Source organism: Hydractinia symbiolongicarpus, chromosome 2 (genome assembly GCF_029227915.1).
Source record: "Hydractinia symbiolongicarpus strain clone_291-10 chromosome 2, HSymV2.1, whole genome shotgun sequence".
Taxonomy (NCBI): domain Eukaryota; kingdom Metazoa; phylum Cnidaria; class Hydrozoa; order Anthoathecata; family Hydractiniidae; genus Hydractinia; species Hydractinia symbiolongicarpus.
Genome location: NC_079876.1, coordinates 36,011,789 through 36,083,877, shown reverse-complemented (window position 1 = coordinate 36,083,877; position 72,089 = coordinate 36,011,789). Strand labels below are relative to the sequence as shown.

The 72,089-nt window shown below is 36.4% G+C and overlaps 2 protein-coding genes across 2 annotated transcripts; one reads left to right on the top strand and one right to left on the bottom strand.

Annotated features, from left to right (window-relative positions):
• Window positions 1-7,336: 7,336 nt before the first annotated feature.
• On the top strand, window positions 7,337-11,830 carry LOC130630161 (uncharacterized). Its single transcript, XM_057443554.1, has one exon. The coding sequence runs from the start codon at window positions 7,337-7,339 to the stop codon at window positions 11,828-11,830; it is 4,494 nt and encodes a 1,497-aa protein (XP_057299537.1).
• A 14,111-nt stretch (window positions 11,831-25,941) lies between these two features.
• On the bottom strand, window positions 25,942-62,256 carry LOC130630160 (uncharacterized). Its single transcript, XM_057443552.1, has 2 exons — window positions 42,441-62,256; window positions 25,942-35,010 (listed from the first exon to the last, which is right to left on the bottom strand). The coding sequence occupies exon 1, from the start codon at window positions 62,254-62,256 to the stop codon at window positions 60,628-60,630; it is 1,629 nt and encodes a 542-aa protein (XP_057299535.1). The 3' UTR covers window positions 25,942-35,010; window positions 42,441-60,627.
• Between the last annotated feature and the right edge of the window lie 9,833 nt (window positions 62,257-72,089).

The window sequence follows — 72,089 nt, the reverse complement described above, 5'->3', positions numbered from 1 at the left end:
TCTATAGATCTGTAACTGATCTGCTAACAATCACTTCCCAGAGTGGGAGGTTTATATCTATGACTTAGTTTTCTTTTTTCTTAACCATTAATAAACCCATAATAACACTTCTTATCAGCACCTTTTTTGTCTGTTTGCAGATTCCTTGTTGATGTCACAGAAGGTTCCACGGGTAGTGTTATGTCCACTGACAATGAGAGGTATGTGCTTGCGGTGTAGTATAGATAGTCAGTAATTCTTTAGTTAAGAGAATAGCAGTTACTAAATCGCAATGCAGATATAACTAGCTTTTTAAGACAGAGATGTTAATGAATAAAGGGTTTTCTCCAAATAATAAGAAGCCACTGGAGAACTTCTGTATTGTCCCCTTTACAGGGATGATTGAAAAGATAATGGATTTCGGCTGTACCGAAACAAACTAAAATAATGTAATTTTCAGATTATCAGGTTGAAAGCCCAATTAATTGATTGTCACGTTTGTTAGCCACGTAGAGATCTTAAACGCGAAATTATAAAAATTCAGTCTGGCTACAACAATAATCTTAGGCAATAATTCTTATGCTAAATGTTATCTTTTTGATTTTCCTGAAAACATTTTCGGCTAATAAAATGGCTGAGCGATTGTTTTAGCTGTACGGGTAACGACAGGCTGTTTCCTGTGTTTTTATTTAAACCGAAGTTGCAATGAAGGTTTTTGGAAAAGGGTATTACGCCTATACGCCTGTTCAACTCTGTTTAACTGTACCAAGCAGTTAGCCCGTTGTTAACAACAGATTATTTTATTGTTAAGGGTTGTTATGCCCATGTGCATGTGCAACGCAGTTTATTGGTACTAAAGGGTTAACCCCGCTTAACGCTGTTGGACTGTTTCTTGTGTTTTTATAAACAGAATCAGCAAGAAAGTATTTTTAAAGGGTATTATCTTTATACGCCTGCACAACACTGTTTAACTGTACTAAGCAATCAGCCTGGTGTCACGATTCATTTTTTAACTTTCACAAAATCTGATTCCGAAAAATAAAATAATAATGAACGATTATTTTGCTGTGATGGAGTAACAAGGCTTTGTTAACTCTGTTTTTATTTCAGCTATCGCTGCGGGAAAGTTATTTTTTGAGAAATATGTTACAGTCGCAACGCTATAAGGGTGTATGCGCTTCACTTGATTCACAAATACTGTATATCTGTACTAAGGTGCTTCACTTGATTGCATGGCACAGTTTACGGCTCTTATTAAGCGCTCCACAGAGTGGTAACGCCGGGGCACAACTTGACTTGTGGCTTACCCGCGCGTTTTGACGCCAGGTTTCCCGGCTAGTCTCCTTAATAATAGTCGTCGTCTGTCTGTGTGTCCGCGACGGAAATACGAAATATGTGACATATAAAGGACGGGTGACGCTGTGGATTTTTTATGGGTTAACGACTAGTCTCTTTAATAATAGCCGTATTTTGTCTGTCTGTCCGCGAAAGATGCGTCCCGTAACGGAAACACGAAATTTTGTAAATTACGCACGAAAGAAGAAGATACGCACTGTTTCCGCACTGTGGGGAAGATTTTATTTTATTTTCCCGCTCTTGGCGTGTTTCACAGTTTCCACGACCAACCAATCAACGAGCCTTATTACACAGACTCTATTGTTCCTATAAACTTTGCCCCGGGTTGCTGTCCGTTTCCAGCGTTGCAAACATCTCGCGCTCCAGCGGACAGAAATGAACGGACTGAAGATTAGCAAGAAGACTGAGCAAGGTGTCAAGGAAAGTTTCTTTACTATAGACCTTAATTTAAGAATTAATATTTACGTGCCTGGATAACATAGAACCAATTTTTAGTGTGCAATATGCTACACGTCAACATTTTCATACTGTAGCCCTAATTTAGAAATAGTAAATTTATATATCTTTTCAATTTTTCACTGCCAAATCGGTGATCAGCGGCATTTTTCCCATGTGCCTTTATGTAAATTTCTTGCACCCCCATGTAAATACGCAATTCACATGAGAATTTTTGCCCTTCACATGACGACGAATGCGCCCTCATGTGAAAAAAACTTCCGTCTTGTCAGTTACGGAAATATATGTTATCTCCGTGCATGGCGAAACGGTAGGTTAGCCGCGTCGTGGACCTAATGAATTAGATGTTTTTTGTACTTGCCCTAGACACTAAAATATCTTTAAATTTACAAAATACGAAAATGTTTTAATAAATACTGCGGCGCGAGTTTTATATGTTTTGCTAAGCTTTGTAGCAGATTTGATTATGCTAATTGGCTTTGATTTGTGGAATTAACTTAACTGTAATAAATTCTTCACAATTATTTTATGCTGATTATTTCCTATGATAAACATGTTTATTTAATTACGGCGGGTGCTTTTTGGCTTCTAAATAATTACGCTAAACTATAACTGGCCTGAATCCCAATTATTTTGAATTATGAATTACAATTATTTTTATTTGGCATTTCTTCATTATTATTTACCTACACTGTTTTAAAATAAAGGAGGTTATACATTTATCGTGCCTATTATGATTTCGTAAGAAAAAGTTCGGAAACCATGGATGAAAGAAAATCGGTTTAGACTAAAAATTATGGTGTATTAAATTTTAATGAGCAGTAAATTTACACACGATTTTTTTTTGTTTTTAAATTAACATTTATTCAAAATTCATCCAACTTGACCGAAATGACAATCGTTCACTTCGTACAAACAGCGTCCAATGCTTCATTCATTCCTTAGCCTGAAATTGAAATAAAATTCAGCATTCTATATTTTTAAATGTAAAATTCCGCGAGGGAAAGTGTGCAACAGAGAACAGATTCGGAACTTTAAAACAATTCATCCGGTGTCGGCATCGGCAAATTGTGCAACTCACTAACTCACCAATTCACGACTACCCAACTCACCAACTCAGCTCTGCCAGTTATTACATATATAGTAGTGTGTTCAACAATGTCTAAAGTAATGAGCACAGAATTATTAACAGAACTTTTACTTAAAATGCAAGAATATCTTGACAGGACAGTAACTATTTGAATAAAAATGTACATGTTTATATGCCCCTGAATTTTCCTAATCCGAAATTGATCGGTTTGCAAATATCAAATATGCAACATTAAGTAATCCCAATTCACGACTACCCAACTCACCAACTCAGCTCTGCCAGTTATTACATATATAGTAGTGTGTTCAACAATGTCTAAAGTAATGAGCACAGAATTATTAACAGAACTTTTACTTAAAATGCAAGAATATTACAGTTTTAGTTAACAGTGATCCACTTTTTACATTTTCTAAAAAATCACTTTCAGAAATCAACAGTACAAGGAAAGTCAAAGAATAAGACCATTTTAATGGTTGTCTAGATTTAACGTTTTTAGAACTTTTAGATATTCTAAAATTAATCATTACATCAAAGAGGCTTTAGCCAGAGTATTCCTTTGTAAGAAAAAGAGCGTATCTTCAAAAAATTCACGCTATTTGTGCGATAAGCAAGTGCAAGTTTGCAATACAAGCATTTGATTGAGCCTAGAGTTTCTTAAAACGTTGATAATTTGAGTCTTAAATGTTTCTTGAATTTTCTTTATTTGACCCTGAAAAATCTTTGGTTTACAAGGCTTTTTCCAGATTTGGACTATGGTTTGATATATATGAACGACATTTGCTATGTTTTTACTTACCTTTTCTGTTATATGTGCAAGTTTCATAATGCTAGAGATCTTTCTCAGCCTGCTAAAGTTTCTTAAAATTTGGCCTTTCTGAGCCTAATGTTATTTAAAGACTGGTTCTTATAAAAGAATGTGTAGTCGTTGATATTGACTTCTTGTAGTTTTTGTAAAGGAAGCGGTATCAAATAGTGCATTTGCTTGGCTTTTTTTCTCTGTAGTCTCTCCTCTGTTTATATACTGCCTTGCCATGAAAGTTGGCTACATTGATTCCTCAGATGAAAAACATTGATGCTATTATTGGATTCATAAAATTAAGATATGATCATGATTGATCATTTATTAAATCTTATTTTTTCTGATGTTATTCGAATTATTAAATATGCTGAGCTCACATTAATAAGTTACTGTATTTTAGTATGCTGATAGCAACTTACGTGGATGTGAAAAGCTACTGTTAGCAAAAATATATGGGACAACAGAGGATGATGAAGTATGTATTCCAGTTATATTTTGTGCTGCAGTGAATATCTGGGGCAGTCCTCAAAATAAAGTAAACGTTGAAACATTTCTTTAGTTGGAGCATTTGTTAATTTGCGGTGAGGACAGTGAAGATGAGGACGAGGAACCACTTCTTTTAGTAGAAAATGTTTAATTAGGTTTTCAAAAATGCATAAACGACTTTAATGTTTGTTGTTCCATGTTAAAAAATTTATGTCTTCTTTATCACTATACTAAGTCCTTTTTGTTGCAGGTACAATGTTCAAGAGAATCAGCGATTGATTTTCAAGTAGAAAATAAAGAAAAAACATGGTAAGCTTCTTTCAATACTTGTAATACTGCTTATATGTTACGCAACTTTAAATCTAAAAACTGTTCCTCACAATTATAGTTTATTTGTGGTTTGTTGTGTAAAGCTGACTTAATAACTACTTAGAGGTGGTATAACGTTTTTTAAATATATATATATTTTTTTCCTACAAGATGCTAATTTTACTTTGTTTACAGTTTAGATTTCGATGTGGCGTTTCCAATTGTAGTAGAAAGTCATGGGTATGTGATTAATTTATGGCACCTATTTTAGATTTTTTATTATCTAATTGCTTTAGCAGATTTTTTTATACGTTACATGTTCAATGAGTGGTCCCTCTTTAACCTACGCATTTTTGCTTGATTTAGATGGATGCCTAAATCTTTCTTAGATGTAACTCTCCTAATCACAGTGATGACAACATGCATGATTAAACCTTGCGTTCGAATGCAACGTGTTTTTACTTATTTTTAATAATCAGGAATTGATTGCGTGGAAATGTTTCTAATGCAATGGTAGTTTAAGTATAATAAAATTTGAATTTTTTTTCTTGTTACCATGGAGTAGAAATTTCGGTAACTTTTAAATAAATGGGCTTAAGTTAAAATTTAGTTAATATTTATTTAAGCTTTTGCAGTAATTAATACTCCTTGATTAATTTTGATACTTTTTTGCAGATCCCTACTTGATGTTATAGAAAGCGCTACAGAAGACATTAAGCAGATTTGCAATGAGACGTATGCATTTTTAAGTGCGTGTTAAGGTCACAGTTAGCAAAAAACATTCGCTCTATGATTTCTACTTTTTCTTTCTATAGATCTGTAACTGATCTGCTAACAATCACTTCCCAGAGTGGGAGGTTTATATCTATGACTTAGTTTTCTTTTTTCTTAACCATTAATAAACCCATAATAACACTTCTTATCAGCACCTTTTTTGTCTGTTTGCAGATTCCTTGTTGATGTCACAGAAGGTTCCACGGGTAGTGTTATGTCCACTGACAATGAGAGGTATGTGCTTGCGGTGTAGTATAGATAGTCAGTAATTCTTTAGTTAAGAGAATAGCAGTTACTAAATCGCAATGCAGATATAACTAGCTTTTTAAGACAGAGATGTTAATGAATAAAGGGTTTTCTCCAAATAATAAGAAGCCACTGGAGAACTTCTGTATTGTCCCCTTTACAGGGATGATTGAAAAGATAATGGATTTCGGCTGTACCGAAACAAACTAAAATAATGTAATTTTCAGATTATCAGGTTGAAAGCCCAATTAATTGATTGTCACGTTTGTTAGCCACGTAGAGATCTTAAACGCGAAATTATAAAAATTCAGTCTGGCTACAACAATAATCTTAGGCAATAATTCTTATGCTAAATGTTATCTTTTTGATTTTCCTGAAAACATTTTCGGCTAATAAAATGGCTGAGCGATTGTTTTAGCTGTACGGGTAACGACAGGCTGTTTCCTGTGTTTTTATTTAAACCGAAGTTGCAATGAAGGTTTTTGGAAAAGGGTATTACGCCTATACGCCTGTTCAACTCTGTTTAACTGTACCAAGCAGTTAGCCCGTTGTTAACAACAGATTATTTTATTGTTAAGGGTTGTTATGCCCATGTGCATGTGCAACGCAGTTTATTGGTACTAAAGGGTTAACCCCGCTTAACGCTGTTGGACTGTTTCTTGTGTTTTTATAAACAGAATCAGCAAGAAAGTATTTTTAAAGGGTATTATCTTTATACGCCTGCACAACACTGTTTAACTGTACTAAGCAATCAGCCTGGTGTCACGATTCATTTTTTAACTTTCACAAAATCTGATTCCGAAAAATAAAATAATAATGAACGATTATTTTGCTGTGATGGAGTAACAAGGCTTTGTTAACTCTGTTTTTATTTCAGCTATCGCTGCGGGAAAGTTATTTTTTGAGAAATATGTTACAGTCGCAACGCTATAAGGGTGTATGCGCTTCACTTGATTCACAAATACTGTATATCTGTACTAAGGTGCTTCACTTGATTGCATGGCACAGTTTACGGCTCTTATTAAGCGCTCCACAGAGTGGTAACGCCGGGGCACAACTTGACTTGTGGCTTACCCGCGCGTTTTGACGCCAGGTTTCCCGGCTAGTCTCCTTAATAATAGTCGGCGTCTGTCTGTGTGTCCGCGACGGAAATACGAAATATGTGACATATAAAGGACGGGTGACGCTGTGGATTTTTTATGGGTTAACGACTAGTCTCTTTAATAATAGCCGTATTTTGTCTGTCTGTCCGCGAAAGATGCGTCCCGTAACGGAAACACGAAATTTTGTAAATTACGCACGAAAGAAGAAGATACGCACTGTTTCCGCACTGTGGGGAAGATTTTATTTTATTTTCCCGCTCTTGGCGTGTTTCACAGTTTCCACGACCAACCAATCAACGAGCCTTATTACACAGACTCTATTGTTCCTATAAACTTTGCCCCGGGTTGCTGTCCGTTTCCAGCGTTGCAAACATCTCGCGCTCCAGCGGACAGAAATGAACGGACTGAAGATTAGCAAGAAGACTGAGCAAGGTGTCAAGGAAAGTTTCTTTACTATAATTTGCATCGTTTCTTGCTTTTTTATACTTCTGAAGAAGACTTTTTGTATTCTTAGAATATTCTTTTCAGTCCTTTCTTTGTTTCTTTGCATTTTTAGCTAGCTAGGAGGCAAGTTTTTTATACTTCTGGAAAAACTTTTTGCATTCTTAGGATATACTTTTTCTTCATTTATTTGTTTCTTTGCATTTTTGTTACATAAACTATAGCTACCTAGCTAGCTAGGGGGACAATTTCTTTGCTGTCAATTTTTAATTTCGTTTTAAGTTGGCCAGGGTTAACATGAATGTTCCTCCAGAAAATCAAGATATTTTATTGGAACATAACTATGCAAATAATGTTCCCCATGAAAACGCTGTTGTGAATGGTGATCATAATTATGCAATTCCCCGCTTACATAATGATTTGGATGTTGTTGCTGCGCGGCGAAGAGTTGATGCTCAACGTCACAGGGAACAGAGACCCAATGAAACTTTAGAACAGGCCCAACAGCGTAGAGCAGCAGATGCTCTACGCCAAAACGCAAGACGAGCAGCTGAAAACGTAGAAGACGCAAATGCTCGCCAACAGGTAGATGCACAACGTCAACGTGCGAATAGAGAAAATGAATTACCCCAGCAAGCAGCAGTAAGACGTAGGGCAGAATTATTGCGTCATCGAGCTAGGGTTCAACGTTTCTTAAATTTAGCTAGAATTAACAATGTTTTGCCTCCTACACATTCTGCAGGTGAGTTTACTATTGTGTGTGAGCATTGTCGAGCTATTAAATTTAATAATGAAAATCATTTTAAGTGTTGTCACAATGGCAAAGTGGCCCTGCCTGCTATATTACAATTTCCTGCTGAAATACGTGAATTGTTAAGCAACGACTCTGCCCAAGCTAAACAGTTTCGTAAGCATATCAGAGTATACAATAATGCATTTAGTTTTGCTTCTTTGTCAGCAAACATTCGACCACCACCAGGTCGTGGACCCCCCTGTTTTAGAATATGTGGTCAATTATTTCACAGGTATGGTGCTTTATTACCTGCTCAGAATGAAGTACCTAATTTTAGCCAATTGTATATTGTAGAAGCTGCAGCTGCCTTAAACATGCGTATTGAGAATCCAACACATGCTCATTGTAATCGCGAAACAATGCAGATAATTCAAGATGTTCTTAACAGGGATTCTTCATATGCTGCAGCTTATAGAAATATGGCTGAAGTGGAACGTGAAGAAACAGCCAGAGCAGCTGCGGAAAACAGACAGCCTTCTGTTGTAAGTATGGTAATGCGCGAGGGTAATGATCGCAGAAGGTATAATGCACCCTTGCATCAGGAAGTTGCTGCCATCTTTGTTGGTAATGATGGAGCACCTCCTGCTGCAAGAGATATTGTTGTTTATCCACGTAATCAACCTTTGCGGCAAATCCCTCATATATCATGCAATATTGATCCTATGATGTATCCCATTTTATTTCCACGTGGTGAGCCGGGTTGGGACCCAAATATGGCCCATGTCAGGGAGCATGCAACTGGAGTTAGAAATAGGCTAACCCAGTTGGAATATTATATTTACCGCATTGCTATTAGGCGAGAATTTTCTGCCCTTCATCTAGCAGGCAAATTGTTTCAGCAATTTTTAGTAGATGCATATGTTAAAGTTGAAGGCCAACGGCTTGCATTTATTCGCCGAAATCAAAACCAGCTTCGAGCAGAGTCCTACCAAGGACTTCTGGATTACCTCCAAAATGCTGCAGATCAACGTAACTTACAAGCAGGTAATGTTGTTGTCTTGCCTTCCACCTTTTCTGGCTCACCCCGTAACATGCATCAGTTGTACCTTGATGCAATGGCATTGGTTTCAAAGAAGGGTAAGCCAGATTTGTTCTTGACTTTTACTTGCAATCCAAAATGGCCAGAAATTGTTACTAATTTGTTACCTGGTCAATCTGCTTCTGATAGACCGGATTTGGTTGCAAGGGTTTTTAAATTAAAATTACTAGCTTTGAAAAAAGATTTAAAAGACGGTGTATTGGGTGTTCTGTGTGCACATGTAGATGTTATTGAATTTCAAAAAAGAGGTTTACCGCATGTTCATATGCTTTTACATCTACACAATGAGTTTAAATTACGAAATGCTGATGATATTGACTTATTAATTTGTGCACAGATTCCGGATCAAAACCAAGATGCTGAATTGCATGATATAATAAAGTCATGTATGATCCATGGGCCATGTGGCCACCTTAATAATACATCTCCGTGCATGAAAGAGGGTGAGTGTACTAAGCATTTTCCTAAGCAGTTTAATGACGGAACTGTTATAAATGTTGATGGTTATCCCATGTACCATCGCCCTGATAATGGAAGAACGGTAAGAATTCGAAACTTAGATGTTGATAATAGGTGGGTTGTGCCTTATAACCCTTTCCTATGTAAAAAATATATGGCACATATAAACTTGGAAGCGTGTGTGTCAATTAAAAGTGTTAAGTATTTGTATAAATATATTTACAAAGGTTATGATACTGCACACATAGAAATCAATGAGCGGATCGATCATGATGAAGTAACAACATTCTTAGATGCCAGATATGTGTCTGCACCTGAAGCAACTTGGCGTCTCTGTGAATTTCCTATGCATACTCAGAGTCATTCCATCATAAGACTTCCTGTTCACCTTCCAAATCACCAACAAGTGTTTTTTAGGGAAGGCAACGAGGCTGTTGCTGCTGACAGGGCTGAAAATTCTAAGACGATGTTAACAGCCTGGTTTCAATTAAATCAGCAGGACCAGCATGCGCAACGACTTTTTTACACTGAAATACCTTACCACTTTGTTTTTCGGAATACACAACAACAAAAACGGTGGGTAGTTAGGCAACGCGGTGCTGAAAAGATAGTAAGTAGAATGTATAATGCCAGTATCCGCGAAGGTGAAAGGTATTTTTTGCGCGTCCTTCTATTGCATGTCCCTGGTGCTACGTCTTTTGACGACTTAAGACATTTCGAAGAAAATATTTATGCTTCTTTTAGGGATGCATGCTTAGCACGAGGATTGTTAGCTGATGATAATCTTTGGATTCGCACCATGAACGAGTTAGTGGAATATGCTTCTCCATCTAAAATGAGAAAAGCGTTTTCTTTTATATTGATTCACGGTGAACCGAATAACCCACATGAATTGTGGGAAACCTTTCGTGCTGCTATGATGGAGGATTACTTACGTCACCACCCTGAAGTACAGGCAGAACAAATGGTGCTAGGTAAAATTAAAGGGGTTATTCAGCAATTTGGTAAGCGTCTTACTGATTTTGGTCTTCCTGCTTTACAGGAAGCTTTGCTTGATGATTTGCCAAATGCTGAAGAAATGAGGCAGGAGGCTGTAAATATCAGGCCTTTGTTAAATGCTAAGCAGGTTCATGTAGCTGATTCTATTATAAATGCCGTCACCAATAGTAACATTAATGTTGCCAATATTTTCTTCCTAGATGGGCCAGGTGGCACAGGTAAAACTTTTACATATAATTATATTATTAAGGAAGTTATTGCGAGAAATCTGTGTGTTGCTACTTGTGCCTGGACAGGTATTGCTGCCACATTATTGCAGAATGGTAAGACTGTCCACTCTCTTTTCAAGTTACCAGTCCCTGTTTTAGACGGCTGTACATGTAATATCAAACCCAATAGTGATCATGCAGCATTTTTAAGAAGACAGGTCATCATTATATTTGATGAAGCCAGCATGATACCTAAATATGCTTTGGAAGCTATTGACAGAATGTTTAGGGATATATGTAATAGTGAAATTCCCTTTGCAGGTAAAGTTATTCTTCTGGGAGGAGATTTCCGTCAAGTACTCCCTGTTGTCAGAAGAGCCGGACCTGCACAAATTGTAGAAGTTTGTTTGAAAAGCTCAGAACTCTGGCACTTGACTCGAATTTTCCACCTCCACACGAACATGAGAGCTGGAGAAGGAGAGCAAGTCTTTGCTGAATTTCTTTTAAACCTTGGTAGTGGTCGGGTGCCACAAAAACCAGATGATCCAAATCAAGGTTGTATTGAAATTCCCCATGAATGTGTTCTGCAACCTAATGAAAATATCGTTACTTCTATCTTTAGTGAATTAGATGACGTGGAATTTTCACGTTGTGTCATCTTAACCCCAACAAACGAAGAAGCGTTGGAAATAAATGAACAAATTTTGAATCAAATTCCTGGTGATACCCGTACATATTACAGTATCGACTCTGTTGTTTCGGATGATCAAGAAGAAATTGATTTATATCCCATGGAGTTTATTAATTCCTTAACTCCAAGTGGTATGCCACCACACCAATTAAATGTCAAAGTTGGATCTGTTGTAATGTTGTTGGGAAATCTGTCCCTTAAAGACGGTCTTTGTAATGGTACAAGGTTAATGGTTCGTAATCTGCGTGCAAATGTTATCGATTGTGAAATTCTTACCGGTATTCGTAGAGGTGATCGTGTGTTAATTCCGAGAGTGTCCCTCTGTCCAAATGATACAAATCTACCCTTTCAAATTAAACGCACCCAGTTTCCTTTAAGATTGTCTTACGCATTGACTATAAATAAAAGTCAAGGCCAAACTTTTGAGAAAGTTGGTATATTTTTACGTAGACCTTGCTTTAGTCATGGCCAACTTTATGTTGCATTTTCACGTGCTCGGTCATTTCAAGCAGTTAAAGTACAGGTTGTTAATACTTTTAAGCAAGGTTATGTAGGAGATAGGTGTTTTACAAAAAATATTGTTTTTCCACAAGTATTATAATTTTTCATGTTTCGCTTTTATGCAACACTAAGATTTCAAGTATTGGTTAGTGTTATGTTGCCTGTAACATTAACCCTGCAATCACATAATTTTAATAAGCAACTTACAATTTTGATTTGGTGCTTATCAAAGTTGTGTATTGCCTACGTGACCATTATATGATGGGTTTCAGGTGTTCTCATGCCTTAATAGGTGTGTTGACAGTGTTAGCATGTTCTGTCTCTAGCTTTAATCGGAGATAGTTTCTCAACTTCAATGATTAAAGTGTGTGTTTACGCCTGAACAAGTGCCGCGTCTACTTGATCTTTGTGGCACACAGTTGTCGCACGCGGTGTTGCTAAACTAAATTGTATATCCTTTTAAAAGAACCTCTATCTCCTACACTGTAAAATATTGTTGTCCACTGCCTGTGAGAGTTTGCGTCATATTTTATTGTGCAAATGTATGTTTTTCTTCTCTCATAGGTGGGGTGCGAAATCCAATGGCTTACCTTCTCGAGGTGCACCCCGTTACGTCAATTTTAGCTGGATTTATAAATAAACAAATTTTTCGAGCTCACAATTATATAAACATAATTTCATTTAAGGGTGAATAAAATTAAAACTTTGTAGCCCTTTCTAACTTAAAGAACTTTATTCTACTAAATTCACTTTTTTAAAGTCCAGTTAAAGTTTGCAAACTGAAAGCCAGGGTTGCCTTAAGGGGGATTTTCACGAAGCGAATTGAATGGCGAACTCGCTTTTTAATTTTCACAACAAAATAAATTAGGGGCCAAACTCATTGTTTACATTAGTTAACCGCGTTCTGATTGGTCAAAAACTAGCAGCGAAACCTTTAGCCGCGAAAACGTAGGAACTGTTTCTACTTTTCAGCGAAGCGAATATTTCGATGCAAAATCAAAACTGCGCATGCTCAGATACAATTCGTCGTTCAATTCGCTTCGTGAAAATCCCCCTTTATGGGTATTTTTTTTGTATATTGTCTCCCTTTACTTAAGGCAATCAATATTTATGTAACTGTACATGTATATTCAGTTGTGCAAATTACATCTTCCTTACATTTATGCAACTTTATTTAAATAGTAATTTATTTTTAGGCAAACTAAAAATGTCACGATTTGAAAAGTTTTTAAGTGAAAACACTGCTGCTTCAGCAGGAGTATCGTCTGCAGGCGAATCAACAACAACAACAACAACAGCAAGTACAACATCAGTAACAGAATCACTAGCAACAGCAGTTACAACAGCAACATTTGCAACAACAACAACAACAACAACAGCAACAACGACAACAACAGCTGCATCAAGTCAAGAAAACCTTAGTAATGTAAGGTCCACTTTTATTACCATCGTCTATAAGTTCTAATTCTCTACATATTCTCATCACATTGTTGCATTGAAAAAATTGAGTCTTATATTTTTATATTTATGTTGAGTTTTATATAGTATATTCTTTTCCGTATTTTAGGATCTTTCTTACAAAGCATACCTACGGTATCGTAGAAGAAACCCAGGGCCCAGGTCAAGGGCGTCATACCTTGTGTGGCGTCGCCTCGGGGGCAGGGACCGCGAGGGCTTCCGCTGGCGGGAGCGGCCTGGGCAACCTACTCACGAAGAAGGGGCGAAATCGATCCTGATACAACAGGGGGTGTGTTCCATCAAGGTGGAATACCGTTAATCGGTACCCACTTTGATATATACTTTAAATCCTTTAATTGATTTTCAAATATTTCACTCCCCTGTGTGTCAGTGGTCGATATTACTCGCGTTTCAATTTTATTTGTCTTTGATTATTTTATGGTTCCTTTCATAGTTCCATTTATAGTTCCATAATTTTCCCAGTTTTGCCTGCTTTTTCTTAGTTTCGCATTAAAGTCAATTTTCTCAGTATTTAGTTTTAGTCATTAATATGCCACTATCATCAATATTTTGCAGATAAAGTAATAGTGTTTGTATATAGTCCTGATGCATAGTTAGTATCGATATTTTTAATATTTATAATTTATTTAAAAATTGATACTTAAAAAAACTTTTGTCAAAAATTAAGAAACTCTGTTTGCTGCCTATTAGCGTATTTTTTTTTTTATACCGTTAAGTTGTTATTATAGTACAGTTATAGTACGGTTATAGTTATTTTAGTTCGCTTTTTTCATAATATAGAGAGTTTTTTATTTATTTACTATTAGCCAGCCATTGTATTCTTCATTTTGCCCCCTTTACATGAGTACCTTTGTATATGTTTGCACATAGCTTCATTTAACCATTAAATTGCTTCATGATTACCGTTCTCTCTAAAATTGTACAGTTGTAATGTTAAATTCTTAATATTTTGGTTCAAAGCTGGCTACAATGAGGTTAAAGATTATCCAATACTTTATTCTTTGGATAACCTTTTGGCTAAACTGATACCCCTGTGGGAAGCAGCTAATACGAACATCATAAATGTTCGGGGGACCAGCAAGCCTGAACCTATCAATTTTGTATTTGCATAAGTGTTGATCTGTTCCTTTTTTTTTGTAGATAACATCAAAAATGAGTTACTACCTGAGACATTAAAGGCCTGTTTTATGTAAGGTAAGTTTTTTTTATTCTACATACTTCCTGATCGCTTAACCCGGCGTTTCGACGCCGGGTTTCCCGGCTATCTATATTATAATACCCGTATACGTCTGTCCGTCTGTCACGCAAAATGGTAGCTTAGCTGCGCCAGTAGCGAGACGCACGCAATACGGTAAAAAAAGGACGGGCGAACCCGTGGATTTTTCCACGGGCTAACGACTAGTCTTCGTTATAATAGCCGTATTTTGTCTGTCTTTGGGCAACATGGCGTCGAAAGTAGCGAGGCATTCGGAAAATTCCCGCTGCCCAGCAGCTTTATTTCGGATCCATGACAGACCCCCTTTTTAAAGGCTTTGTTTTGATCGCTTACACGTATTAGACCAATCACGAGGCTCCATTTTGACCAAGCCTCAACATGCCGACGGAGGAAACATGATGCCCCTACGACTGTGATTTTAGTTTGGAATTGATGGTTTGAAATTTTTGTCTCCTTTCGATCCTTTTTTCTTCTGAGTACTTTGTATCCTATAGGATTAATTAGTTTCTGTGTGTTTTCACGTGTTTAGCTAGCTAAAACGGAGATTTTGAGGCAGCTAGCTATAGCTATCTTTGTTCCTATTCTTTTAAAGTTTTTTTCAGTTTGGTATATTGTTATTTATTTTTATAATGAATTTGGGTCTACCTAGCTTGCTCCTTTTAGCTACCTCTGGCTGAAATGTGAAAGTAGCTAAATGCAGTTTGGCTGCAACACAATTCTTAATTCTTATGCTAAATGCAGTTACGCAGCTAACAATTTTATTACTGCTATGAAAGCTATGCTGTATATATTCTTTTAACTGAACTTGATAACGACAGGCGGTTTCCTGATTTTTTCTAAACTGAAGTTGAGATAAGGTTTTTTAAAAAATGGTGTTACACCTATACTTATGTGCGACACAGTCTACCTGTACTAAGCGCCTAGTCCGGTGTTAACAACGGGCTGTTTCCTGTATTTCTGTTTAACCGAAATTGTGATAACGTGTTTTACAGAAAAAAGTACACGTTGTTTACCTATACTAAGCGCTCAGCTTAACATTTTTTGAAACTTTTACCGGGAACATTACCTGAAAAATAAAGAGGGTTGGCCAGCTGCTTTTGCTATAACGGGGTAACAATGAATTGTAATCTGTGTTTTTATTTTACCTAAGTTGTCGAAAGTTATTTTTTGAAAAGTATATTACACCAGAAACAACATAAAGTTGTGTACACTTCACTTGATTTTCTACACACTATTATAGCTCTACTAAAGCGCTTTACCTGAATGTGTGGCACAGTTGACGGTTCTTAATTAATCACTCATTCTGGTGTTTAACGCCGGGTAACACAGCTACTTGTGGCTTAACCCGGCGCTTCAACAGAAGTGTATCCTGTGTTTTGTAACCCACAGCTGCAATAGTTTTTTTTGAATAGAATCTTAAGTCTAACCGCATGTGCCGCACGGTTTACCTGTACTAAGCACTCATTCCAATGTCGCAATTAATTTGTTAACCTTTACTGAAATTTATTTCGCAAAATAAAATAACATTGACCAATTGTTTTTCCTATGACGGGGTAACAAAAGGTTGAAATTGTGTTTTTATTTTGGCTAAAGTTGCAGTAGAGTTATAATTTATAAAATACACTACAGCCGAAAAAATTCAAATGATCTATATTTAGACATTGAAAGCTTTGGAAACCTCAGAGTCGAAAAAGAAAATTCAAAGCTCAGTAGCTTCAAAGAAACTATAGTACACCTAAAAGATTGGGCAATCAGTTGCAGCAATATCACAAACTAAAGCCTCAAAAAGTTCAGCAATACATGAAAAAGACAATCATTTTTTCTACATAGCGACTAAGAAGAAAGCGAAGCTACTGATTCTTCTGATTGTTCTTCAGAAGAATACGAGAAAACAGAGTTAGAAAATCTGTATCAGAAATATACCTTGACACGGCATCTTTTTTAGGAAATTGACGTTTATGAAGGCAGCAGTGATGATGCCTGGTTAGGAGCAGTAGTCATGAATAGCAAGGGGAAATGACATAAAAAATCCTGCTCCAGGAGATGGAAATGAAAAAGAATCTATAAACAACAGTGACGTTGAATCACCTTTGGTATATGTAAGGTGAGGACGTTGATTCTGAAGATTTAGACAATCGATTTTTTATGACCACTAGAAGCGAAGATGATGTCCTGGACAGATTTCAGGGCTGGCTAATAAGAGTAGGTGGCAGTAAACCAGAAAGAACAGCTAAGTAACACAGAAACGTTGTATCGTCGATATTGCGTCACGAAACTTTAACAGGATCGTTGGAAAGCCTAATCAACAAGGACCACCAAGAAGCGTGGATAAACAGCCACTATGAGAGACAATTAAGGTTACTGTAAAGAAAACAAAATTTTTTTAGGGTTTTTGCAAAAAAAATTATGACATGGAGAAAAAAAATTCCCTTTCGAATGACATATTTTATATTCCATGAAAACATTTGGAACATTCCTTTTTTCTGGAAAAAGCCTTTTCAGGTGTTATATTCTTCAAACCTTCGACAAAATATGTGCAAAACGAGTTGAGTCAGCTGGTGTAGATATTTATTCTAACAATAAGGTAATCATCTTTTTAAAAATAACAAACAAAATCATCTGACAAGTCGACGTGAAAATCTGTGCATTTATACGGCTATGTGGCATGCTTTCGGAAAACTTAATATTAAATTGGAACCATGTCGAAATATAGTTAGAAAAGTAATCCTTTCCGTTCGTCGAGAAAACGTAAAAAAAATATGCTAAAAGAAGGTTGTCTAGTATAAGTAAAGAGTCGTGGTTTGATGATGTTGGTGTAAATACACCTTCAATGAAATCATCAGAAAGCTGGAAAAACATATATACTTGGCTTAAGGAGCACAGGAAAGCCGACAAGGGATCGCCAAAATTAAACATTCTCTAACTTTTCTTACCTTTTAAAATAAGTAGGTTGCCACTAACAATAAGTGTTTTGTTATAAAAATAGTTGGGGCATGATGCTAATAACAGCACCTACCATGCCGTTTTCGTTTCTTCCCCCCCTTTCTCCATTCTTTTATGCTCTCTTTAGATCAGTTGGGAGAGCATCAGACTTAAGGTCCCTAGTTCAATTCTGGGTCGCTGCATTTTATCAGTGCCCAACAGGGGCAGTGGATGGACCAGCAGAACTTTTTACAAACTATTTCTTTTTTTTCCTTTTTCTCTATTTTATGAAGGGTATTTACTGGCGCAAGAAAAACATGCCAATTCGTGACTACTCTTTTTTAACCCTTCCAGATGGCAGTAAATCACGTAGTAAACCACGTGTCAGTAGCCATAACCATTTTTCCGACGAGTAATATTTTGTTTTACAAAATGTCGGATCAAGCAGGGGGCTGACTTAGCGGTTAAAGCACCTGTCTAGTAAAAAGGAGATCCTGTTTTAAATCAGGGCAGCCACTTTAGCATTTATGTTGTGCTTTCCGGTCGGCCTTGGGGCAATGGCCAGCAGTTTGTTAGGCTGTGATGGCCAAGAGGTTAAGGCGTTTGACTAGAAATCAAATGCGATCTGGATCTTCCCATGTAGGTAGGTTCGACTCCTACACCCAGCGCACGCAAAAGTATGCTTTTGACACAAAGAAAAAGAAAAGACTAGTCTAAATTTTACAAAAACATGACATCAAAAGTACTTGTAATGGGAATGTGTTCTGCACGGATAAGTGGTTAAAATATTTGGTTTTCACCCCGGCGGCTCGGGTTCGAATCCCGGTGCAAGTGTTCATTTTTTTTTTGCGTTGCTGTTATATACCCTGCCCTGGTGATATAGCTTATTTTTAAAGCATTCGACTGCAGATCGAGAGCTCCCTGGTTCAAACCCCGGTGTCCCCTACTAGTTGGCTTTTTGTCCTCCTCGGCACGTGCAGGGTGAGCTGATGAATTATTCTAGTTACCCAGGAATTTCTGCTGCGATGGCCGTATGGTTAACTCGTTGGACACCCAAGAATGGGAAAATAGTTATTGTTAAAATGGGAATTCTGTCCAATCAGGTTGGGTATCTGTCCCATTTTTCCCATTTTAAACAATAAAGAATAACAATAGAGAACGAAAAATGGGACAGCTCAGTGCAGTCATTGGCCCATTTTTCAAATTTGGGACTGTTCTGCGTTCTGATTGGTTTATGCTGCGAATTCTGAATTTCGACCAAAACAAAATGGCGATCGTTGGCGTTTGACACTGGTGTCTTTTTTATATGTCTTTTGGGCTGCATATCAGCACCAAAAGAGTATTTTACTTTAATACAGAGTCTTTTATTGCAGTGTGACATGACTCCCTATGCCTTCGCTTTCAATAAATATCCGTTTTCAACCTGTGTAAAAAACTTCACAAGTCCAGCTAAAGTATAAGCCCCCACCCCTTTTTTCCAAAGACTTGCATATATATCACATAACTATCACGAAATAATCACAAAGCATCCCTCTCGCTCTGCGTGATGAGTAGGAAATTAGGTTAAGCATTGCAACGAGCTATGACTAACTAAGAAGAAGTCTAGCTAGCTAAGGTATAAATAACAAAGTAGCTAAGATTTGGTTAACATTTTGCAAGGGGCTACGTAGCTAAATTTGATTAGGGAAGCATTGCTTGAGCTACAAAATATATTTTCACCCGTCCACGACAATCAACCTCGAAAGGCTATTGTATTTTCCCCCAATTTCAGCATTGATCCTCAAATATAGCAAGCATAGCCAAAAAATGGAATGTTTATCAGCAAAACAACAAAACAAGCCAACACAAAGGTCTATGTTCAAGAATGCTAGTTGGTATATCCTCAAATGTCATATACTTATAACCACGGATAAGGTTAAAAAGGTACTAAGTCCTAAGAAAAACAACCTAGCGAGAATATATAGACTTGTGAATTCTATTGTATATATAAGCAAGGTTTGCCAGCAGCTGTTTGGCACCAGCCCTTAAGAGCCTATGTTCAGCGTCAATATGTTTTTGGAAGAGGAGAACAACCACCATCATCATCTATGTGGTTCAAAATAATGCTTAAGATTGAAAAGTGTATATATATATATATATATATATATATATATATATATATATATATATATATATATATATATATATATATATATATATATATATATATATATATATATATATATATATATATATATATATATATATATATATATATATATATATATATATATATATATATATATATATATATATATATATATATATATATATATATATATATATATATATATATATATATATATATATATATATATATATATATATATATATATATATATATATATATATATATATATATATATATATATTATCGACAATCACCAAATCACCTTCCACTACAACTAAACTACCTTCCTCCACCGCAACCAAATCACCTTCTACTGCAACAAACCACCCTTCTTCACCACCATCAGCAATTAAAAATCGATTCTTGTATGCAAGCCGAACCCCACTTGATTTGGTAATTATGAATAAATTTAAATTTTATTTAATGTTGCATTTTAGAAAATTATTAGTTACTTTTATATATTTGTACAATTTTTAGTCTGCATCACCAAGTCATTCTAAAGAGCCTTCAAAAATTGCTTCACGAAGTCCTTCAAAAGAGCCTCCAAAAATTGGTGTGAGTGATGTATGTTCTTAATTTTATTTATCTATTGATATTAAACCTTAATTCCTGAGAATTTATAATTTTATAGACAACATCAGTGTCGTTGCCATCGGTTGTGCACTCGCCGATTCGTACAAAAGAGCCTGCAAAAATTACTGTGAGTGTATATGTTTTTAAATTAGTTTTTCTATTCTTATGTTCAATTTAAAAAAATCAAATAATTTAATAGACAACAATATCACCGTCTATAACCACACCTAAAAAGAAGATCATCAAAAGTTTGGAAACCCCACCTTCCGGAACATTTGAGAATAAAACTAATAGAGATGCTGTATATTTTATTTTTATTATCTATTTTTTGCATGTATTATTACCCAATGATGTACTTTCAAATATTTATTAACAACTACTGTGGAAATATTCTTATTTGTTACCGACATATCTTGTATATATATAAAAAAAATTGTTGCGTGTTTTTTGTTTGTTTATAAATTGATTAGATTGAGCATCCTCACATTGTTTATAAAGTAAAGATGCTAAATTTAACATTCAGCAGAGGTGCTTACTATTTTTTGTTTGTTTAGCCACTACCTAAAATCCCCTCTAAATTTCCCAGACAGCCCAATGATTATAGACACAGACTTCCAAAGTATTGGGAACAAAAAATAGCCCCTGCTGATATGCAATGGATTGGCAAGCAAGTCTTTGCGAAAAACAGAGAGACTAAACACTGGCACAGCTAAACCAAATCCAGAAATGTACTTCCTGCGTCGTATTTTTCTGTGGATGCCTAGGATGATGTATGGATTTGATTTCAAGTGTCCAAACTGCCAAAGAAGCATTCAGTCTAGAGGCATTCACAACAAAATTCGTCTTGTTCTGGATGTCAAGGACTATTATTTCTTGGCAACAGAAGCAATTGGTTGCACTTGTGGCAAAACATTTGTTTCTTCGGACACAAGGTTTTTGGAGCAGTTGCCCTATAATTTAAAAGTGAAATTTCCTGCTGTTTTGACCTACCACTATGCTTGTGATAACGCTATCATATCACTGATGAGGTCAAGGACACTGGGTAACAGTACTCATGCCCTAAGGAATACCATCTTGGAAATGCATAGTGAAGAATGGATTAAACGACATGTGGAATACCTAGCCCATTGTCAAAACCACAAAAGAATTTCTTAACTCATGACCAGTGTTTTCATGTCATCTCGGTATGAAGAAGCTGACCATTTCCGCCTTGTACCAAGAGCACAATGGTTTATTGCAGCATATGCTGGGGATGTTTGGACAAGGCTTGTGTTTTTGGTGAAATTCTAGAGATCGGATCAACCAAAAAGGTTTTAAGAAAATTGTCAGGTGAGGCAAGAAACAGTGCAACATGGGTAACCAACGTTGCGAATGAATATGGTGCTATTCTACAATGCGTCGTAACATCTTCAGAGTCAAATGAAGGCCTAGAAACAATGGCACAAGGTCTCACAAAGCGATATGCGGATGCCAATGTTGTACCACCATCTGTAATTTATGTTGACTGTAATTGTTGTAGTAAGGATGGCAACAGCAAATTCAAAAGGCTTTTTCCATCATGGAACAATGTCATTGTCAGACTTGACATATGGCATTTTATGAAAAGGATTGCCTTTGGATGTATGTCTGAAGCACATCCGTTGTATGGTCCATTTATGGGAAAACTCTGTGCTGCTATTTTTGAATGGGACAAGCAAGATCACTAAGAGCTTCTGGCAGCAAAGCAAGAAGAACTTCAAGCCAAAGGAGTGAAGTCTCCCACAAATGATGCCGCTGCTAAAGCAATTTCGAAAGATGAGTTGGTAAAGCATTGTCGCAGACGAACACGAGGAAATTATGCTACAATAAAGGCCTTAGAAGAGCTCATTTTATCGTACACTGGCTGCACCGATACGCTTGGAGTGCCTCTTTTTAAAATCAATGGTGACAATATTTGAAGGCCAAAAAAAAAACACATCACTTGTTTACAAGATCCTGATGTGTCTCTTTATTCCCAAGTGCGTACCATTAAAAAGGGAAACAGGATGTTACCAGTGTTTCGCTGTGCAAGAGGTGGCACTTCAGTGGAATCCTTCCATTGTCATTTGCTAAATTTTATACCTGGAAAAAGTGCCAATGCTGTCAACTTCCAAGAAATTTCAGGAAATCCACCAAATTTAAAATCAAACGAAGTGATTGGAATCGAGTATCACGAACTTATTTTGGAATTTTCTAACGTCAAGAAGAGTGTGGAAGATTGTGACTGCGACGATGAAGGGATCGAGGAAGACTTTTCAACTCCTGACTTTGCTATCGATCACGTTGAAGTCGGTGTAGATGTTGAGGAAGAGGAAAACATTGCAGACAGTGATGAAGCTGGACAGAATTCCACTGATTCCAAAGGTATCCCTGGTTGGTAGAAAGTTGATGCACTTGTGCACGCTCTCCTCTTAGCAACTGGAATCAGTTTGGCAGACACAGATGCACAGAAAGTACTTAAATTGTACGAAGAGTTGGATGAGTATGACAAAAGGCCTCTTCAATTCCAGCAAGTTGCAAGAAAGGCATCAAAAGGAAAGTTTTGTGGGGGAAAAAGGGATGGTTATCAAGATGTAGTAAAAATTAAACGATCAGGGTAGAAGGACTCCATCAAGTGTAACCATTGCAACAGACCCTCTTCCTGAGACTAGACCAAAAGCAACTGATCTTCAGGGACATGCTGCGCAAATAACCTTTCCAGAACCAGAAGACAGGTCTGGTTAGGCGGTACTGAGATACCAAAGAAAAAGGTCTTCTGAAAAAATACTTTAACACTCTGCATCAAAAAAGGCTTGCTTCACACCACCTGTTTCGCAGCAAAGGAGCCTTTTTGTTCAACCACAACAATCTTCAAGTCAACCTATACCACCGTATGTTGTTCAACTGCCTTCTACTCAGCCATTATTACAACACTCCAACATTAATCAGCAAAGCCAACCATTAAACCTGTCTAAATCTACCTACTACAACAGGCAACAAAAGGCAGGAGTAGTGCCTGGTGCAAGAAAGGTTTACTGTTGCAAGAAATGCGGTAAACCAACTAGCGATGGCCATCGTAGGTTTCGCAGTTTCATATATTGTCCGTATGAACCTGGAGCTGTTTCATTTGATGCTTGGGCCAAATTAAAGAAATTGGAAATAGAGCAGAAAAAGATTTGCTTTAATAATAATCGCTATGGTAGCACGGAAATCGGACGTTAATAAAAGGGGCGAAGAGCCCCGAATTTATACCTATGGTAGCACGGAAATCGGACGTTATCTGCACAGCATTCTGCCTCAAATCTTTTCTGCAAACTATCGTAGCATGGAAATTGGACGTTTACTATCGAGACAACGAGCCTATTTAAACGTTACTTTGTTACTATCGTAACATGGAAATCAGACGTTATCTTCACTCTTCCTCACATCCTTTCTGCCAACCATCGTAACATGGAAATCGGACGTTAACTATCGAGGCAACAAGCCTCTATTCAGTCACTATCTTGTCACTATCGTAACATGGAAATATTCAATAACGAAATTGTAACTATGGTAGCACGAAAATCGGACGTTAATCATCGGGGCAACAAGCCTCTTTTTTACCTTGTCACTATGGTAGCACGAAATGGGACGTTAATTAGCGGGGCAACGAGCCTCTCTTTTATTACTACGTAGTACCTATGGTAGCATGGAAATCGGACTTTTCAGAGCTGTCTGGGGAGGGAGAAGTTTTGATCGAGCAGTAACAAGATTTGGAGAAGCCGGCAACAATGAGCATCGTGGGCTGATGTGAAACCCCCACCTTGTGAGTGGACAATACGGGATGGTTTCCCGGGGGACTGGTAGCCTTGTTCTTATACACAGTAGACTTTTCCATTTCTACATATATATTTTTTGGTTTTCTTATAGTCAGTAGAAAGGAAAATATACAATATTGTTGATGCAACCTGTTTTAAATTACTCATAAACGTCTTTCCGAAATTCAGCGCTAACAGCTGAACCGAATTGTACTTTAATTTTAACATAAGCTTTTGGGGCTGGCTGGCTCAATTGACAAGCTGGACTGTTCCCGCACACAAGGTTGTGGGTTCGAATCCTCTAAGAGGTTCATTGCCCTGATAATTAACGTCCGATTTCCATGCTACCATAGTTGTAGCAAGACTCCTGCCTCTCTTTTTTCCCGTCTTCCCACTTCTCCCCCCTCCTCTTTTTTTCCCCTTTCGTATAGTCCATTATGTCCCAGCTTTGGCCGAGTGGTTAAGGCGTTAGAATTAAAATCTAATGGGATCTTCTCGCGTAGGTTCGCACCCTACTTGCAGAGATTCTTGACACATTCTTTTTGATCTGGTCAAGTGGCTATCACAACATACTGACTTCTGTCATGTGATTGAAATGATCATGGCCGAGATAGCTTAGTTTGACGTGCGTTAGTCTGGGATTCATACATTTGGAAGTAACAAAAGGCTCATTGTTTTTCTTTTGTTACGTATTCCAATTTTTTCCAATTTCATGAATAGGTCCTTTCATAGCGTATGAATAGAAATTCCAAATGCGCTTTCCTCATTGGTTCGTTCTAAATTCAAAAAAAACAAAATGGCCGTTCAAAAGCGAAGAAATGTAACGGTTGAAGCAGTGCAAAATTATGTCGATTTGCTAGCTTTTTCTTAGTTTTTATCTGGAAATATGTGTCTATATAATGGTCTACACATTTGTAGTTGTTCTTCTTATGCGTTTGATAGCCACAAACGGCTGCTTGAACGTTTGATTTAATACTGTTTTTGGGGAATTTATGTCTCTGTGTTTGTGTTTGTGTGGCTAGCTGGCACTATGTTTTATTTGTGTAAGCATCAAAAGTGATTTGCATTTGTGTACTGTTTTTTTGGGAAGCTTAGGTAGCCTTTGGTTTGTATCTTGTGAATTAAGACTATGTGCTTTGACTGCGAGTTCGTCTATGAGCTCCCTAATAGGAAACGTTTGCTCAGCTTGTCTTTTGATGATGAATATAAAGCTAAACTTTCAGTTTGTGCTAATACTATACTCCCTGTGTTATATATATATGTTGTATATTTTGTACTGTCGCTAGGCAATATTGGCTATTATTGTTGTTTTTTTCAGCAATATATCGCAGAAGTAGCTATATATAAGAGGACTTTTGTTGTCATTTATTACGTTAAACCTAAAACTGGCTTGGACAAAAAAACCTGGGACAGAAGATTGTCCTTGTTTGCAAATGGAGAATATACGTTTGGTCGGGGGCAGTCCACTTTTTTCTTAATCATCTGTTTTGCTTTTGATTTTCCTTTCAATTTTTCCGAAAGTTGCCTTTTCCTTACTTATTCAACCTTAAATTTTTATTTTAACTGATAATTTTTATATATATATATATTTTACTATTTTTTTACTAATTTCGACACATACGCAGGACAAACATTTATAGCAGTTTTTACAACTGAAATTTTTATCCTGTATAAGCATTTTTAAATGATAATGATAATAATAATAATAATAATAATAATAATAATAATAATAATAATAATAATAATAATAATAATAATAATAATAATAATAATATATATTGTAATCCATACATTCCTTAAATCTAATTTCTATTCCATAACCATGTAGGGTTTGTCTAAATCGTTAAAAAGTAGCACAACTATCGCTATAGCACCCAATTCTTCACATGTTTCATCTGATACTATCTTGGTAAGTTTGTATGACATTATCGATGAGGATTTTTTTGTTATTCCTATTCCTTTTATGAGACATTGGCAGCAATTTTAAATATGTTTAAATGCGTTTTCATTGTATGCAGCCTCCATCTGATGTTACTGACAGACTTCCACGATATTGGAATCAAAATATGGCTCCTGCAGATCTCCATTGGGTCGCCAAACATTTTTTCTGCGGAACAGGAACGCTCGCAACTCCCGTTAGGCTTTGGAACTATCCACAAACCGTTAACTTTTTATTTGCATTTAAACCCAAACCAGAGTCGTATTTCCTGCGTAGGATATATACCTATGGATGTCACGACGCATGTTTGCATTCGATTTTAAGTGCTGCCTGTGACTTCAAGGTCATATCACTGCTGAAGTCAAGAACGTTGGGTAATGGACCAACAGCGTTACACAACACTCTTGTAGAACTCCACAGCGAGTCGTGGATACGAAAAAATGCTGCATTCACCACCTGAAACCGCGCTGGCCAACTGTAAGGAAGGAAGGGGCATAAAAGACTGGAGAAAAGGGGGAAAAGAGGGGGAAAGAGAAAGGAAAAAGAAAAGGCGTAATGGTGTGTTAGTAAGGGCATATGTTACCCGTTTTACATAAGAAATTACATGAACTTATTTTGTTCCTTTTGTGTCCGCTTTACGCCGCTGCTCTAACTAAATGTTATAGGAAGGTGCATCAGGTTCATACGAACAGTATCGTTCCCCTTTATATTGTCCGTGGCCTTCCTTTATTGGTTGATTGCATTTGCGGAAGGTGTACTCTTTTTCTGGCTTCTTCTTTTTCACAGATGTTGTAGGCTGATGGTATGACAACATGTTGGGCATTTGTAGGTGCGGAATTTGCATCGGTAGTTGGGAAAACGATTGTAGAAATGTGGTGGAATGTATGGTTGGCAAAAAGAACTTGGCGCAAGGCATGACATCGGCGCAATAAATTGCGGCTGTAATGTCGGCGGTCTTTGCAGCACCTTTGGTTTAGATGCTCTTTTTCTAGGTGTTTTTTTGGGTGCTGGTGTTGTAGCAGCTGACGCTTCATCTGTTTCATTACAAAGTCAGGTGTTGGGATGGCTCCATCTCGATTTAAGAATTTTAGCCTGGCCATATCGGAGCGATTTTCAGGATCTTTGTAATTAACCACGTCAATGTTGCCTCGTGAGTTGGATTGAGCAGCATGAGGTGGAAGAGCATCTGTAGCTGTTTTCTTGCCGTTGGATAGGTGGACAACCTGAAGAAGAGTTAAAATTTCTTCCCTTCTTGTTTGATTTTTAAACCACAATCGCGAGGTGGTTTCGTTATGGTGTAAAATGTCAAACCAGTCTCCTCCAGCAAAGAACTGTTAAAAAGGCGAGCACGGATGTTGTTGTACTCGCCAATGATCCTCTTCCAGCGGGAATCGTATTTCCTTGGATGCACAGAGCTTCGACGAATTTAATGAAAGAGGTTTACAAATTTTTAAATGGATTGTCACCTCTATATATGAACGAGATATTTTCTGTTAGGGAAAACAAGTACAACCTTCGTTGCTTTAATTTAATCAGGCGACCAACTTGTCGGACAACGTACTATGGCTTAAATACTTTATCAAATATTGCAGGGAAGCTATGGATATCTGTGCCTGACGCTACAAAGAATGCTCCTTCTCTCGAAGCCTTCCGTAGCTCAATAAAATTTTGGGAAGGTGATGTTTGCACCTGTAAAATATGCATGGATATACCATACATATTTTAACTTTACTTATTTCGCTGTTTGCCTTGTTTTACGTTTTGTTGTCGATTTAAATTAGTTATTTAAATACTATTGTATCTATCGACGTTAAATAAAGAGAAAATCAAAAATCAAAAAAAAAATCGATCCTGTTTTTTGATGGCAATAAAGCAGAAAAGGTGCCGGACTAAAAGCATCTTTTTATCGCCACGATCCCTACGTGAACTTCCCGTTTGCGTGAAGAAAACCGGCCTCTCGACTGCCTTTTCATCATGTTTTTTGTATACCAACGGTTTTTTGTCGTATGCCTCAAGATCGTCGTAAAGGGCTTTAACGTTTGTAGCACTGACACTGAAGCCATTTAGTGCCAGCAAAGCACGAGCCAGAACATCAACTTTATGCCAACCAGAAATCCCTCTTCCTTCCTCACTCTTACTTTCTGAATTTCCTTCATCTTCCACGTCGACTACATCCGAAATATCTGTTTGCTACTAAACAGCAAATACATATTTTTTTAGAAGAAACTAAAGCATATTGTGCAGAATGGATTATCTCAAAATTTGATAGAGCTTTCTTTCTAAAGTGAAATAAATTTTGGAGCACCAACTGAACTAGTAAATTATGTTTGACCATGTTGTGATGTAGCCAAACATTTAGGAAAAATCGTTGTAAAACTAAATTTATGATTCGTTTTTTGTCTAATTATATTCTGCCTACATACTCATTATCCTGTATAAGCATTTTTAAATGATAATGATAATAATAATAATAATAATAATAATAATAATAATAATAATAATAATAATATATATTGTAATCCATACATTCCTTAAATCTAATTTCTATTCCATAACCATGTAGGGTTTGTCTAAATCGTTAAAAAGTAGCACAACTATCGCTATAGCACCCAATTCTTCACATGTTTCATCTGATACTATCTTGGTAAGTTTGTATGACATTATCGATGAGGATTTTTTTGTTATTCCTATTCCTTTTATGAGACATTGGCAGCAATTTTAAATATGTTTAAATGCGTTTTCATTGTATGCAGCCTCCATCTGATGTTACTGACAGACTTCCACGATATTGGAATCAAAATATGGCTCCTGCAGATCTCCATTGGGTCGCCAAACATTTTTTCTGCGGAACAGGAACGCTCGCAACTCCCGTTAGGCTTTGGAACTATCCACAAGCCGTTAACTTTTTATTTGCATTTAAACCCAAACCAGAGTCGTATTTCCTGCGTAGGATATATACCTATGGATGTCACGACGCATGTTTGCATTCGATTTTAAGTGCTGCCTGTGACTTCAAGGTCATATCACTGCTGAAGTCAAGAACGTTGGGTAATGGACCAACAGCGTTACACAACACTCTTGTAGAACTCCACAGCGAGTCAGGAAGGGGCATAAAAGACTGGAGAAAAGGGGGAAAAGAGGGGGAAAGAGAAAGGAAAAAGAAAAGGCGTAATGGTGTGTTAGTAAGGGCATATGTTACCCGTTTTACATAAGAAATTACATGAACTTATTTTGTTCCTTTTGTGTCCGCTTTACGCCGCTGCTCTAACCAAATGTTATAGGAAGGTGCATCAGGTTCATACGAACAGTATCGTTCCCCTTTATATTGTCCGTGGCCTTCCTTTATTGGTTGATTGCATTTGCGGAAGGTGTACTCTTTTTCTGGCTTCTTCTTTTTCACAGATGTTGTAGGCTGATGGTATGACAACATGTTGGGCATTTGTAGGTGCGGAATTTGCATCGGTAGTTGGGAAAACGATTGTAGAAATGTGGTGGAATGTATGGTTGGCAAAAAGAACTTGGCGCAAGGCATGACATCGGCGCAATAAATTGCGGCTGTAATGTCGGCGGTCTTTGCAGCACCTTTGGTTTAGATGCTCTTTTTCTAGGTGTTTTTTTGGGTGCTGGTGTTGTAGCAGCTGACGCTTCATCTGTTTCATTACAAAGTCAGGTGTTGGGATGGCTCCATCTCGATTTAAGAATTTTAGCCTGGCCATATCGGAGCGATTTTCAGGATCTTTGTAATTAACCACGTCAATGTTGCCTCGTGAGTTGGATTGAGCAGCATGAGGTGGAAGAGCATCTGTAGCTGTTTTCTTGCCGTTGGATAGGTGGACAACCTGAAGAAGAGTTAAAATTTCTTCCCTTCTTGTTTGATTTTTAAACCACAATCGCGAGGTGGTTTCGTTATGGTGTAAAATGTCAAACCAGTCTCCTCCAGCAAAGAACTGTTAAAAAGGCGAGCACGGATGTTGTTGTACTCGCCAATGATCCTCTTCCAGCGGGAATCGTATTTCCTTGGATGCACAGAGCTTCGACGAATTTAATGAAAGAGGTTTACAAATTTTTAAATGGATTGTCACCTCTATATATGAACGAGATATTTTCTGTTAGGGAAAACAAGTACAACCTTCGTTGCTTTAATTTAATCAGGCGACCAACTTGTCGGACAACGTACTATGGCTTAAATACTTTATCAAATATTGCAGGGAAGCTATGGATATCTGTGCCTGACGCTACAAAGAATGCTCCTTCTCTCGAAGCCTTCCGTAGCTCAATAAAATTTTGGGGAGGTGATGTTTGCACCTGTAAAATATGCATGGATATACCATACATATTTTAACTTTACTTATTTCGCTGTTTGCCTTGTTTTACGTTTTGTTGTCGATTTAAATTAGTTATTTAAATACTATTGTATCTATCGACGTTAAATAAAGAGAAAATCAAAAATCAAAAAAAAAATCGATCCTGTTTTTTGATGGCAATAAAGCAGAAAAGGTGCCGGACTAAAAGCATCTTTTTATCGCCACGATCCCTACGTGAACTTCCCGTTTGCGTGAAGAAAACCGGCCTCTGGACTGCCTTTTCATCATGTTTTTTGTATACCAACGGTTTTTTGTCGTATGCCTCAAGATCGTCGTAAAGGGCTTTAACGTTTGTAGCACTGACACTGAAGCCATTTAGTGCCAGCAAAGCACGAGCCAGAACATCAACTTTATGCCAACCAGAAATCCCTCTTCCTTCCTCACTCTTACTTTCTGAATTTCCTTCATCTTCCACGTCGACTACATCCGAAATATCTGTTTGCTACTAAACAGCAAATACATATTTTTTTAGAAGAAACTAAAGCATATTGTGCAGAATGGATTATCTCAAAATTTGATAGAGCTTTCTTTCTAAAGTGAAATAAATTTTGGAGCACCAACTGAACTAGTAAATTATGTTTGACCATGTTGTGATGTAGCCAAACATTTAGGAAAAATCGTTGTAAAACTAAATTTATGATTCGTTTTTTGTCTAATTATATTCTGCCTACATACTCATTATCCTGTATAAGCATTTTTAAATGATAATGATAATAATAATAATAATAATAATAATAATAATAATAATAATAATAATAATAATAATATATATTGTAATCCATACATTCCTTAAATCTAATTTCTATTCCATAACCATGTAGGGTTTGTCTAAATCGTTAAAAAGTAGCACAACTATCGCTATAGCACCCAATTCTTCACATGTTTCATCTGATACTATCTTGGTAAGTTTGTATGACATTATCGATGAGGATTTTTTTGTTATTCCTATTCCTTTTATGAGACATTGGCAGCAATTTTAAATATGTTTAAATGCGTTTTCATTGTATGCAGCCTCCATCTGATGTTACTGACAGACTTCCACGATATTGGAATCAAAATATGGCTCCTGCAGATCTCCATTGGGTCGCCAAACATTTTTTCTGCGGAACAGGAACGCTCGCAACTCCCGTTAGGCTTTGGAACTATCCACAAGCCGTTAACTTTTTATTTGCATTTAAACCCAAACCAGAGTCGTATTTCCTGCGTAGGATATATACCTATGGATGTCACGACGCATGTTTGCATTCGATTTTAAGTGCTGCCTGTGACTTCAAGGTCATATCACTGCTGAAGTCAAGAACGTTGGGTAATGGACCAACAGCGTTACACAACACTCTTGTAGAACTCCACAGCGAGTCGTGGATACGAAAAAATGCTGCATTCACCACCTGAAACCGCGCTGGCCAACTGTAAGGAAGGAAGGGGCATAAAAGACTGGAGAAAAGGGGGAAAAGAGGGGGAAAGAGAAAGGAAAAAGAAAAGGCGTAATGGTGTGTTAGTAAGGGCATATGTTACCCGTTTTACATAAGAAATTACATGAACTTATTTTGTTCCTTTTGTGTCCGCTTTACGCCGCTGCTCTAACCAAATGTTATAGGAAGGTGCATCAGGTTCATACGAACAGTATCGTTCCCCTTTATATTGTCCGTGGCCTTCCTTTATTGGTTGATTGCATTTGCGGAAGGTGTACTCTTTTTCTGGCTTCTTCTTTTTCACAGATGTTGTAGGCTGATGGTATGACAACATGTTGGGCATTTGTAGGTGCGGAATTTGCATCGGTAGTTGGGAAAACGATTGTAGAAATGTGGTGGAATGTATGGTTGGCAAAAAGAACTTGGCGCAAGGCATGACATCGGCGCAATAAATTGCGGCTGTAATGTCGGCGGTCTTTGCAGCACCTTTGGTTTAGATGCTCTTTTTCTAGGTGTTTTTTTGGGTGCTGGTGTTGTAGCAGCTGACGCTTCATCTGTTTCATTACAAAGTCAGGTGTTGGGATGGCTCCATCTCGATTTAAGAATTTTAGCCTGGCCATATCGGAGCGATTTTCAGGATCTTTGTAATTAACCACGTCAATGTTGCCTCGTGAGTTGGATTGAGCAGCATGAGGTGGAAGAGCATCTGTAGCTGTTTTCTTGCCGTTGGATAGGTGGACAACCTGAAGAAGAGTTAAAATTTCTTCCCTTCTTGTTTGATTTTTAAACCACAATCGCGAGGTGGTTTCGTTATGGTGTAAAATGTCAAACCAGTCTCCTCCAGCAAAGAACTGTTAAAAAGGCGAGCACGGATGTTGTTGTACTCGCCAATGATCCTCTTCCAGCGGGAATCGTATTTCCTTGGATGCACAGAGCTTCGACGAATTTAATGAAAGAGGTTTACAAATTTTTAAATGGATTGTCACCTCTATATATGAACGAGATATTTTCTGTTAGGGAAAACAAGTACAACCTTCGTTGCTTTAATTTAATCAGGCGACCAACTTGTCGGACAACGTACTATGGCTTAAATACTTTATCAAATATTGCAGGGAAGCTATGGATATCTGTGCCTGACGCTACAAAGAATGCTCCTTCTCTCGAAGCCTTCCGTAGCTCAATAAAATTTTGGGGAGGTGATGTTTGCACCTGTAAAATATGCATGGATATACCATACATATTTTAACTTTACTTATTTCGCTGTTTGCCTTGTTTTACGTTTTGTTGTCGATTTAAATTAGTTATTTAAATACTATTGTATCTATCGACGTTAAATAAAGAGAAAATCAAAAATCAAAAAAAAAATCGATCCTGTTTTTTGATGGCAATAAAGCAGAAAAGGTGCCGGACTAAAAGCATCTTTTTATCGCCACGATCCCTACGTGAACTTCCCGTTTGCGTGAAGAAAACCGGCCTCTGGACTGCCTTTTCATCATGTTTTTTGTATACCAACGGTTTTTTGTCGTATGCCTCAAGATCGTCGTAAAGGGCTTTAACGTTTGTAGCACTGACACTGAAGCCATTTAGTGCCAGCAAAGCACGAGCCAGAACATCAACTTTATGCCAACCAGAAATCCATCTTCCTTCCTCACTCTTACTTTCTGAATTTCCTTCATCTTCCACGTCGACTACATCCGAAATATCTGTTTGCTACTAAACAGCAAATACATATTTTTTTAGAAGAAACTAAAGCATATTGTGCAGAATGGATTATCTCAAAATTTGATAGAGCTTTCTTTCTAAAGTGAAATAAATTTTGGAGCACCAACTGAACTAGTAAATTATGTTTGACCATGTTGTGATGTAGCCAAACATTTAGGAAAAATCGTTGTAAAACTAAATTTATGATTCGTTTTTTGTCTAATTATATTCTGCCTACATACTCATTATCCTGTATAAGCATTTTTAAATGATAATGATAATAATAATAATAATAATAATAATAATAATAATAATAATAATATATATTGTAATCCATACATTCCTTAAATCTAATTTCTATTCCATAACCATGTAGGGTTTGTCTAAATCGTTAAAAAGTAGCACAACTATCGCTATAGCACCCAATTCTTCACATGTTTCATCTGATACTATCTTGGTAAGTTTGTATGACATTATCGATGAGGATTTTTTTGTTATTCCTATTCCTTTTATGAGACATTGGCAGCAATTTTAAATATGTTTAAATGCGTTTTCATTGTATGCAGCCTCCATCTGATGTTACTGACAGACTTCCACGATATTGGAATCAAAATATGGCTCCTGCAGATCTCCATTGGGTCGCCAAACATTTTTTCTGCGGAACAGGAACGCTCGCAACTCCCGTTAGGCTTTGGAACTATCCACAAGCCGTTAACTTTTTATTTGCATTTAAACCCAAACCAGAGTCGTATTTCCTGCGTAGGATATATACCTATGGATGTCACGACGCATGTTTGCATTCGATTTTAAGTGCTGCCTGTGACTTCAAGGTCATATCACTGCTGAAGTCAAGAACGTTGGGTAATGGACCAACAGCGTTACACAACACTCTTGTAGAACTCCACAGCGAGTCGTGGATACGAAAAAATGCTGCATTCACCACCTGAAACCGCGCTGGCCAACTGTAAGGAAGGAAGGGGCATAAAAGACTGGAGAAAAGGGGGAAAAGAGGGGGAAAGAGAAAGGAAAAAGAAAAGGCGTAATGGTGTGTTAGTAAGGGCATATGTTACCCGTTTTACATAAGAAATTACATGAACTTATTTTGTTCCTTTTGTGTCCGCTTTACGCCGCTGCTCTAACCAAATGTTATAGGAAGGTGCATCAGGTTCATACGAACAGTATCGTTCCCCTTTATATTGTCCGTGGCCTTCCTTTATTGGTTGATTGCATTTGCGGAAGGTGTACTCTTTTTCTGGCTTCTTCTTTTTCACAGATGTTGTAGGCTGATGGTATGACAACATGTTGGGCATTTGTAGGTGCGGAATTTGCATCGGTAGTTGGGAAAACGATTGTAGAAATGTGGTGGAATGTATGGTTGGCAAAAAGAACTTGGCGCAAGGCATGACATCGGCGCAATAAATTGCGGCTGTAATGTCGGCGGTCTTTGCAGCACCTTTGGTTTAGATGCTCTTTTTCTAGGTGTTTTTTTGGGTGCTGGTGTTGTAGCAGCTGACGCTTCATCTGTTTCATTACAAAGTCAGGTGTTGGGATGGCTCCATCTCGATTTAAGAATTTTAGCCTGGCCATATCGGAGCGATTTTCAGGATCTTTGTAATTAACCACGTCAATGTTGCCTCGTGAGTTGGATTGAGCAGCATGAGGTGGAAGAGCATCTGTAGCTGTTTTCTTGCCGTTGGATAGGTGGACAACCTGAAGAAGAGTTAAAATTTCTTCCCTTCTTGTTTGATTTTTAAACCACAATCGCGAGGTGGTTTCGTTATGGTGTAAAATGTCAAACCAGTCTCCTCCAGCAAAGAACTGTTAAAAAGGCGAGCACGGATGTTGTTGTACTCGCCAATGATCCTCTTCCAGCGGGAATCGTATTTCCTTGGATGCACAGAGATTCGACGAATTTAATGAAAGAGGTTTACAAATTTTTAAATGGATTGTCACCTCTATATATGAACGAGATATTTTCTGTTAGGGAAAACAAGTACAACCTTCGTTGCTTTAATTTAATCAGGCGACCAACTTGTCGGACAACGTACTATGGCTTAAATACTTTATCAAATATTGCAGGGAAGCTATGGATATCTGTGCCTGACGCTACAAAGAATGCTCCTTCTCTCGAAGCCTTCCGTAGCTCAATAAAATTTTGGGAAGGTGATGTTTGCACCTGTAAAATATGCATGGATATACCATACATATTTTAACTTTACTTATTTCGCTGTTTGCCTTGTTTTACGTTTTGTTGTCGATTTAAATTAGTTATTTAAATACTATTGTATCTATCGACGTTAAATAAAGAGAAAATCAAAAATCAAAAAAAAAATCGATCCTGTTTTTTGATGGCAATAAAGCAGAAAAGGTGCCGGACTAAAAGCATCTTTTTATCGCCACGATCCCTACGTGAACTTCCCGTTTGCGTGAAGAAAACCGGCCTCTCGACTGCCTTTTCATCATGTTTTTTGTATACCAACGGTTTTTTGTCGTATGCCTCAAGATCGTCGTAAAGGGCTTTAACGTTTGTAGCACTGACACTGAAGCCATTTAGTGCCAGCAAAGCACGAGCCAGAACATCAACTTTATGCCAACCAGAAATCCCTCTTCCTTCCTCACTCTTACTTTCTGAATTTCCTTCATCTTCCACGTCGACTACATCCGAAATATCTGTTTGCTACTAAACAGCAAATACATATTTTTTTAGAAGAAACTAAAGCATATTGTGCAGAATGGATTATCTCAAAATTTGATAGAGCTTTCTTTCTAAAGTGAAATAAATTTTGGAGCACCAACTGAACTAGTAAATTATGTTTGACCATGTTGTGATGTAGCCAAACATTTAGGAAAAATCGTTGTAAAACTAAATTTATGATTCGTTTTTTGTCTAATTATATTCTGCCTACATACTCTGAAACTTTAGAATTTTTTTAAAAGTAATAGGGCAACGTCGTGACTTAGTATTAGGTTACAAAAATTTGAATAAATATTATTCCCTACCATTTCAATTCCATAGATTAAAAGAGATAGCTGGAAGTAACCCTGGAACTGAGAAGCCAACCATGCGTTCTCTAAATCGTGAAAGAAAGGTCTCGGCTTTGTTGTTAATGTTGTCGGCACACAAAAAATCAAAATGGCATGCTTTTTAACGTTAATAGCGTTATTTTAACGCTAAATTTTATTATTGTCTTAGCGTTATCATCGCAACAAAATTATATTAGTGTTATTAACGTTATAACGTTAAATGTTAGCGCTAAAGCGTTAATATTAACGCTTTAAATGCTGATTAACGCTAAATGCTTGTTATCAAATTCCCCTGGAAAGTCACATATTTGTACAATTTTATAGACAGCATCACAAGTTATTCAGAAGTGCCTCCAAGAATTGCTGTTAGTGGTGTATGTTCTTAATTTTATTTCTATGCGTATGTCCAACCATAATTCCTGATAATTTATAGTTTTATAGACAACATCAGTGTCGTTGTCATCGGTTGTGCACTTGCCGATTCGTACAAAAGAGCCTGCAAAAAATACTGTAAGTGAATATGTTTTTAATTTAGTTTATCTATTGGTATTTTCAATTTTAAATGTTCAAAATAAATTTATAGACAACAATATCACCATCTAAAACCACCCCCAGAAAGAAGATCTAAAGTTTAGAAAGCCCATCACAAGGAACATTTGAGAAGAAACCTAATAGAGATACTGTGAGCATATTCTTATTTCTATTCTTATCATCTATATTTTTATTTAATATTGCCCAATAATGTACTATTAACTATTTATTAACAACTACTGTGGACTGTGGAAATATTCTGATTTTTATACTGACGTACAGTATGTATTGCTATTTCTATATCTGTTTCTACACTCTTACATATTTATGATGGTTTAAAGTGCTGTTTTTTTATGTGTGCTTATAAATTGGCTAGATTGAGCATCCTCACATTGTTTATAAAATGAGGATGCTTAATGTAACATTTTCCCTATGGATTGACGAGCAAGTCTTTCCAAATAGCATGGAGACTTCTGATCGGTTCCAGAAACCAATGGAGCTTTGGAATTATCCACAGGCTATTAGAAAAACCGGTACAACTAAGCCAACTCCAGAAATTTATCTCCTGCGTATAGTATTTTACTGTGCATGCCAAGGATGATGTATTGATTTGACCTGAAATGTCCAACCAAAATTCGTCTTGTTCTGGATGTGAAGGACATTATTACTTGTCAACAGAAGCAATTGGATGCATTTGTGGGAAAACACTTGTTTCTTTTGGACACCAGGTCTTTGGAGCAGTTGCCCCATAACTTAAAAGTTAAACTCCCTGCTGTTTTGACCTACCACTACGCTTGTGATAACGCAATCACATCACAGATGAGGTCAAAGACATTGGGTAACAGTACTCATGCCCTAAAGAATACCATTTTGGAAATGCATAATGAAGAATGGATTAAACAGCATATGGAATACCTTGCTCATTGTCAAAACCACAAAAGAATTACTTCACTTACGACCAGTGTTGCCATGTCATGTGGGTATGAAGAAGCTGAAGATTTCTGCCTTGTATCAAGAGCACAATAGTTTATTGCAGCATATGCAAGAGATGCTTAGACAGGGCTTTATATATGCTAAGCAGAAGTTACTAGTGTTTTTGCCGAAGTGCTAAAGATGGACTCCATGAAAAAGGTTTTAAGATAATTGTCCAGTATGGCAAGAAACAGTGCAAAATGGGTAACCAACGTTGGGAATTAACATGGTGCTATTCTGAAATGCGTCGTCACGTCTTCAGAGTCAAATAAAAGCCTACAGACAATGGCACAAGGTCTCACAAAGTGATATGCAGGTGCCAATGTTGCACCACCATATGTTACTTATGTTGACTGTAATTGTTATAGTGAGGATATAAAAGGCTTTTTCCATCACGAAAGAACTTGACATATGGCATTTTATAAAAGGGATTGCCTTTGGATATTTGTCTGAAGAACATTCGTTGTATGGTCCATTCATAGAAACTCTCTGCTGCTATTTTTGAATGGGACAAGCAAGATTACCAAGAACTTTTGGCAGTAAAGAAAGAAGAACTTCAAGCTAAAGGAGAAAAGTCTCTAACAAATGATGTCGTTGCTCAAGCAATGAGCTGCCGAAGCATTGTCGTAGACGAAAAAGATCTAATGACGTTACAATAAAGGCCTTAGAAAAGTTATTTTTATTGTACACTGGCTGCACCAAAACGCTGGGAGTGCCTCTCTTTGAATTAGAGTAATCATCAATGGTAACAATGTTTGAATGCCAAAAAATTGACTTGTCTACAAGATCCTAATGTGTCTCTGTATTCTCCAGTGCGTACCATTAGGGCAAACAGGATGTTACGGTGTTTCGCTGTGCAGAAGGTAGAACTTCAGTGGAATCATTTCATTGTCTTTTGACACATTTTATACCTAAAGTGCCAATCCTGTCAACTTTCAAGCATATTTATTAGAAGGTCTTGCAGGATGGATGAAGACAAGGAAATATGCAGCGTTAGAGAAAAGTCTAACAGTTAGAATGCAGAAAATTCACTAGCTGAAGTACAACTATAAGTAATGGAAATAACATATGTCGATCACATTGGCGAACCATGTTTGAAGACTACCAGCTGATTCGCGCCTGCTTTTTCAATATAACATTCTTGTAGAAAGAAATAAGATAATTTTGTTTGAAATAAAAAAAAACAATGTTAATGTTGTGGGCTAAAAAAGACAGATCACGTACGAAAGAGATTGCAGGGTTAATGTTACTGTTAGTTAATTAATGCAGGGTAGGAACAAAAGCACCTGATATTCTTTTCGTTCGTCCTTTTTTGCGATTTCCCCCTTTTCTCCAGTTTTTATGCCCTTTCCTTCCTTACAGTTGGTGCGGGTTAGTCTGGGGATTCATACATTTGAAAATAACCAAAAACCTATTGTTTTCTTTTTGTTGCATATTCCAATTTATTCCAAATTTATGAATAGGTCCTTTCATAGCGTATAAATAGAAATTATAATTTATATGAATAGAATTGGAAATTGCATTGTAAATTTGGAATACGCATTTATCATTGGTTCGTCCTAAATTCGAAGAAAACAAAATAACCGGTCAAAAGCGAAAAGATGCAACAGTTGGAGCAGTGCAAAATTTTGTCCATTTGTTGAATGTTTTTTGGCTTTTGGCTGAAAATATGTGTCTATACGATGTGTAGCAGTTCTTCTTATGCTTTTGAAAGCCACAAAAGGCTGTTTGAGTGTTTGATTTAATAATATCTTCTTGGAATTTATGTATCTGTGTTTGTATGGCTAGCTAGGTGGCACTATGTTTTGGGTGTTTAGGCATCAAAAGTTATTTGTAGTTGCTTCTGTTTTCGGAAGTTTAGGTAGGCTTTAGTTTGTCTCTTGTGGATTAATTAGAAACGTATAAAGTCGTCTATGAGCTCCATAATAGAAAATGTTTGCTCAGCTTGTCTTTTAGCTGGTGATGATAAATATGAAGCCAAGCTTTCAGTTAGTGCTAATACTATAGTCCCTGTGTTTTATAATGTTGTAAATTTGTAGTGTGGTTACGCAGTATTGGTTATTATTGTGGTTGTTTACACCAATACACCGCATAAGTGCTATAAAAGGATTTCTGTTGTCATTTTTTCACGTTAGAATGCCTAAATTTGCCTTTGAGAGGAGATTGTATTTGTTTGCAAATGGAGATTATACGTTTGGTAGGGGACAACAACCGCTACCATATTCCTTTGGGGCAAAAAAGATGGCTGTAAAAAAGAAATGCCCCAGACGCAAGTGTATGTTTGATGTTAAGCCGTTTGGGAATTTCTTAGACAAGTGAGGATTTTGTGTGAATAACGTTCTAAGAAGGAGAAAATTTTGAACACAAGGCACAATGAAATACTCAACCTGTGAAGTTTTAGGGTTAAATCATCGAGGTTTTATTCCTCCAAAGTTACTGCCAAAAAGACAGTTAAACTTCCTTTTCTCAGGAGATGAAACTTTTATATATCTTGAATAACGCATTTACTGAGAAGTTTATCTGTATATGTATACGCATGCGTGTGTTTGATAAACAAACACCTACTAACTTTAACAAGAAGGGCTAGAGTTTATGTGTACATTTAACTAAACGTTTTTGTGTATGGATTGACATTATATATAATTAATAAATTGACATTTTTGATACTAATTGTTTAAGGTTTTGTATTGTCGTCAAGTACTGAAGAGAATGTATCAACATTTGTGCTAAGAACATCGACATCTATTGTATATTCTTCCTCTGTGGTTGTTCGGAAACAATTTAATTACGCAAAACAAATATCTCCTGAGAAGTTCAGGGTAAGTTCCTAAATTATCATTTATAATATATTAACTTAAAATTTAAAGTTTATTATGACAACAGCATAAAGTTTCATCTTATAAGATTGTTAGCTCAATTGGAAGAGCAATCACTTATTTTCAGTGAGAGGTTGTGGGTTTGAGTCCCATACAGGCCATATTTAACCTTGAAATCTAATTGTTGTTTTCTTAGTCTTTTGATTTTTTTGATAGTATTCTTAATCCTTTAAGTTTCTACTTAGGATTCAAAATCAATTTATTGTATTGTCCAAAGTTTAAACCAAAAAAGATTTCATCTTTGTTACGCACACCAATTTCTACAGTTGGCCCTTGTACAACTACAATTGGGGAACAATTTCAACTGCAAAAGAGGTAGCAATTAAATTTTAATATATATAAGTATGTAATAGTTAAACACATTATTAAGCACATATTAAACTTGTCTTTTTAGAAGTTTGTAACATTTTTAAATAAAATACCATTACCTCGTGACTTAATGAAATGTTTAATTAGGATTCACCATCAGTTCATTTCTGTCAATCAACCTCTGAATTAAAAGAATGCTCAGCGTCATTAAGCATGCAGATTTCTAACAAAGTTTGAGCAACACTTTCACAAGTATCTGAGTATAAAATCTAGATTTTAAGACATAAACAACGTACCTATTTTTTTTTGTATTTGAATATTTGAATGTTATGTATAGTTGTAAAGAATCCTGCAACAGAAGTTTAAAATCAAACGGGATTTACAACAAAATTCGCTTAAATCTCTAATATCAGATGTTGCTGACTATTACTACTTAGCAACTGAGTACCTAATTTGCCCTTGCAGATTCACTGTTCTGGCTTGGGATAATCATATTTTAAATCAGCTTCTTACGGTATACATATGCTTGAGATTCAAATGTTTTATCCCTACTCAAGTCAAGAACGTTAGGTAATAGCCCAACAGCGTTGCACAACACTCTAGTCAAACTGCACAGTGAGTCATGGATAAAAAAAGAACATGGAATATTTCTTTGATTGCCAACAACACCAAAAGAGGTTGTCTTTTTATGAAAATCAAATTTCTTCCTACGCTGTTGCTGATTCCTTTGTCGTGCTACCACAGTCAAAATGGCTTCTGGCAACCTCCAGTCTAGAATGTGAAGACAGTCATTACCTCTGTACTTGGCGTCGTCCTGAAACAAACTTCAGGAAAAACATCCTTAAGAAGCTATCTGGCGAAGCAAAAAGTTCAGCCAGTTAGGTAACGAATGTAGGTAACGAATATGGCGCAAATATGGCAGATAGAGTTGTGGATCAGTATGACAAGGCACGCGTTTCATCTCCTACCATCCTGTGCACATCGCAATCGCACATATTGTATGGGGTACTTTATAAAATTTTTTGCTTTAATACTGTCAGCTTCTTTTCCTTTTTTAAAGTCAAGTTTAAATAAAGCCCTTTACGACGATCTTGAGGCATACGACAAAAAACCGTTGGTATACAAAAACCATGATGAAAAGGCAGTCGAGAGGCCGGTTTTCTTCACGCAAACGGGAAGTTCCCGTAGGGATCGTGGCGATAAAAAGATGCTTTTAGTCCGGCACCTTTTCTGCTTTATTGCCATCAAAAAACAGGATCGTCGAAGCTCTGTGCATCCAAGGAAATACGATTCCCGCTTGAAGAGGATCATTGGCGAGTACAACAACATCCGTGCTCGCCTTTTTAACAGTTCTTTGCTGGAGGAGACTGGTTTGACATTTTACACCATAAACGAAACCACCTCGCGATTGTGGTTTAAAAATCAAACAAGAAGGGAAGAAATTTTAACTCTTCTTCAGGTTGTCCACCTATCCAACGGCAAGAAAACAGCTACAGATGCTCTTCCACCTCATGCTGCTCAATCCAACTCACGAGGCAACATTGACGTGGTTAATTACAAAGATCCTGAAAATCGCTCCGATATGGCCAGGCTAAAATTCTTAAATCGAGATGGAGCCATCCCAACACCTGACTTTGTAATGAAACAGATGAAGCGTCAGCTGCTACAACACCAGCACCCAAAAAAACACCTAGAAAAAGAGCATCTAAACCAAAGGTGCTGCAAAGACCGCCGACATTACAGCCGCAATTTATTGCGCCGATGTCATGCCTTGCGCCAAGTTCTTTTTGCCAACCATACATTCCACCACATTTCTACAATCTTTTTTCCCAACTACCGATGCAAATTCCGCACCTACAAATGCCCAACATGTTGTCATACCATCAGCCTACAACATCTGTGAAAAAGAAGAAGCCAGAAAAAGAGTACACCTTCCGCAAATGCAATCAACCAATAAAGGAAGGCCACGGACAATATAAGGGGGAACGATACTGTTCGTATGAACCTGATGCACCTTCCTATAACATTTGGTTAGAGCAGCGGCGTAAAGCGGACACAAAAGGAACAAAATAAGTTCATGTAATTTCTTATGTAAAACGGGTAACATATGCCTTTACTAACACACCATCACGCCTTTTCTTTTTCCTTTCTCTTTCCCCCCTTTTCTCCAGTCTTTTATGCCCCTTCCTTCCTTAAAGTTGGTGCGGGTTAGTCTGGGGATTCATACATTTGAAAATAACCAAAAACTTATTGTTTTCTTTTTGTTGCATATTCCAATTTATTCCAAATTTATGAATAGGTCCTTTCATAGCGTATAAATAGAAATTATAATTTATATGAATAGAATTGGAAATTGCATTGTAAATTTGGAATACGCATTTATCATTGGTTCGTCCTAAATTCGAAGAAAACAAAATAACCGGTCAAAAGCGAAAAGATGCAATAGTTGAAGCAGTGCAAAATTTTGTCCATTTGTTGAATTTTTCTTGGCTTTTGGCTGAAAATATGTGTCTATATGATGTGTAGCAGTTCTTCTTATGCTTTTGAAAGCCACAAAAGGCTGTTTGAGTGTTTGATTTAATAATATCTTTTTGGAATTTATGTATCTGTGTTTGTATGGCTAGCTAGGTGGCACTATGTTTTGGGTCTTTAGGCATCAAAAGTTATTTGTAGTTGCTTCTGTTCTCGGAAGTTTAGGTAGGCTTTAGTTTGTCTCTTGTGGATTAATTAGAAACGTATAAAGTCGTCTATGAGCTCCATAATAGAAAATGTTTGCTCAGCTTGTCTTTTAGCTGCTGATGATAAATATGAAGCCAAGCTTTCAGTTAGTGCTAATACTATAGTCCCTGTGTTTTATAATGTTGTAAATTTGTAGTGTGGTTACGCAGTATTGGTTATTATTGTGGTTGTTTACACCAATACACCGCATAAGTGCTATAAAAGGATTTCTGTTGTCATTTTTTCACGTTAGAATGCCTAAATTTGCCTTGGAGAGGAGATTGTACTTGTTTGCGAATGGAGATTATACGTTTGGTAGGGGACAACAACCGCTACCATATTCCTTTGGGGCAAAAAAGATGGCCGTAAAAAAGAAATGCCCCAGACGCAAGTGTATGTTTGATGTTAAGCCGTTTGGGAATTTCTTAAACAAGTGAGGATTTTGTGTGAATAACGTTCTAAGAAGGAGAAAATTTTGAACACAAGGCACAATGAAATACTCAACCTGTGAAGTTTTAGGGTTAAATCATCGAGGTTTTATTCCTCCAAAGTTACTGCCAAAAAGACAGTTAAACTTCCTTTTTTCAGGAGATGAAACTTTTATATATCTTGAATAACGCATTTACTGAGAAGTTTATCTGTATATGTATACGCATGCGTGTGTTTGATAAACAAACTCCTACTAACTTTAACAAGAAGGGCTAGGGATTTATGTGTACATTTAACTAAACGTTTTTGTGTATGGATTGACATTATATATAATTAATAAATTGACATTTTTGATACTAATTGTTTAAGGTTTTGTATTGTCGTCAAGTACTGAAGAGAATGTATCAACATTTGTGCTAAGAACATCGACATCTATTGTATATTCTTCCTCTGTGGTTGTTCGGAAACAATTTAATTACGCAAAACAAATATCTCCTGAGAAGTTCAGGGTAAGTTCCTAAATTATCATTTATAATATATTAACTTAAAATTTAAAGTTTATTATGACAACAGCATAAAGTTTCATCTTATAAGATTGTTAGCTCAATTGGAAGAGCAATCACTTATTTTCAGTGAGAGGTTGTGGGTTTGAGTCCCATACAGGCCATATTTAACCTTGAAATCTAATTGTTGTTTTCTTAGTCTTTTGATTTTTTTGATAGTATTCTTAATCCTTTAAGTTTCTACTTAGGATTCAAAATCAATTTATTGTATTGTCCAAAGTTTAAACCAAAAAAGATTTCATCTTTGTTACGCACACCAATTTCTACAGTTGGCCCTTGTACAACTACAATTGGGGAACAATTTCAACTGCAAAAGAGGTAGCAATTAAATTTTAATATATATAAGTATGTAATAGTTAAACACATTATTAAGCACATATTAAACTTGTCTTTTTAGAAGTTTGTAACATTTTTAAATAAAATACCATTACCTCGTGACTTAATGAAATGTTTAATTAGGATTCACCATCAGTTCATTTCTGTCAATCAACCTCTGAATTAAAAGAATGCTCAGCGTCATTAAGCATGCAGATTTCTAACAAAGTTTGAGCAACACTTTCACAAGTATCTGAGTATAAAATCTAGATTTTAAGACATAAACAACGTACCTATTTTTTTTTGTATTTGAATATTTGAATGTTATGTATAGTTGTAAAGAATCCTGCAACAGAAGTTTAAAATCAAACGGGATTTACAACAAAATTCGCTTAAATCTCTAATATCAGATGTTGCTGACTATTACTACTTAGCAACTGAGTACCTAATTTGCCCTTGCAGATTCACTGTTCTGGCTTGGGATAATCATATTTTAAATCAGCTTCTGGCAACCTCCAGTCTAGAATGTGAAGACGGCCATTACCTCTGTATTTGGCGTCGTCCTGAAACAGACTTCAGGAAAAACATCCTTAAGAAGCTATCTGGCGAAGCAAAAAGTTCAGCCAGTTAGGTAACGAATGTAGGTAACGAATATGGCGCAAATATGGCAGATAGAGTTGTGGATCAGTATGACAAGGCACGCGTTTCATCTCCTACCATCCGCACATATTGTATGGGGTACTTTATAAAATTTTTAGCTTTAATACTGTCAGCTTCTTTTCCTTTTTTAAAGTCAAGTTTAAATAAAGCCCTTTACAACGATCTTGAGGCATACGACAAAAAACCGTTGGTATACAAAAACCATGATGAAAAGGCAGTCGAGAGGCCGGTTTTCTTCACGCAAACGGGAAGTTCACGTAGGGATCGTGGCGATAAAAAGATGCTTTTAGTCCGGCACCTTTTCTGCTTTATTGCCATCAAAAAACAGGATCGTCGAAGCTCTGTGCATCCAAGGAAATACGATTCCCGCTTGAAGAGGATCATTGGCGAGTACAACAACATCCGTGCTCGCCTTTTTAACAGTTCTTTGCTGGAGGAGACTGGTTTGACATTTTACACCATAAACGAAACCACCTCGCGATTGTGGTTTAAAAATCATACAAGAAGGGAAGAAATTTTAACTCTTCTTCAGGTTGTCCACCTATCCAACGGCAAGAAAACAGCTACAGATGCTCTTCCACCTCATGCTGCTCAATCCAACTCACGAGGCAACATTGACGTGGTTAATTACAAAGATCCTGAAAATCGCTCCGATATGGCCAGGCTAAAATTCTTAAATCGAGATGGAGCCATCCCAACACCTGACTTTGTAATGAAACAGATGAAGCGTCAGCTGCTACAACACCAGCACCCAAAAAACACCTAGAAAAAGAGCATCTAAACCAAAGGTGCTGCAAAGACCGCCGACATTACAGCCGCAATTTATTGCGCCGATGTCATGCCTTGCGCCAAGTTCTTTTTGCCAACCATACATTCCACCACATTTCTACAATCTTTTTTCCCAACTACCGATGCAAATTCCGCACCTACAAATGCCCAACATGTTGTCATACCATCAGCCTACAACATCTGTGAAAAAGAAGAAGCCAGAAAAAGAGTACACCTTCCGCAAATGCAATCAACCAATAAAGGAAGGCCACGGACAATATAAGGGGGAACGATACTGTTCGTATGAACCTGATGCACCTTCCTATAACATTTGGTTAGAGCAGCGGCGTAAAGCGGACACAAAAGGAACAAAATAAGTTCATGTAATTTCTTATGTAAAACGGGTAACATATGCCTTTACTAACACACCATCACGCCTTTTCTTTTTCCTTTCTCTTTCCCCCTCTTTTCCCCCTTTTCTCCAGTCTTTTATGCCCCTTCCTTCCTTTCAGTTGGTGCGGGTTAGTCTGGGGATTCATACATTTGAAAATAACCAAAAACCTATTGTTTTCTTTTTGTTGCATATTCCAATTTATTCCAAATTTATGAATAGGTCCTTTCATAGCGTATAAATAGAAATTATAATTTATATGAATAGAATTGGAAATTGCATTGTAAATTTGGAATACGCATTTATCATTGGTTCGTCCTAAATTCGAAGAAAACAAAATAACCGGTCAAAAGCGAAAAGATGCAACAGTTGAAGCAGTGCAAAATTTTGTCCATTTGTTGAATTTTTCTTGGCTTTTGGCTGAAAATATGTGTCTATATGATGTGTAGCAGTTCTTCTTATGCTTTTGAAAGCCACAAAAGGCTGTTTGAGTGTTTGATTTAATAATATCTTTTTGGAATTTATGTATCTGTGTTTGTATGGCTAGCTAGGTGGCACTATGTTTTGGGTGTTTAGGCATCAAAAGTTATTTGTAGTTGCTTCTGTTCTCGGAAGTTTAGGTAGGCTTTAGTTTGTCTCTTGTGGATTAATTAGAAACGCATAAAGTCGTCTATGAGCTCCATAATAGAAAATGTTTGCTCAGCTTGTCTTTTAGCTGCTGATGATAAATATGAAGCCAAGCTTTCAGTTAGTGCTAATACTATAGTCCCTGTGTTTTATAATGTTGTAAATTTGTAGTGTGGTTACGCAGTATTGGTTATTATTGTGGTTGTTTACACCAATACACCGCATAAGTGCTATAAAAGGATTTCTGTTGTCATTTTTTCACGTTAGAATGCCTAAATTTGCCTTGGAGAGGAGATTGTACTTGTTTGCAAATGGAGATTATACGTTTGGTAGGGGACAACAACCGCTACCATATTCCTTTGGGGCAAAAAAGATGGCTGTAAAAAAGAAATGCCCCAGACGCAAGTGTATGTTTGATGTTAAGCCGTTTGGGAATTTCTTAAACAAGTGAGGATTTTGTGTGAATAACGTTCTAAGAAGGAGAAAATTTTGAACACAAGGCACAATGAAATACTCAACCTGTGAAGTTTTAGGGTTAAATCATCGAGGTTTTATTCCTCCAAAGTTACTGCCAAAAAGACAGTTAAACTTCCTTTTCTCAGGAGATGAAACTTTTATATATCTTGAAAAACGCATTTACTGAGAAGTTTATCTGTATATGTATACGAATGCGTGTGTTTGATAAACAAACTCCTACTAACTTTAACAAGAAGGGCTAGGGATTTATGTGTACATTTAACTAAACGTTTTTGTGTATGGATTCACATTATATATAATTAATAAATTGACATTTTTGATACTAATTGTTTAAGGTTTTGTATTGTCGTCAAGTACTGAAGAGAATGTATCAACATTTGTGCTAAGAACATCGACATCTATTGTATATTCTTCCTCTGTGGTTGTTCGGAAACAATTTAATTACGCAAAACAAATATCTCCTGAGAAGTTCAGGGTAAGTTCCTAAATTATCATTTATAATATATTAACTTAAAATTTAAAGTTTATTATGACAACAGCATAAAGTTTCATCTTATAAGATTGTTAGCTTAATTGGAAGAGCAATCACTTATTTTCAGTGAGAGGTTGTGGGTTTGAGTCCCATACAGGCCATATTTAACCTTGAAATCTAATTGTTGTTTTCTTAGTCTTTTGATTTTTTTGATAGTATTCTTAATCCTTTAAGTTTCTACTTAGGATTCAAAATCAATTTATTGTATTGTCCAAAGTTTAAACCAAAAAAGATTTCATCTTTGTTACGCACACCAATTTCTACAGTTGGCCCTTGTACAACTACAATTGGGGAACAATTTCAACTGCAAAAGAGGTAGCAATTAAATTTTAATATATATAAGTATGTAATAGTTAAACACATTATTAAGCACATATTAAACTTGTCTTTTTAGAAGTTTGTAACATTTTTAAATAAAATACCATTACCTCGTGACTTAATGAAATGTTTAATTAGGATTCACCATCAGTTCATTTCTGTCAATCAACCTCTGAATTAAAAGAATGCTCAGCGTCATTAAGCATGCAGATTTCTAACAAAGTTTGAGCAACACTTTCACAAGTATCTGAGTATAAAATCTAGATTTTAAGACATAAACGTACCTATTTTTTTTTTGTATTTGAATATTTGAATGTTATGTATAGTTGCAAAGAATCCTGCAACAGAAGTTTAAAATCAAACGGGATTTACAACAAAATTCGCTTAAATCTCTAATATCAGATGTTGCTGACTATTACTACTTAGCAACTGAGTACCTAATTTGCCCTTGCAGATTCACTGTTCTGGCTTGGGATAATCATATTTTAAATCAGCTTCTTACGGTATACATATGCTTGAGATTCAAATGTTTTATCCCTACTCAAGTCAAGAACGTTAGGTAATAGCCCAACAGCGTTGCACAACACTCTAGTCAAACTGCACAGTGAGTCATGGATAAAAAAAGAACATGGAATATTTCTTTGATTGCCAACAACACCAAAAGAGGTTGTCTTTTTATGAAAATCAAATTTCTTCCTACGCTGTTGCTGATTCCTTTGTCGTGCTACCACAGTCAAAATGGCTTCTGGCAACCTCCAGTCTAGAATGTGAAGACGGCCATTACCTCTGTATTTGGCGTCGTCCTGAAACAGACTTAGGAAAAACATCCTTAAGAAGCTATCTGGCGAAGCAAAAAGTTCAGCCAGTTAGGTAACGAATGTAGGTAACGAATATGGCGCAAATATGGCAGATGGAGTTGTGGATAAGTATGACAAGGCACGCGTTTCATCTCCAACCATCCTGTGCACATCGCAATCGCACATATTGTATGAGGTACTTTATAAAAGTTTTTGCTTTAATACTGTCAGCTTCCTTTCCTTTTTTAAAGTCAAGTTTAAATAATTTTAATTACCAAGTTGTTTGTTCGAATGGGACGTGGAAGATTACCGCAATCTTATAATGGCAAATAAGGGAGAAATTAAAGGCACAAGGCGTAAGTGAGCCGACAGAGAAAGCCGTCCTGAAATCGGTCAACAGAAAAGAATTGGCAAGGCATTGCTGTTGGTGGACAAGAGGCAAATATACGAAATCATCCATCAAAGTGATTTTCTTTCGCCCACTCGCTGTTTTAACAAGGATTTTAAGTCATTTTTATGTTAAAGGTTCAATGGAGACAAGATAACTGGTTAAAGACTAAGTTCTGTGCTTCACTGGCTCTTGGTGTACTACCTCTTCTGAAACCTGATGTAGTGAATATCTGAAATAATAAAAAATAACATCTAATCTGTATTCAGGACACACTTGGCAACAAGCTGTATACTAAGGTCTAAAGGAAGGCGGTGTTGTGTTACATGTGTACAGGTGTTGGAGGGGTAGCACCTTGGCTTCGTGCATGGTACCAGCGCGAATGTAGATTGAACGCCATGAGAAGAGACAGGAGTTGCTGGCCTCGTTGAAGATTCTTTGAGGTTCTTCAACATAGAAATAGTGGCGACGTTCAATGATCTGCATTTAGATGTCCACGAAAATTTGGAAAACAGCCAATGTCCGCCGAACCAATACACTGGGGAAGCCATTGGCATGGAGTACCTGTTCAAACAAACGGACATCATTTTCAATGTAGATTACGTTAAGCGGAATTTGGTTGATTAACAGTAATGAGGATGCTCACGATTCCGATGTTGACGAGCAAGGCATCTTGAAGACAGATTTGTCAGGCGTATTAGAGGGGGAGAGGTAGTAGATCTGGAAAGTAAGAATGAGGCTGAGAGTTAGAGTGCAGATGGAAGAGAAATAAGAAAATAATTTACAAAGAGGTGGCAAGCCACCGCAATGATGAACTCAACCTATTAGGTCTTTGGAAACAAGCTAGAGGTTGTACTCCTCTAGAGAATATGCCTCTAAAAGCACAATTCTCCCTTTTTACAAGGAAATAAAAAAATATATAAAAAAAAATAAAATAAAAAGGACACAACACATTTGAAAAGATGTTATGGTTGGCAAAGGGTTGGCGTTCTACGTTGTGCTTTCATGGCATTAAATGGGAGTAGTGTCAGCAACAGGGATGCCAAAAACACAAAGGCTCTTTACGAGAAGCTACAAAAATATGACAAAAAACGTTCCTCCGCATGAGGATTATGCAATTGCCAATTGTTTTGGACTTGAGACTGGCTTGACGCTCTATACGATAAACGCACCCACCTTGCAATTGTGGTATAAGAAGCAAATTTAAAACAAAGGAATTCTCACTTTTCTTCACGCGTCAAACTGCCTTGCTGCTAGGAAACAGCCAAAGATCCACTTCCAGCACCAGTAGCCCAATCGCATTCCCAAGGCAGTGCTCAGGTGGTTAAGTGCAAAGATGCGGATGATCGCCTGGATATGACGAAGCTAAGGTTTTCTAATCGAGACGGTGGTATTCCATCAGGAGATTTCAATTGAAACATCGGAAACAACAATTTTTGCAAAATAACCAAAGTCTTTGCAAATTTTGTCAGTGCCACAACCACAGCTTATGTCACCTATTTCGACTCCCATTCAAAACTTTACTGCGCAGCGATATCTTCAGCCACATTTCTTTCCCCAGTTCAATTAAGAAAATAATTTACAAAGAGGTGTCAAGCCACCGCAATGATAAACCCAACCTGTTAGGCCTTTGGAAATAAGCTAGAGGTTATACTCCTCTAGAGAAAATGCCTCTAAAACCACAATTCTCCCTTTTTACAAGGAATTAATTTAAAAAATATAAAAACATAAAAAGGACACAACACATTTGAAAAGATAAACAGAACTTTAACCAAGGGCAGGAAAGGGTACCAGGGTAAGCAGTAATACGAGAGGCAATTTTTGACACAAGGCCGTTGGCACTGGCAAAACGTTTTAGCTGTAAAATGAGATGGGAACCGCACGACACTACCTCTTTTTCAACTAGAGCAGTTTGATGAGCGTTGCAAACATGGCAAAAGTAGGCATTGGTGTCTGACAACTCCTCGCTTTCAAAGAAATTATCTAAGGAAGATTGTAACGTAGGGTGCAGAGAAAGTTGGATGCATGGTGCTATAACTTCTGAGGAGCTGGTAATATGACATGAATTGCAAGTGGTTCATGTCTTGATGCCAATACTAAAAAGACTTCCAAGAAATGGAAATTCTAATGACAGACCAGGTAGGAGATATTCAAGAACCTCGGGGACGTCGTGCTGCTCAAGTCATTTAAGGCCGGGCTTTCTCAATTTTGATCGGAAAATTGGTGTTTTTCATTTTCTTATATCTCGGCTTGTATTGACGCTATTCACATGCTGTTTTTTTTTGCTGAAAAGATGCTTCTTTCAGCTATGGTTTAATATGGAGTATTATTAAATATCTTCTCTTACATCTGTCTGTTGGAATGATTTACCAAGGCATACAGTGCCATGTAATGGATTTAGGCACACTTTTCACTCGGTATAAACACGTGAAATTGATTTCAAACGAACCGTACCATTCTAGAGCATCTATGATTAGTCGATCGTCAGCACTTTCCACTTACAAAGTCACTAAATTTCAGTTTATGTATGTATTTACATAATCAGACGCACCAAAAAAGTTAAAAAAACATACGTTTCCTTGCGAAATCACGCTTGATCGATTACATGTTTTTTTCAGAAGTTGTCGTTGATATAATTTATTAGGTTTCGGTAAAATTAGCTTTGAATAAGTGATTCCTAAACTATTTTTAATGATTCTCGGTAATTTTAACACAAAATCGGGTCATTTGGCACAAATTCGGGAACGAGCGCAATAATCGTTAATTATGCAGAACGACAACCAATATAAACAATAAATCGGTTTAATATTAATAGTATATTTCTGCATAAATTATACATTAACATTACATATGAAAATAATTAATTTAGCATTAACCAATAAAAAACGCAGATAAAACAATAGCAAATAATTTAGAATTAAATATATTAGGAAAATGGTAGAAAAAAAATGTAAACAACTATAAAAGTTTCCCGCGTTAAATATGTTATCGGTGTGTGCATGATTTCTTTATATATAGTAAGTTAAGTAAATATTCTTCATTCGAGCATGGCCGTATTTACAAATCATACTTCGTGTGGATTCGCCAAAGTCATATTACATCTGAGACGATTGAATATGCCATATTTAACCAACGATGAAGATCTTATCCAGGGGCTATCAGTTCAACAAAAACTTGATCGCTTCATAGCATTTTTCCTAGAGAGAAAAGCAGAATATACAGTTGATTATCGAACATTTAACAATGGAATGGGAAAGCTCAAGGCTAGTTTATTGAAACTAGCGAAATACAAAAACAAGGAAAAGCAATTTTTCTTCAAAACATTTTCACCCACTGTCTTTATGAACATGTCAGACAATGACAGATCAAAACACACATTGGAAAATTGTAAAGGCTGTCTTGAAAATTTCACTACAGGAATGGAAAGTTTTAGTGGATCATTGTCAGGAAAAAGTGATACAGCTAAAAGTTCAATACAATTTAAAATTGACTCCAAACCAAAGAACACTGCAAGGAACATAGTTAAATCGCTTGACAGTAGATTTAAAGAAAAGTATGAAACTTCCTTTACTGATACGTTGTTAAAAATACCAGAGTTCAATATTCAGAGCAAACTCTCAAATTATCAAAAAAGGCAAATAAAAAGAAAACAACTGAGAGATATAACTAACACAATCAACAATGACCTACGTTCAACATCAGTGGAAAGGTGTCTCGGTACACGTCAATCACTAAGTTCTAGAAACAAGGAAAGAATGCTGAGGTCATTTGAAAATCATGAAGTTGCAGAAACACGAGTCCGTGCTCGAATACATAATGAGAGTATTGGAATAGTGAAACAAAAAACCCACACAGGAGTTTTGCATGAAATGACATGGGACAAGGAAAACCTACTTAAGGAAATACATTCTAATTTGGATAAAAAAATAAAAGTTGGAAATTGGTCAGAATTGGCACGAAAATATGGAGTGAAAAATGAAAATGGTGAATACTCGAAAAACGGTGGTCAGATAGTGAAGGCTTTTTTAATCAGTGAAGGTGTAGACATAGATGATTTAATTGAAAAAAAAAAGAAATAATGGAAATGCAATGATTAGAAGGTCAAAAAAAAAATTTCCTGGCAGTGAAATTTCTATGCCATTGGAATGCACTAACACTCAGCTGAAGAATGACATAAAACGCAAACTTGAATCTGGAGAATATACTCTTGGAGAAGTAATACCAGCGAAAAAGATGAAAAAATATATTGTTCAAGATAACAACATCACAGAACAATCAATCGAAACTGAGGGAAGAAAGTTGCCATTATTGTATATCAGAAACATACCTTGCAAAAATATGAGAAATACATGCAAAGCAAACCGAACACTCATTACAAATTACTAACAGATGAAGAAGTGGACAGCCGTCTGAAAAATCTTAATGAATTTCAATATGATGCAACAACTGATGAGAAGCAAAACTTATTAAAAAAGTTTGAAACGACTCGTAATTTACAAATATGGCATGATGCATCTGTGATAGGTATGTATATAATATTGCAAGACTAATATTTCACTTTAAAATTAACACATTTAATCATGCTGGCTCATCATAACAATTGTATTACTGTTGAAAAAAAGTGCTGAAATGAAACTGAATGGTGACAAACGTTTATAAAATAGTATTGTGCTAATACTTTTAAAATAATTTATTTTAGCTAATCATGGCCATATAGTATTCACAGTTAATTTACTATATGACGAAGCAGTTTTTTACACTAATTCTGAATACATGGAGATGACGAATGAAAACATCGATGTCCAAGCAGTTATAGAAGAACCTGAAGTGTACATTGTTGGTCAGTGTAGAGCCAATGATGATCAAATCATGTATATTGATACACGCATTGAATGTATCATGGAAATAGAAAATACTCTAATATCGAAAAATGGTTCAGAAATAACAGATAAAATCAGGTATATCTAACAAGGCTTTTTTGACAGTCTACAAAGTTAATGATGTATATGTACAGCTTTTAAAGATGATAGTAGTAATCAATACAATCATTTTGTAGGTTCTTTCATGGTGATGGACCAGCCGCTCAGTTTGAATGTGGGAACCAAAAAGGAGGGCATTATCTATGTGTAACATGTGACATTGCAAGAGTAATGATGGATGATTTTGTGCATAGTGGATCTTGTGAAATCAGGACTTTGAGGTATATATTACACTTCTAAAATGACAATAAATAGAAAATTGTCTAAAGATTTTTACAGTATTGTATACTAAATTAAAAAAGTTTTCTTTTTGTTGTAAAGTACATTACTATTACAAAGCCATGTCTAAAATTTTATTGTTTTACCAAATATTCCAGTGATCGCATTGACGTTGTTAACAATGGAAAGTGGGGAAAAAAGAACTCCGAAAAAAGTATGTAGATATAATGAATCATATTGTGGTATCACCAGAAGTATGTAAGTTTAATTAAAAAATGATTCACTATTTCTTAGGCATTTTACATCCATTTGAACACTTAACTAAAACAGAATTGCAAGAGGAGCTAAGATCAAGAATGCTGTTTGATGACATTTACAACAATAAAGATAAAATGGAAAAATCATTGAAAAAAATTTTGCGAGGAATACAAAGAGTTCCAAGTCTAGTCTTTCAAAATCCAAACAATCAGTCCTTGATTGAGTACAATCTTGAAGATTACGAAATTTGTTCCGATGCACGATCTTTCAGGACATAAAAAAAATCTTTTATCCGAATTGCCACATCACCTTGACAAAATAGAAAGAAAATTCTTTGAAAATGCATATAAGATTTCATTTGGTGGTAGAGATAACAACAGGGCGTGCGATTACAGAAGAGGATTAATTAAATTGGCTGCAACATTGAAAAATAAAATCAGTGACTATGAAAATTTAGAGATTCTTCTCACCTTAATTGAAATCCAACGTATATTATATTCCAATGCTCTTAAAAGAACGCCAAGGCAAATTCTGCAGTTATACAACATGACTTTCAAGCATTTCCACCTGGTTAAAGATTTTTTCAAAGATGATTTCATCAATATCACACAAAGTAAATTTTATTGAAAATATTTTCATAACTTGATGATTCATGCTCCTATGCAATATCGAATTATATCAGGAAGCTCCATCAACTGTAAAGACGATGAAAGAATCTTCAACATGTTGAAATCCATCACAGGTAACACCTCATCAAAACATCCAGGCCATATTATAGGAAATTTAATTTTGCGTTATCAAGCGGAACGAAAAGTCAGCAAGAAAGTACCAAGAAAGTCCTACGAGAATGACATTGAGAAAAAATATAAATGTCTGGATATATCACTCAAAAATAAAAACACCTACATCACAAAAACTTTCATTGAAAAACACAAAAAATCATGGCTTTGTCACCTTGAAAGAGTGAGTGACTACGTATGTTATGGAGAAGGAGTATGGTGGAGAGAAGATGATTATGGTATAGAGTTTTTCGATGGCTCTCAAAACAAAGATTTTCATCAAGCAGGTCCGAAGTTGCACCACTTTCGTTCAACAACACTAAAAGATATTGAAAAAATGCTGAAAAATATTTGGGAAAAGTGCCAACAAAGTGAAGTTGTCCTGCCATCAGTTACACCTAAAATGAGATTTATAAATTTGGCAGTGAGCAAGGTACGCAAAGAAATTACCATAGAAGCAGCAGAGGATGAGAAGGAAGAGTGTGCTGAAAAAATTATTTTCATGACTGAAAAAGAAACCGACGGAGAAAATATTCTTGATGACACACCTTCCCTCACAAACAAGACACCATCACCAACTACAACACCAAAAATAGTAGATTCTGATATAAATCCATCTCCCAGCTCGACGGGAGAAAGTCTAAATTCAAGTATGGTATCGCATTCGTCGGTTAACACTCTAATTGATGTCCTTGTCCATTCAACCCCGAAAAGCAGGAAATCTCGAAAGGCACAACCATTTTGTACAAAAGAAAGTCCAATTGTTAACGATGAAAAAAAATTCAAAACAAAAGAAGGTTCAAAACTGTATCAAGTATTAGGAAGTGACGAAGTGTATGGATTAGACAAAGCGAAAGATCAATTAAAAAGAAACCCAAACAAATGGAATCATGGTATTTACCAAGATAAGTTAGCAAGAATCCAAACTTCGGTGTTGAGAAAAGAAACAGAAATCAAAGAAAAAATCAGACAGTGGGAAGTCCAATTCACAATAAAAAATAACTTAGCAACTCCAACAAATTCAGATATCCTATATGACAAGAACATCAAACGATTGGTTCAGCATACAAAGATCATAAAGGCGCTAAAAAGAACATGGAACTTGGGACTTTGAAGGATGTCAGACATAATTTCATAATTACACTACATTATAGCTATACATAATTTTACTAAAACTAGGAGCTAAAAAATATGAATTGTCTAGCTAGCTACCTTTACAAAATAATATTTTTTCTGTATGTATATATTTCTAGAGACGAAGACAGTAACCTCTAGTTCATTGGTTTTACCGATACACAAAGTTTTGTGGCTTATCAACACTCTTGTTTCATCCAGAAGTTATGCTTATTTCTGCCCTGCTTGCCTCATGAAAACTTCAGAAAAAAAGTCGTTTTATGGAACAAAATGTTGATATTGTATGAGAGGTGTATAAGTGTTTTTTTTCCGTTTCTCTTTAGCTAGGTTAGAAAAAAGTATATTTTGCTTTTTTATATTAGACATATATATGTTTTTAACTGTAGCTGAATATCAAAGTAACCAAATTTTTAGGTGTTTTAATTTATAGAGGAGTGTGGTTGAGAACTTATATTATTACATTATATAATTAGCTTTTATCTGTATTTTATATAACTATATTCCAAGTTGGAAAGAGTATTTTAACTGTTGTTAAATTGTTTGGAGGAGGGAGATGATGTAATGAAGAAATAATAAATGAACAGCGAAAAGCTACCAGCCACAAACAGAGTGCCACTGCCTACAATCCACCATTTTTGTTTACGTGTCTTCTTTCTCGTCAGGTTCAACGAAAACATAAATTAACTTTTTATACGCATGCACGATGATTAATTATTTGCCGATAATTTTTTCGGAAAAAATGTTCAGTAAAAAAATAACAATATTTTTTGCCCGGCCTTAAATGACTTGAGTGAGCAAAGATATTAAATGCACTTTCCTTCGCAGCTGAGATATGATGTGATGATGATATGATGATAAAATCAGGGTTAGATGGCAATGGGACTGTTGTTTTGGAAGACCTTGTAGCAAGTTTTTCGGGTTTTTTAATTATACAAGTTTTGGTGTGACTTACGGAAGATTTCTCAGGGGTTTTTGATTTCTTACATTCCATATTTGTAACAGAAGAAACTTCAGGAATGATTGGGGCCTTTTCAGACTCAACCCGAGTGGTAGAATTTCGAGACATCCAGATGTAAAAAGAAGCACTCAAGGAGGTAAAAGTTAGGGATATTAATAGGGAACGTAAAGGCTTGTTAGGGAAACCAAGGCGACGAAAACAGGTCCTTACTGATTCTGAACAGAAACGCCCTGCACCCACCTCATTGGCAAAGAAAGGCACGATCCATCCATTGTTTTTCATAGCATAACAAAGTGAAGAATATTTGTTTATTTGTGTTCTCTTCACATTGACAAGTCAGTTCTACCATAATTACAGTTTTGGAAGAACTGGATATTAATAACACGTCTGGGCGGGTAGCGGCTAGATGCAGCGCGACTCAGAACCAAGTTAAAAAAGCGAGTCCACGATTCACTGAATGCGAGTTGGATGTAAGCAATAATTTTACGCGGAAAAGTTGTTTATATATATTCAAAGTGTTGATGCTTTAGATACACCACGTGGGTGATCATTCAATTACGATTTATAGTTGTTTGTACGAAATTAATTTGTTTTGTACTGTTTTACTGACAAGTTTATTATTTTTTTTATTATTGAAATTTGGTTCAAAATATTTATTTTATCGAAATAGAAAAAGTTTAAGATAAATTTGGTAGGTAACTACAACATTTTTTTTCTTTTCGAAATAGTGAATAGATTATTCTTCGGATTATTCCTAACATACACCAATCAACCCCATCCGGCTACCATTATGACACCGCGTCGGAGGAAAAGACTAGTAACTAGTATAGGAGGGACAAGAAGAAGTAAACACGCTCATTTACAATGGAGTTTGAAATGATAAGCAAGATGAAAGTTGAAGAATTACAAAAATATTTAAGAATGCGGGGTTTAAAGGTGTCTGGAAGGAAATGTGAGTTGGTGGCAAGGGTATTTTCTGCTAGTGAGAATAATGTAAAGCTGGTAAAAACTGCAGCGCAGGTAGAAGAGCAGTTAAACGAAGAGTATGTGAGCAAATTATTAGTTGAAGATGGTGTTATACCTGACCCAATGGACATTACTTCTGGATGGTTAGCGGAGGAAGACGGTGTATCGTTTTGGCCAATGATTACATATGGAAATATTTTTAATTATTTAACCTTTACTCCTAGCACACTGGGGAGTGACGACCTAAACGATTACAAAACAAGCAAAGCATATAGCTATTTTACAAATGGTTGGCTAGGCCCAATAATGTACCATCCGATTGACGAAGATTCAAAGTACTGCTTTTTAAAAAAGGAGATTGCAGGCCTTCAGAACGATTAAATGATCCACCTCATAAACTATGGGTATGCGTTCTGAAAGGAGAAAGTAATCGGATTATGTCAGCACACTGCACCTGCATGGCAGGAATGTCTGAGACATGCAACCATATTGCTGCACTTTTGTTTCGAGTAGATGCTGCAGTAACATGTGGGCTGACAAATCCATCATGCACAGCCAAAGCTTGTGAATGGCTACCTAACCGAAAAGAAGTCAGACCACGGAAAATGGAAGAGAAATATGGAAGAGAAATGGAGCCTGTTGCGTTAGCCGCATTTAAAAAAGAAATAAAGAAAGAGCATAAAAATGTAGAAGTGCGGTCTTGTGGCTTATTTATTGACGGTGACGTGAAGTTTGTTGGTGCTAGTCCTGATGGGTTGGTGACTTGTTGCTGCTGTTCGCCTAGCTGTCTGGAAATAAAGTGCCCCTTTTCAATAAGCCACAAGTCCCCAACAGATGTGGTACTTGATTTTCTGGTTGAAAGGAATGGAAAGAAGGTGTTAAAAAAATCACACAAATATTACACGCAGTGTCAATTGCAAATGTATGCAAAAATTTGAAAAAATGTTTTTTTATGGTTTGGACTTCGCATGACTTTGTTATTGATGACATTTTGTATGATGAAGATTTTTGTAAAAATTTAATTGAGATGATAAAGCTATTTTATGAAAAATTTATAGATTTTAGTTTTAATGTTTAAAACTAACTGATGTATTTGTATATTTTGTGTATATATTTTAGAAAAAAATTGCGTAAAGCCTTGATCGTCTAATGATCGTCTTGATCTAAATTACATTCATAATACCTTGACCAGGACTTGAACCTGGATTTAATACAATGTAGGTGTGTGTCTTACATTAGACGATCAAGACTTTTTTTTTACAAATGCGTGAAAATATTAAATTTATACAAAAAACAGCTATAGCTATGTACATAAATATACCTAATCAAATATAATAAATTAACTGTCCTTTTTTTTAGCTTTTTGAATTAACATGGATTTCAAGTTACAAAATGCAGCACATGTACGGACAATATCATCAACGTGATGCAGCATTGTAATTGGTAGAGGTGTCTGCAAGATACGATAAGTTTTAATACGCCGTATTGACCTTTCCACGTGTATTCTTAAGTTTGCCACGGATTTGGTTTTGCTGAATTCCATAAATGTCATTTGTGATTTTAACCTGGCTCCTGGAGGTACAACTAGATGGCAGTATCGTAAAAGGAGTTCCTCTGTGATCTGGAATCCTCTGTCTGCCATTATATTGTCTCCATATTTTAGTAATTCAAAAAAGCCACTGTCATTGCAAATAAATTTGTCTGAAGCTCTTCCCCCATAGCAATCAGATAAAAAGGTTATATAACCAGTAGGAGAAATACCAATTAAAAACTTTACAGTGTTATGAAGTTTATAGTCTGACCATGTGACAGCTTGAACATTTAAGGACTTGGATCGTTCAATGAATATCTCAGAACAATCAATTATGCACCTTACATTTCCGTACCCCTTTTCCTTGTAGATATCAGGGATATGTTCCAAAATGCTTTCCTTTGGTATCCAATTAACTAACACATCAGCTAATGTTTTTCTAAGGAATTTAACCCACGACGTAAAAATGTTAGAACATAATGTTGTGGAGATGCAAAACCTATCTGCTAAATCCTCATTTAACAGACCAAGTCTCAGTCTCCTTAATGTCAATAAAAACTCATTTTTTGCAGAAAGCTTTTTCGTGGTGGTATTGGAGTTATTATTTTGCCTTTTTATTTTAGAGTGTGTTGCTTTACGTGCTTTTGAACATCCCTTCCAATAAACCATACACGAAATGTAAGGCTTCAGAAGTGCAAAAATAGCATTAAAAGCTGCAATTGTCATTATTCCAGTATAAAAGTTCATTTTGGTGTCAGTTTTAATCTTTTGTGAACTAAATGGAGTATTTTGATTTTTTTGCAATAGGGCTTCTTTTTTCAGTTTTTTGTTTTCACGTGATAATGTCCCAATTTTTCTCGTCATCGAAAATATCAAGCTCTTCTTATCTTTACAGACAAGGCATTGCTTGGTGCCTTCGGACAGGCAGTACTGATGATCTTGCGTAGGTGGTGTAAAAATGTCAACAGTCAATTGTTGATCAGGAGAACGTGGCGGTGACAAGAAAGGATTTGCTTCAGTTACACCAAGGGTTTCTCTATCATCAATTTTCTTGGATTTCTTTTTGGCTGACGGTAATGGGTTTTTAAACAGTGTTCTTCTTGAAGTACTCTGACGCATTTCATAACCCATATTTAGTGTAGGATTAGGGTTTTCCACACTTGGCACATTGTCAACAAAATGAATACTACAAATGCGATCACTGCTTTTTGGCTGCCACTGACTTTTATCTGGGTTAACTCTTTTAATAAGTTTTAACCACTTCTGTCTTTTTTCCAAATATCTGACAGGCCCAGGAAAGCAATATAATTTGAAGGGTTGCTCACAGCCACATTCTTTTTTCAGCACACCATGAGTTTCAATTTCACTATTCTTCCACTTTTCTAACATCCTTGAGTTGTTAGTGCATTCAACAACAGCGCAATTGACTGGCCCCATTGTAGTTTTAATAAAAACTGTTTAAAAATATAAGTTTGCTATGTATTATAAAATAAATATGTCTTTCTGCTCTTGAAACCCTCTTGAAATAACGCGGCGCTTCTTGTCTGTCCCCTCTAAACTAGAGCCCAGTTTCCTTTATGCGGGGTTGAGAGCTACGGGGTTGATTGGTGTATTGTTGAGAATATTTTTCACTGATTATTATTTCTTTCTTCTCCAAGTTTACCTGTGATATGGAATCTATTAGGGAAGAAAAGTCGATTGATAATATTAAAAACGAGCTCCCAAACAAGAAAGAAGAAGCTACAGGTATATTTTTACTATTATGCATAATTGATTAGCTAAGTAGAAAAAAAACCGAAAAACTTAGACATTATTAAGTGATTTCTTTTAGATTTTGAAACATTTAAGTCATATGAAGAGTTTAGAGCGGAACTAGGGAAGTATGAGTATGAACATCGTTCAAAGTTTTCCATCACAAGATGCTCCAAAGACAGTACCGAACATACAGACGTATCGCAGCAGGACAATGCTAATAGTAGTAAAGTAAGTAAATTTGAGACCCCTGTGATTATTACAGCTAATTATAATATACACACATACAGAAACAGTCTCAAAGAAAGTCAAAAAAGATTGAGAGTAAAATTAAAAGAATTTTACGACTTAACATATCTTGTGAAGGACGAGGAGCTGTTGAGATCATACACCACTGAAATTACAGCATTATTGAATTCCGCTAAAACAACTCTTCAAACAGCACAAAAGGCAAATTTAATACAAAGTTCGCCTAATTTGAAAAGGAGAGCCAGTGCATCTATTTCCAGACCATCAATTGCTCCGAAAAAGTTTAAAAAGTCATTTTCGATAAATAAAAAACACCCATACTCTGGTGAAAAGGGATGGTTCAGTCATCACAAAGAAAATTTTGCACAGATACTATTTCATGCAGATCACTGGACTGCTGTGTTTTCCTTGGATGATAAAGAGGTGAGCAAATTTTGTGCTTAGAACCAACTTGCTACTACTGTTCTGTTTGGTCTAACGTTCTCAACTATTATGAAAAAAAAATAGAATGAAAAACAATCACTTCCCCAGAAGGATTGCAGACGTTTCTTTATTCTTCTTAATTTAGATATATTAACTCACTTGCTGGAAGAATTGCTGAAGCGGTATGGAAGCAGATAGCCGATATCGCATTCACTTAGAAGCACCTTATCTGTTAACATTTCTCCTGTCCATCAACAAAAAAACTCTATTGATTGTGGAGTTTTTGCCGTAGCTTTTCTTGTCGATGCATTGTTTGGCGTTACTCCTGTAGGTCAAAAATTCGACATTGCAAAAATGAGAAAACATCTTCTTTCATGCTTGGTTGAAGAAAAGTTTTCGCCGTTTCCTCGCACAGAAAAAAGGTGCAAGACCAACAGAGCGTTGGTCAGTTACCAGGATGTTTTTTGTGTTTGTCGTCGACCATTTTTCACTAGAGACGATGAAGCTGACAGCAAGATGTTCATGGCTGTTTGCAGTAAATGCGAGGAATGGTATCACAGAAAGTGTGTGTCCCTTCCTTTTAAAAGTATTTAGAAACGATGACGAGGCTGTTAAATGGAAGTGTGGAAAGTGTTAATGTTCATTCAAAACAGTGTATTTCTCTTTCTTATCATTATGATTTTAGTAAGCGTTTTTTATATATTGTTTTTTTATTTACATTTTACATACTTTTTTTTAAAAAAAAAAAAGATAAAATGATGATTTAATTTGGGTTTCATCTATCCGCTCGAACTTCTCCACAAAAAACATTGATGGAGGGTGACCTCCGAGATGAAGAGTATTTGAAAAAAATATGATGGTTCTAAGTCGCGCTGCATCTAGCCACTACCGTCTGGGCGTAGTTGTGTCATTGCAATGTATGGTGGAACAACTAAAACGAAATCTAAATCTGACAGTATTGTCCAATCGGAAGCAAGGTGAAGAAGGCCTGGACACTTTGTATGCCTCTTCTTAAATGGTGATTGACCGGCCGGAACGAAATTAATTTTGTTGCACTTGGAAACCTTAAGAGGTTCATATGATACCAAAAACTCTTTTAATGCCTTAACTAAAACTATTAAAACCGAGTCATGACGGTATGTGTATCTACCCTGCGTAAGGGAGGTCCTACAGGCACCCAATATGTGAGAGACATTTGAGGATGGTTTCTTGCACAGAATGCAACTTTTGTCTTTCTCAATTCCCCATCTCACAAGATTGGTTGAAGAGGGAAGGGTGTCGTAGGTTGCCCCTATACAAAAGGAAGTTAGGCATTGTGGCAGTGAAAGAATTGTTCTCCAAGATAAATTATTTTTCACATAAGAGCACCATTTTGTCCAATTGCCTTGCAAATGCAACTGTACAGCTCTGGCATGGTAAATATCTTCTTCATTTTCTTCAATGATATTGGAAACAAGCTTTCGGTAAGCATAAGTGCCTTTTGGTGGTAAATTTTTGTGGTCTAAGAGCCCTAAGACAGCTCGACCAGTCTGATGCAAACCTAAAATCCTTTTGAAATTGAGCTGACTATCCGCCAAAAGAACTGCCTCACTAACTTTCCAATTTCCAACTTTTAAATCTGGTACGCACTTAGACACACACGGGTCGACAGAATCTCTTAGTAACAGATGTCCACTGATTTTGGCGGATTTGAGAACAGATGCAAGACTTTTCAGGGGCAGAGGACAAGGCGATGTCGAGGAATATAAGGAAATGTTGGAAATTGAATGATGTAGTTTTAACCATTTCCTAATGAAAACAGAAAATCTTTGCTCTAGTTTTGTGATAGTAGATAGAGAAACTTCATAAATTAATAATGGCCAGCGGATTCTGGGAATTAACAGATGGTGTAAAAACCAAACCTTATGGACCCCTTTATGAAAGGACCTGTCTATAGCTATAAGTTTGTCTTCGGCATCTTTTAGAAATTCTTGTATTGCAGCAGAATCAGACAAGGATGAGTTGGAGCAGAAGCCGAAAAAGACTTACTTAACAGGCTGTCGTATTATAGCTGTATAAGCCCTATCCGGGATTCTGGTACACCATAGCGTCTGAGAGCCATAAAAATCAGCTTGTGCGGAACTGAAGGGTTCCAATCGCCTCTGGCACCTAACTTCGCAACACAAATTGTATTCTGTACCAGTAATTGATGATGAGGTGACAAAACAGCTAGCTGTAATGATATTTCTTGTCTAATCACAGCTGGTTGTACTATAGTTAGAGGTTGCAACCCTCTAAAGATTTTTCAAAAAACCAAAATCCCTCTTGATTTCCTAAAAACATTGACCGTAAAAGAGGCAGAAAAATACAACAGCGACAAAACACAACACAAAACAATAAATATTAAAGCAATCCAAAATGAATTAAATTGGTACAAATGAAGGAATTTGTGTCAACTTCCACGTCATCAAGTACTGTATCAGTGTTTGTGGTAACAACATCAAATTCTACTGTATTTCTCCATTGGCAGTTGTTGAAAACGATTAAATTATGCAAAACAAATATCTCTGGAGAAATTCAGGCTAAGTTCCTACATTGTCGTTTATATTATTTAAATTTAAAAGTGACTATATATGACTCCGTAGTTAACGTGCAAGATGGAGAAAATTCGGAAAGTGGAAGTAGGTTTGACAGTAAAGACGGGAGAGGGATCTCTGGTTCACACAAAGTTGACGTTCTGGCTCGTGCTTTGCTGGCACTAAATGGCATCAGTGTCAGCGGTACAGATGCAAATAACGTTAAAGCCCTTTACGACAATCTTGAGCCATACGACAAAAAACAGTTGGTGTATAAAACCATGACAAAAAACCAGTAGAGATGTCGATTCTTTTCGGGCAAACGTAAAGATCACGTGGAAATCTTGGCGATGAAAAGATGCTTTTTGTCCAGCGCCTCTTCTGCTTTATTGGCATCAAAAAACAGGATCGTCGAAGCTCTGTGCATCCACCTTTGCAATGAGATCATGGCACAATTGATGGCAGTAAGAAATAAGATTGAACGAGGCTGGTTTGACACTGTAAACAAACGAAACTGAAACAAGCTATTTTAACTCTTTTCAGGGTGTACACCTATCCGACGGCTCATGCTAATTTTAACTCAGAAGGCAACACTGACACGATAAACTACAAAGTACAAAGATCCTGAAGATCGCTCCGATATGGCCAAGCTCAAATTCTTGAATCGAGATGGTGGCATTAAAACACCAAACTTTGTAATCAAAAGAGATGAAACATCAACTGCTACAATACCAGCATCAAAGAAAAAAACCTAGGAAAAGACAATCAAAACAAAAGTTGTATCAAAATCAACCGTCATTACAGCTGCCAATAATGGCCCCAATGTCGTGGCCTGTGCCAAGTCCTTTTTGCCAACTATATATTCCACTACATTTCTACAATCCATTTTACCAACTACCAATGCAAATTCCGCACCTACAAGAAAAAATGCATAATATGTCGCCATACCAGCAGCCTATCGGTACACAAACAACGCCAACTCCCGCAAATCATTGATTAAGTAATTTGTTATGTAAATAGAAGGAAGGATAACATATGCCTACCCCTCCACACCTTTTCTTTTTCCTTTCTTTTCCCAATTTTCTCCAGTCTTTTACGCCCCTTGCTTATATCAGTTCGGAAAGAATTACACTTAAATAGCATTAGTGTCAGGGACACGGATGCCAAAAACATAAAGTCTCTTTATAACAAGCTAGAAAAATACGACAAAGAAAACGTTCCTCTGCATGAGTATTGCACAAAGGAAGTCAAGAGGTCGACTTTGACATTGAAAAGATAGCGCTTCTGCTTTATCAGAGCGTAAAAGTAGAATCGTTAAGGCCCTTTAGATACTTATTTCTAACAACATTACAGCCCACTACACTTTAACGGTTGATGGCAATAGGAGATACGATTCCCATTGGAAAAAGGAGTCATCGGCAAGTAAAACAACATCCGTGTTTGCAATTTCAACAGTTCTTTGCTATATGAGACTGGCTTGATGCTATATAGATCAACAAACCTACCTTGCAATTGTGGCATGAAAAGCAAATCGAAAATAAAGAATTTCTTACTCTTCTTCACGCGTCAAACTGCCTTGCCGCAAGGAAACCGCCAAAGATCCACTTCCAGCAGCAGTAGCCCAATCCCTTTGACAAGGCAGTGCCCAGGTAGTTAAGTACAAAGATGCAGATGATCGCCTGGACATGGCGAAGCTAAGGTTTCTTAATCGAGACAGTGCTATTTAATCAGCAGATTGTTTAATTGAAACATCGGAAACAAAAATTTGCACAACACCAGCAACAAAAGAACGAAGAGAGACATCTTTAAAATTAAAATTTCCTATTTCAAACTTTCCCGCCCAACAGTAACTTAAGCCAGAGTTCTTTGACCCGGTTCTATTGCAAGGCACACATATACCAATAATGATATCGCTAAAATCTCAAACAAATTGTATACTACCAGTAAGAAAAAGGCATGAAAAGAAAACATTTGACGAAAAATGCAGGAAGCCTATGAAGGAGGGTCATGGACAATAAAAGGTGAACGACATTGTTTCTACGATGCTAAAGCCGACAAGACATTGTCAAAATAACACATTATTTGTAAGTTTCTTACGTTTTAAAATAGTTAAGTAACATGATGATGAAATGACAAAACAGCTGGCTGTTGTGATATAACTTGTTCAATGACGGCCGGTTAATTATTGTAGAAGTTGTAACCGTCTTAATATGTGTTTTGTTAAACTAAAGGCAGGGCATGATGCTTATAACACCACCTAAAACGCTGCTTTCCTTTTTTCCCCGTATTCCTCCCTTTTTCCAATCTTTTATTCCCCTTCCTTAGATCGGTTGGGAAAGAGTCAGAGCAAAGATCTAAATATACCTGGTTCAATTCCGGGTCTCGTCATTTTATCAGTGCCCAACAAGGCATTTAGAGGTAGTGGACGGAGCAGCAGAACTTTGTACCAACTCCTTTTTTGCTTCTTTTACCCCTATTTTAGGGAGGGTATCTTCTGGTGTAGGTAAAACATGATACATTGGCAGGGAATCAAAAGCGTCTACCGCATGGCACGGAAGAATTCTACCACTGTGCCACAAATGTGTGACTACTCTTTCTTAAATCTTCCGAGTGGCAGTAAATCACGTCTCGGCACGTCGTTAGCCTTCACGATATTTAAGACAAGTGATATTTTGATTTACAAAATCTCACAGCAATCAGGCTCTGTGGCTTAACGGTTAAAGTGCCTGTCTAGTAAACAACAGCTCCCCAGTTTAAATCCGGGCAGTGCCTTTAGGATCCATGTTGTACTTTCTTGCCCGGCTTGTGGATCTTTCCGCACCGGTTCGAATCCTACTAGAATCCTGGATTTTCAATAGAAATCCGACAGTTCTGTGCGCAGGATACGGAACACACTGTGGCCCCGGTTCCTATTGAAATGTAGATTTTTTTCTAATAATTTTTAACATACCTTAAGTGGATAAAATTTGGCGAATTTCATCGAAATTTGCCAAATTAAATGCCCGCAAAAATATTGAAAACTGACTATTCGCCAAATTAAATACTTGCCAAATTTAACATAATTAACTTTTCGCCAAATTTAAAAAAAATACGTTTTTTTTTAATTAAAGAAAGAAAAATGTTTTTTTCCTAAAAAACGAAATCTTTTTTATATTCACAAGGTTTAAAAATAAAATTATTTCTTTGTGTCATTCCTCAAAATAAATCCCTGACAAAATAAACATTTTTTTGTATTCGCCAAATAAAATCCTCGCTAAATTTTTATATAATTTATCATTCGCCAAATTAAATCCCTGTCAAATATTCCATTTTGGTCATTCGCCAAATTAAATACTTGCCACAATTTATTTTCTTGAGGTATATTAATTCTTTATAAGAACAATAATGCTAGGATTGGTAGAAAAATGCAACGCAATGTTTTGGTTTTACTTTAAGAACAATTATTGCATTAAGTCCGTACTTTTGTGGGTTAAAACACGGGGCCCATTAAAGTAAAATATTGACGTTAAACTGTGCTCTTGACAATCTACGTCTTGGTCACATTGGTCTTGATTAGAAAGCCTTTTCTGATTCTATGAAAGATAGCTCTGTTCCAAATTATAAAAACAGGTCTTACCAACCAATATATATATATAAAATTAGTTTTTTAATAAACAGTGAGAAATAGGGAGAAAACCTAGGAGTTTCAAGGACTTAAAAAAAAACAGAATATTTTACAGGGGCACACTCAAATTGACAGCCTTTAGGATCTTAAGACAGTTAAAAGTAACAAATTAAAAATATTGTCATTTTTGTTTTCTGCGAATTTTGAACGAACCAATGAGAAAATCGCCTTCTAAATTCAAAAGAGTAGAATTTCCAATTTTTATCAAAAGATTTAATTTCTATTCACAAAACTTGGAAATTCCATCAAACGCAATGACAGGGCCCACTCATAAAATTAAAAAAAAATTGGAATATGCAACAAAAGCAAAACATTAAAGAAAAGGGGGCGCGAATCAGCTGGTATTCTTCCAACATGGTTCGCCAATGTGATTGACATATGTTATTTCCCTTACTTATAGTTGTGCTTCAGCTAGAGAATATTCGGCACAGAAGTATGAAAACTGCCTCTACCAATCTGCTATTTAATGGAGACAAAGCTTGGCATACAATTTAAGTATTTTCTGTGAATCTGAGTCTCCAAATTGATTTCAGAAGTGGAGAGTGTGCGCAAGTGCATCAACATTTTTCCCACCCAGTGATGCCTTTGGGACCAGTGGAATTTTGCCCAGCTTTATCACTGTCTCCAATTTCTTCTTCTTCCTTAACATCTTCACCAACTTCAATGCGACCAATGCCAAAGATCGATCGTCGCAGTTGCCATCTTGCACACTCTTCTTGACGGCATAAAATTTAAAATTAGGCTCCTAAAAGAGATAGTCAAGTCCAATCACTTTGTTTGATTAAAATTTGGTGGATTTCCTGAATTATACGGCTTTCCTTCGACATCATGGCGGAGGTCATTGAACTTCGCCATGTGTAGTCTAGAATGTTCTTTACGTCATTAGACTTATCTCTACCGCGGCATATTTCCTTGTCTTCATCCATCCTGCAAGACATCCTAATAAATATGCCCTAAAGTTGACAGAATTAACACTTTTTCTAGGTAAAAAATTTGTGAAATGACAATAAAAGGATTCCACTGAAGTGCTACCTCTTGCACAGCGAAACACCGTTACAACCTGTTTGCCTTTTTAATGGTACGCACTGCGGAATACAGAGACACATTAGGATCTTGTAGACAAGTAAATTTTTTGGCGTTCAAACATTGTTACCATTGATGATTATTCTCATTCAAAGAGAGGCACTCCAAGCGTTTTGGTGCAGCCAGTGTACAATAAAATTAACTTTTTTAAGGCCTTAATTGTAACGTCATTACCTCTTGTTCGTCTACGACAATGCTTCGCCAGCTCATTGCTTTGGCAACGGCAACATTTGTTAGAGACTTTACTCCTTTAGCTTAAAGTTCTTCTTTCTTTGCTGCCAAAAGCTCTTGGTAATCTTGCTTGTCCCATTCAAAAATAGCAGCATAGAGTTTCTATGAATGGACCATACAACGGATGTGCTTCAGACACACATCCAAAGGCAATCCCTTTTATAAAATGCCATATGTCAAGTTGTTTCATGATGGAAAAAGCCATATCCTCACTACAACAATTACAGTCAACATAAATTACAGATGGTGGTGCAACATTGGCATCCGCATATCGTGAGACCTTGTGCCATTGTTTCTAGGCCTTCATTTGACTCTGAAGATGTTACGACGCATTGTTGAATAGCACCATATTCATTCGCAACGTTGGTTACCCATTTTGCACTTAGTTTTTCTTCTCCTGCATTAACATGATGTTTTGACGGTGAAGAATGTATATTTTGTCCTATGAGCTACTTAGCAGGGACAGTTGCTAAACTTGTCTTATTGGTAAGCTTTAAAATTTCCATCTAAACTTTCAGTTTGTGCAAAGGTTACATCTAATCTGTGTGTTATAAATATACGTTATATATTTTTAAGTGTAGCTACCTCATTGTTATTATACACGCATACTAAATCACTGGTTCAATATCTGTTTGTCAATATAAAAGTTAAAATGCTTAAGACTGCCTTGGATGAAAAAACTTGGGAAAGACGACCGTCGTCGTTTGCAAACGGAGACTATAAGTTCGACCGAGACAGCAACCACCAACTAAAATTCTATTTGTACAAAAAATTTTTCTGTGATTAAACAATGCCCCAGACATAAGTCCATATCACTTGTTTATCTCTTCGGCGATACTATAAGTTGTAGTTGTACCATGCAAAGACAAGGATTTCCCATAACAAACATTGTGACGTTAACTACTTCTATATCGAGTAACGTGCATTACATAAACTTTAGCCGTATGCGTATACAGTGTGTTTCTTTTGATAAAGTATAATTGGGTGTATCACAATGTTGTAAAATGCATTTAAGAAAATGCATAAATTGATAATGAGGTGACAAAACAGCTAGCTGTAATGATATTTCTTGTCTAATGACAGCTGGTTTTACTATAGTTAGAGGTTGCAACTCTCTAAAGATTTTTCAAAAAACCAAAATCCCTCTTGATTTCCTAAGAACATTGACCATAAAGAGGCAGAAAAATACAACAGCGACAAAACACAACACAAAACAATAAATATTAAAGGAATTCAAAATGAATTAAATTGGTACAAATGAAGGAATTTGTGTCAACTTCCACGTCATCAAGTACTGTATCAGTGTCTGTGGT

Excerpts from the sequence above, each read along its gene's own strand:
- LOC130630161 (XM_057443554.1), top strand. The coding sequence starts at position 7,337 with ATGAATGTTCCTCCAGAAAATCAAGATATTTTATTGGAACATAACTAT.
- LOC130630160 (XM_057443552.1), bottom strand. The coding sequence starts at position 62,256 with ATGGGGCCAGTCAATTGCGCTGTTGTTGAATGCACTAACAACTCAAGG.